Source organism: Oryctolagus cuniculus, chromosome 18 (genome assembly GCF_051225735.1).
Source record: "Oryctolagus cuniculus isolate XC-2025 breed Fujian yellow rabbit chromosome 18, ASM5122573v1, whole genome shotgun sequence".
NCBI classification, from domain to species: domain Eukaryota; kingdom Metazoa; phylum Chordata; class Mammalia; order Lagomorpha; family Leporidae; genus Oryctolagus; species Oryctolagus cuniculus.
This window is the reverse complement of record NC_142884.1, coordinates 77661691-77730179: the sequence shown is the minus strand read 5'-3', so window position 1 is coordinate 77730179 and position 68489 is coordinate 77661691. Positions and strand designations below refer to the sequence as shown.

General features: G+C 63.7%; 1 long non-coding RNA gene across 1 annotated transcript; it reads left to right on the top strand.

The window, feature by feature from the left end:
• Positions 1-47518: 47518 nt before the first annotated feature.
• LOC149121044 (uncharacterized) lies at positions 47519-49900 on the top strand. The gene is made up of 3 exons (XR_016224644.1): positions 47519-47731; positions 48299-48398; positions 48838-49900. It is a non-coding gene; the product is annotated as an uncharacterized LOC149121044 (long non-coding RNA).
• The last annotated feature ends 18589 nt before the right edge of the window (positions 49901-68489 follow it).

The following is a 68489-nucleotide window of genomic DNA, read 5'->3' as shown; positions in this document are numbered from 1 at the left end:
TTGAAGTCCCTGGAGGACCTGGAGGACTTGGCCACGAGACTTTGATGCCCCTGAGACTTGTGTGGTGGCTACACTTGAACCCAGGACATTCCATTCCGGTTCCTGGCTCCACACTGAGCCCTGGACACCAGGTCCTTTGATAGGGGAGGGTAAAGGGCTCAGAAAACTTGCTGACACCCATGACCCAGGCGGTCGTGTGTGCTGGGAACTGCACGGTTCCCGTTACAGTTGAGTGTAACGCACGCTGAGGTTGCCAAGGGGTGCGTCCTGGTGTCAGCCCCTCACCGCTCGCTCAGCTGGGAGTCCATGTTCAGACCCTCTGTCCTTGGATGGCCTCTCACACACGTTCTGTGGTCCTGGACGTGGGCTGCTGACCGGGCGGAGGCGTCTGATAGTCCTCCTGCGGGGGAAGAATGGCGGGTGGGCAAGCAGCAGGTCCTTAAGTAACCTTGACGTTTATTGCGCGTGCAGGCTGTAAAGTATCACATAAAAAGCCCTAAGGCCTGCTACGGCCCCGCAGTTCTCTGCTAAGCCCCTCCTGTGTTCAGCTGAGAGCCCCCGCGGGACTGCCCGGGGCCGCACCAGACGCCCCCTCCCTTCACGGGGGAGAGGGAGCCTTGTGTACCTGTTCAGTGTTCTCTGGCTCGCTGCAAGTGCCCCTCGGCCATAACCCGAAAGGTCAAAAGCTGCGCTCTTGGCATCTTTGTGGACAGAGGCAGGTCCCGATCGCAGGCTGTGGCACCCGGCAGCTCGGCCCACACGTGTCTCTCCGTGCTCCGTCAGGCGTCTCGCCTGGAGCGGTGTTTGTGTGGGTCATGGGGCAGGGCAGCCTCTGGGCCGGCCTCGCGTTTCCAGATGCGGCCGGGTAGACAACAGCACCGCCGGGTCGCTAAGACGGTCACTTGCCTGCGACCACACAGCCAGCAACCGGAGCGCAGGGGCCAGAATCGGGAAGTCTGGCTCAGTCCCGTGCTCTTGGCAGTCGAGAGGACAGTGGTCAGCAGAGGCGGGGGGGGGGGGCGGGGAAGGGTTGACTAGCAAGAACGGGACGGATAGGTTGCGTGAGCAGTTCCGGGTTGACGGCGCCGTAGGGTGGACAGCGCACATTCCTCATAAAACACCGGGAGGAAGGGTTCGAGCGTGTTCCCTGTGGGGAATGGCCACGCTTGAGGACACAGAAGGGTTAACCCTGGTTGGACCTTGTGCCGAGTGTGCATGTACACAAACATCTACCCCAGAAATCTGTGTAATTTTTATGTTGGTTAAAAATTCAAAAATGCAGTAGGACAGCTGCACAGCTTCTCCGGCTGACGCGCGGTGCCACAGGACGCCCCCAGGGCCCGCGCACTCCCAGCCCCGGCCTGCCGGCTCGGCAGGAACCTTCTGTGCCCCGGAGGCCCCGTGGGAAGCTGCGTTGAGGCCTGCGGAGCTCCGGTCCTGATGCGGTCTGGCCAACCTTTGGGTTCCTGGGGGAGGAACTCTCAAACTTAGAATGATTATGTATGCATTTTCCTTTTATTTTAAAGACAGAGAGACAAAGATCTTTCATCTGCTGGTTCACTACCCAGATGCCCACACAGCCAGGCTGAAGCCAAGAGCCAGGAATTCAGTCTGTGGCCGCTGCATGGGGGGCAGGGACCCAGCTCCTGGGCCGTCACCGCGGCCCCCCAGGGTGTGCGCCAGCAGGAAGCCGGGCTGTGCCTTGAACCAGGCCTCCCGGCCTCTGTGTGAGGCGCCCACCCCTTTAAAACTTTGCTGTGTTCTCACCGGGGAGAAAATCTGGAGACGTTGCGCACGGGCCACTGGCTGTCCGACCTGGCGCCCGGGGAGTGGGAGCTTGCTGCTCAGGGCCTCCCACGCGGCACTCTGGGCCTTGCTGCACCGTGAGCTATTTTTTTACGGAAGGGCAACGTTTAGCATAGTAAACCGTGTGGTTCCGGCATCCCCGAGCCACTTCTGTGCAGAGCACCCTGAGCTGGTCGTGGGAGCGTGACCCCCGGGGGCAGTGGCAGGGTAGCCGCATTCCCTGGGCCTCTGCAGACTCAGAGACACGAGGTGGGCGCCCCTGCCTGGGCTCGGACAGAAAGGCTTCCAGGACCAAGGGGTGGGGTCACTGCACCATGGGAAGGGAGTTCCAGACCACCGTACAGGGCTTTTAAAAATGAGATTAGTTCTGGGAAGGGATTCGTTTAATACTGGCACTTTAGACCTTAAGTTTTCAAACTTCCAGTGGATCCAAGATGAACATAGACATATGTCATCCACCAGTTTCAAAACCATAATCCTAGGGACCAGCACGGTGGCACAGTGGGCTCAGCCTCTGCCTGCAACACCGGCATCCCAGACGGGCGCTGACTCGAGTCCCGGCTGCTCCTCTTCCAATCCAGCTCCCTGCCGTGGCCTGGGAAAGTGGTGGGAGATGGCCCGAGTGCCTGGGCCCCTGCACCCACGTGGGAGACGCGGAAGAAGCTCCTGGCTCCTGGCTTTGGCCGGGCCCACCTCCAGCCATTGTGGCCATCTGGGGAGTGAATCAGTGCATGGATGGAAGACCTCCCTCTGCCGGCCTGTCTCTCTGCAATTCTACCTCTCGAATAAGAAAATACATAAATATTTTTAAAGAAAGATCATAATCCTGCAGGCCCCACGTGACTATCTTGTGTCTTGAATCGGGTGCCTCACTCCTGGGTGGTGTGGGTTGGAAGCGCCAGAGCTGGGAAGGAAGCAGCAGCCCCGTGTGGGCTCCAGGGGCCTGGGCTGTCCCTGGGGCTGAACTGGGAACAACGGTTTCTCTGCACTGCGCACGCGCGACCTGCAGCGGCCTGGAAGTCCACGCGCCCGTCAAGGTTTCATCCTTCCAAGATGGTGTTCCCGGGCCCGGCCTGTGGCCCGCTTGGGAGTGTGGCCTTACAGACGCGCTGGGCGCTCCCACGTGAGTCTTCTCCAACTCCCTCGGGAAGAAGTGGCTGCCGCAGCAGCGGCGCCTGCCCTGTGGGCTGTCAGAGCCCCGAGCCATCGCACGCCGATTTTAGAACCTGCGTATCGACCCGCAAGCAGCTTGTGCTCTTGAGCCCCCCATTTCCCCTGCCCCCCTCTGCCCCACACGGAGCAGGACCAGTGCACTTCTCGTGTGTGTGGGCAGGTCACGGGTGCGTGGCCGGTGCCTGGCTTCTCTCAGGGCCGTGCTGGGGCTCTTTCTCGCTGGAGCGCGTGCCGATGTGTCCCTTCATGTCATCTGCGAGAAGGTGTCGCCATGGCAGGTGCTGCAGCTCACTTGGCTAATCCTCCACCTGCGGCGCCGGCACCCCGGGTTGTAGCCTCGGTTGGGGCGCCGGATTCTGTCCGGTTGCCCCTCTTCCAGGCCAGCTCTCTGCTGTGGCCCGGGAGTGCAGTGGAGGATGGCCCAAGTGCTTGGGCCCTGCACCCCATGGGAGACCAGGAGAAGCACCTGGCTCCTGGCTTCAGATTGGCGCAGTGTGCTGGCTGTAGCGGCCATTTAGGGGGGTGAACCAACGGAGGGAAGACCTTTCTCTCTGTCTCTGTCTCTCAGCGTCTAACTCTGCCTGTCAAAAAAAAAAAAAAAAAAAAAAAAAAAAAGGTGTCTCCGTGTGGACGGACGCGGCTGTGCCCCTGGGCGGTTCTCACTGCCTCCAGGGCGGGCAGGATTCGCCGAGGGCGGTGCAGACGGCCAAGGGCCCGCACGCCCGTCTCCTCCGACAGCGTCTTTGTGACAGGCCAGTGGCCGTCAGTTACCCAACCTACAATTTAGGCTCAGCCAAGAGAGGGGGTGGCACCGGGCCCTGGGGCAGACGCCAGGGCGGCCTCCGTCCCTTGCGAATGGTGTCTCCTCAAAGTGGGGTGGGGTGGGGACGTGAATCCAGAGTGGTAAACACGGGTGTCGTGGCTCCCTGCCTGCTGGGAGCTCCAGCCGCAGGGCCCAGCGTCTCAGCTCTGCGCGGCAGGTCCCGGGACCGAGGCTCGGCTGCCCTGTGGACAGCACAGGGTGGGAAGGGCGAGGTGCTGCCCTCCCCCCGGGGGCGGGGTGCCTGTCGTGCCGCAGCTGGCAGCCTCCCTCGCCACATGCGCCCGGGGCCTTGAGGTTCGTTTGGAACGGGCAGTCAGTGTCCCAGAGGGGCTGTGACCCCACATGGGGTCTGTGTGTTCCCAGAGTCTGTGGGATCAGTGACCCATGTCGCCAGGGGCAGCAGGGCGGCCATGCAGGCTCTTTCTGGAAGGATCCACCCTGCTCATTACAGGCTTGGGCTGGGCTCCCGGGGTCAGGCTCGGTCTGCTTGCCAACTGTGGCCCGTCCAGCTGCTTCAGCGGACGAGGCGCTCTGAGCGCGTCCGTCAGCGGCCAGGGAGGGTAGCCTATGCGCCAGTGCGGGAAAGGCAAGTGGGTGCAGCTGGGCTCTGGTGGGGCAGCGTTTGTATCGTGACTGCCCTCCTGGTCCCCCGCGGGTGCCAGCTGTGTGGCGGCCGCCGTATCAGCTGCACGCTTGGCCGTGGGGAGGCGTGGGTCCGTGGGCGCCGTGTCGCAGGTGGACGTGAGAAGGAGTGCTGGGGTTGTGTGGCACAGCAGGGTGGGTGGGGTTAACCACAGTGCCTGTGTTTCCGCAGACAGCTAAGGAGGGTTCGGAAGCCCTCACCGGAAAGTGCGGATGCGTGCAAGGCGCACGTGGGAGTGAGCGCGTCATTGTGCCCACGGACCCCCGAGAATGCGCGAGTTGTCCCACGACGTGGTGAGTTCAGGAACACGCAGTGAACAGGTAAGTGCCTGTCACTGGGAAGAATGTTATTTACCTGGCACACTTACACACATGTCAGAAGCAGAGGATCCGTGTGCCGGGGCTCCCACGCCCTCCTCCGTGCAAGGCCACGTCCTCCGGGTGGGCGGTTTCATCCCCTTTATTTGCAGGGTGAGGAGGGGTGCAGAGGTCCTGAGGCCACGGGCAGGCGGCTTGCGGACCCCGGGCAGCTCCGTGAGAGCCTGGCCAGAGCCTCCTGCTTTTGCAAGGTGGCGTTCCATTCCCCCCCCGCCCCCCCCCCCGCCAAAGCCTCTTAGCATCACTGAGCCCAGAGCACTCGGGTGACCTGGAGGACGTCACGGCCTCTTCCCCGCGGAGGCGCCCTCCGAGGTCGGCAGAGCACCGGCTCCGCCCCGAAGCGTCCGCATCCTGACCCCAGAACCCGCGGCTGTCACCTTACGCAGCAGAAGGGACTTTGCAGGCCAGGGAGCTACACATGGGAGATTGGGCAAACCGGGCCGACGAGGTCACGGGGTCCTTGTAACGGGGGTACGAGGGGCAAAGTCCGAGCAGAAGGCGGAAGGGCAGTGGGAGCTGGTAGGGGCTGCGGGCTGAGGACTGGGGCCAGTTCTCCCCTGGCCCCCGGGAGCCGGCCCTGCTGCACTGGACTTCAGACTCCTGGCCTCCTCACTGCTGGAGAAGCCAGGTCTGTGCCCGTTTCTGGCTGTGCCAGCAGCCATGGGGAAGGAAGACACCTGCACACCTGCCCAGGGCACCTCCGGCTTCCCCAGCCCCCAGAGGGGCTCTGTGAGAGTTCTTGGGGCGGGGGCTGCTAGCGGGGGCCAGTGCCCCTCCCGTCCCTCCTGTGCGCCTCTGCCCTTTCCGGCGGGGTTTCTCAGGGCGGGGTTTCGTGGGCCGGGCAGCCCGCTGGCCTCTGACAGAGGCAGAGCCTCGCCCACGGTCTGCTCCCCACTGCGTCGTCCTGAGCCTGCGTCGCGAAGTCAGGAGCAGGGCTCGCCTGTGGCCGTGACCGCCCGCTCCCTGGGGGTGTGCCTCGCCTAACGCCCTCGGCCTCGTGCTGTGTCTGCGTCTGCCTTCCCCCCCCACCCCGTGGCTGTGTCCACGCACGTCTTCTCTGGCGTGGGGTTGTTGGAACAGCCCGGTTTGGGATGGGTTTTCCTTTTTCCCAGCATTCCTGCGTTCCAGGCATTCTCGAACATCCTCGTTCCCCTAATATAGGAATCTGGGGAAGTGCTTCCCTCCCGGCACTGAGACCCTCGTCACTCCAGCCCCGGACCAGGAGACGGCTGGGCAGACCACCTCTTGCAGTTGATGTGAGGCCTGCTGCTGGTGTCCTGGGACCCCAGTGCCACAGACACCGCTCTTGCCTGGCGGCCTTGCCCACGGAACCTGGCCGCCTCCCCCCGGGCCGCCTGGGTTCGGCAGACGTTTGCCTTCTCTGCTGGCCGTCTGAGCGGGATGCCTGCGGTGCACGCCCGGCTCTCCCGGGTGTGTTCGTGCTCAGCCTCCTCTGGCCTTTGTCCGAGGAGGTGGGGAGTGTGGCAACAGCGCTCCAGGACCCCAGCGTGTCAGGAGCCAAGTCCTGCTCGGCTTTCGAGATGGCACTCAGAGCCTGGGCTCGGCGGTGCCGCTCCTTCTAGAAATGCTGGTTGGTCTCCCCCGCCGACCAGATGCCACGGTGCCCAGTGCCACTGGCGTTTTTCCTGGCATGGCGGCAGGGCCGCCCTAGGAGGGGCCCACAGGGCGACTGTGCAGCCCCCGGAAGCACCCGTGGTCCCTTGGGCCTGGCTGTGGTGCCCGCGCTGGCACACTTTGGACAGCGTTCCCTGTCTGCCCTCCCAAGGCACAGCGGACTCCTGCCCCTACCGCTGCCTCGGGTCACCGGAAATGCGCCCTCCAGAGCGTGAACAAGTGTTCGTAAGGACCCCAGGAGAGGGCAGGCCTGGGGGGTAGCCTGGGGCCGGCTGTGGGGATGCCACGACCCTCGACTGTCCCCGAGGTCTGGGAGCTGGGATCTGGGCGCCAGGATCCCCGTGTGTGCCGGGCCACTCCCCCGCTCCCTCTGTTCTCGCCTTCGCACGTCTCTGTGGTTGGCCCCCGTGCCGACTCCCGCGGGGAGCCATCCATCCACGTCACAGAGGAGTCTGGAGCCGCCCGCGTCTCCCCACATGGCCTTTGCCCTGCGGCTGCGGCTCAGCCAGTACTGGCAGCCTCGGGAGCAGAGTGGCAGCGAAGCCGGGTGCCAGCCAGGAATGACCTGGGCTTCCGCCCAGGAAGGGAGGGGCTGTCCCCGCTCTGTGCTCTGTGGTCCCTCTCTGTCTTCTATCCCAAGGCTCCTTGGTGGAAACCAGGAGGGCACAGGTCTCGGGCCTTGTGTGGCTCAGTCACGCCACCTGGGAAGCAGAGTGGCCGGGCACGTGTGGCTGAGAAGGCTGGGAGCTGTGTGCCGGTGCCGGTGCCGGTGCCGAGACGGTTTCCTTCCAGAGGTAGCATCTGGCCCACAGCAGCGTCTCCCACAGCCCCTCGGGGGCCTGCGCCTCTGCTTCCAGACCCCGCACGGAGGCGGACACTGCGGCAGAGCGAGTCAGGCACCTAACCCGGTGCACGGGCGCCGTGTTTGCGTCCCACTGCAGTGGCGCCGTGTCTGAGACAGGCACGCACGCTGTGGTTATGGGGACGTGACTCGTCTGAGCCGACTGGCTGGACCCAGGGGCACGTCCCCTCCCCCTCAGGCAGGGGAGCTGGACAGAAAGGGAGAGGGGAGAGGGGGAGGGTGCCTCGTCCCCGCCCCTGCAGGGACCCTGTGTCCCTGAGGACTCCTTGCTGGACTGCAGGGTGGCACGAGCGGTCAGGGCTGGGCCTCAGCTGTGAGCACGGGCGCTCCTCCTGGCGTGTTAGTCACAGCTGTCACCCATGGGGTAGCGCAGGGCCTGGCCTGGAGTCCGGTTCTGTGAGACTCACGAGCTATGCGGCCTTGGGCAAGCGAGGCCACGTCTCTGTCCCCAGCGCCTTCATCGGGAAGACAAGGCCTTGCAGCGCCCGCAGCGGCCATGGGGATGGTGAAGCTGGCGACAGCTGGCGGTCGGGCCCGGGTCGGGTTGGTGTGTCCGCCCCGACACAGACGTCGCTCACATCGTGGTCAGGCAGGGGTGCAGTGTGGGCAGTGAGCCTGGGGCCCCTGTGGAGTTCACGAGGCCGGGCTGGGCTGGGCTGGGCTGGGCAGTCTCTTTCTGGGAACGCCCCCTCCGGGCCAGCCGTGCGACGGGGCCCTGCCCCCCCCCCCCCCAGCAGGTGCCGCTTCCTCACTGGCCGGGGAGCTCATTAGCACCTCCCTGCGACGGCCGCCCCTCCCGGAACATGTGCGGCTCTGTTTGATTTTCCAGTTGCCGCCCAAGCGTGGAATCCCCAGGGCTGGGCCCTGCTCATTCCACGCAGGGACAACAGAGCGAGCCCGCGGCTCCCTGTACCCCACAGCCCGCTGGTTCCTTCCCTGAGAGGGGGTTCCTGGGGCTGCTGGCGTCGCCGGTTTGTGCAGAAACCCTTCAAATCTGTCGGAACCGGTCGTGTTGGCAGCAGGAGACTCTTCCAGACAGGCGCAGGGTCGCGCTCACCTGCCGAGTCCCGTGGGCGCTGACGCGTGCTGTGGACCCCCGCCCACGTTTCCTGCAGATTCCCTGCTCAGCCCTCCCCCCGCCCCAGGGGGTGGGCAAGCTGGGTGTTGGGCACCTCTTGCCGCACAACAAACCACGCCCAAGTGTCCTGCTTCAGACAACAGTGACCACTCATGGCCTCGGGGGCTTCTGAGGGGCCGAAGCCAGCAGCCCCGGCTCCGGGCCCTGGCCTCTCCTGAGGCTGTAATTCAAGATGGCGGCTGGGCTGCAGCCTGGCCCGAAGGCTCGGGGTGCAGGGTCTGCTGCCGAGATGGTGCCTTGCGCGCCGGGGGCCAGGAGGCCTCGTTCCTGGCCCTGTGGCTTCCCCACAGTGCCGGGTTTTCAGCCACATTAGCAGGAGATCCACACGTCCAGTGGTATTTCTGAGCGATTTATCGAGTTTTCAGTTAACTTCGCTGGACTCACAGTGGAGTCCGTCCTCCTGGCAGTGTGCGGTCTCTGCTCAGGTGTGCGTGACTCCGTGGTTGTTTGTAGCCGGCTTCCTTGTGCTCGGCCAGTGGTTTGGGCAGAGGCTTCTGTGCCGCGCAGGTGGGCCTGTCCATGAGTTGGGGGCCCAACGCCCACTCCCCAGCTTGCAGACCTGCCTTTGCCCTCACTCCTCAGGGCCTCTTGTTTTGCCCCTCAGCCGGGATGAGGGGAGGTCACTGTGTCCTCTTGCACCCCTCTCTTTGTGGGGTCACCGCTGCCCCCTGCGTATCCCCCCGAGCTCTGGCCTCTGGCCACTGAGGCCGTGGGTTTTCCTTGCTCGTTTGCGGCTCGCCCTTGTCCAGTGACCAAGCGCTGGATTTTCTCCACCCTCGGCCCAAGCTGGGCTCCAAGGCCAGCCCTGTGCTGGGGGGCGGCACCGATAGCAGAGCAGGAGCCGCTCCGGCAGCGGAGGCAGCTGACTCGCGGAGCCCTCGCCCGACGCTGAGGCTGCCGGTCAGGAGTCTGCCCTGCACAGCGTGTCCTCTGCCTGTGGGCCGGTCTCCAGAGCCCTGCCGCGGCTGTTTGTGACGATTTCGTCCAGCATTGCGCTGGCTTTTCTGGAGAGAATTCGCCAGCCTCTTGGCTGTGCCCCCTGGTCTGGTCTTGTAGCCACACTGGGCCACGTGGCTCTCGAGGCCTTGGCTTTCTCCAGCCCCACGGTGGCCATGTTTGCTCCCCAGCGAGGGTGAGGACTTAGGGCCTGTGCCGCGTGGGGATGGGAACCTGCACAGTGAGGGTGCGCGGGTCGGAGCAGAGTCTGTGGGGAGCCTGTGGACGCCGTCGCGGCAGTGGCTCTCCGGCCGCACGGGCACAGTGGCTCTGAGGTCCACTCGTCCTCAGCACGGCCCACCCTGGGCTATCGCCCTTTCTGTGGTGGGGACAGGGCAGCCCCTCCCCCTCCCCCTCTGTCTGCTGGCCGTGAGCTTGGGCTTCCGTGGCCCACGTCCCAGTGGTTCCGTGGCCGCCGTGGCACTGCTGGCTGGGCCGGCTGCGAGCTGTGAGCTCACTGGCAGCTGTCTCTAGTCCATCCCGGATGAGTGTCCTGACCCTGCGTCTTGGTGTCCGAGCTGTGGCCGTTAGTGAACCAGTCAGAATCCAGGCGCATCCGTATAGGCGGCCGCGAAGGCCGCGTTTAGGGTGACAAGGTCCGTTGCTAAAATACAGCCTCAGGGCGCGCGGGGCTGACTGGGGCACAGTCGACGCCTGGTGTGCGCCGAGCGTCCTGAGAGAGCCGGGAAGGCTCGCGGTCTCAGGCACGGACTGTCAGTCGCACAGGTGCCCGGGAGAACTCACGTTCTGGGGTCCAGGCAGTGGGGGTGATCCTGCACCCCCAGACGCCTCTCTCTGGTCCACGTCCACAGGCCTGCAGCGCCGGCCCCGAGAAGCCCCGTGGAAGACAGGCTACGGCTGCTGCTCCTGGCGTCTCTGAAACCAGTGTGGCCACAGAGCTTTTCTGTAATGTTGTCTACTTTGCAGGATCCTCTCTCCTGAGGAGGGGGCTTCGGGGTGGGGTCCACTTCAGGTTCACGTGGTTTGGAGTCCAAACGGGGGAGCAGCTCTGGGTTCCTGAGAGTAGGCAAGAAAGCTCAGTGGGCCTTGCCAGCACAGCTTGGAGTGGGGGCCTGAGGGCCTGGGGTGTCCATCTGGGCTACCCGAGAGGGTCCAGGGCACTCCACAGGCCTCCGTGCTCATCCACACCTCGTGGCCAGCTGGCGACTGCCCTGAAGCCCTGTTGGTCTTGGCTGCTGCCAGGTCCCCTGGGTGTGCAGTGTCCCAGGCCACACCCCCCCGGGAAGAGCTGGCAAGCTGACGGAGTGCTCAGAGGGTGCCGGGAGGCGGGGCAGGGCGAGGCGTGTGGGCTGCTGGCCAGTGCGGAGACCCTCCGCGCTTGGCCCTGGGAACGCCCTCGGCCTGGCCCTCTGCAGCCCTAGGGGGGCACTGTGTGGAAACCTTCAACCAGCCTTCCAGCTGGGCCCACGGCGCGGGCGGGAGTGCTATGTTTTTGCAAGCAGCGGGGCCACGACTTCCTCGGGCCGTGTCAGAGCTGGGTGATGGACGGTGGCCTGCGGCCCGGCCCTGCTCCTCAGCGCCCATGTAAACATGGAGCAGACCGCCCAGAGCTCCCTCTGCTGTGAGACCCCTCACTCTGGGGGGCAGGGAGGGGCCCCTGCCCTGTGGGAGGGGGATGCTGGGCTGGACTGCTCCCCACCCTGGAGCTGGTTTGGTTCATGGCCGGAAGCACCTTCGTTCTCCTTTAAAAGCTCACTCAGCTCAGAAAGCCTAGAGCAGGGATGGCACAGCTCTCCCTCCCTTGTTTTCAAAGCAGACGTTCTGTTTTCTGGGAGCCTGATCGCCCGTGGGGTTCTCTCTGTCACGGCCTGTCCGGTTAATCCGCAAGCAGGTTGGCAGTGAAACGCACTCCAGGGGCCGTCACCCAGGGTCCCCCACACAGCTGCCCGGCTCTGCCCCTGGACACCCCCGCCCAAAGCCAGGGTCGTTTGGAAGCAAATCCCCGACACCGCGTCTTTTCCTCCCCAGTTATTTCAGCGCCTGTCTGAAACACGCGGTCTGCTCCCCCGCCGGCTAAGCCGTTCACATCAGCGTGCTTGTTCCTCTCCACGTGACGGTCAGAAATGACACAGATAGACCCTTGTCCCCTGGAGGGCCCTGTCTGTGAAACAAGGCACCCGCCAGTGGCCGCTGTGGCGTCTGTTTCGAGGGTCCGGCATTGTTCTCCATACGGCCTGGTTGACCAGGTAGCTCCTGGTCCGTATTGGAGCCTAACTTTCTTTTTTTTTTTTTTTTTTTTTGACAGGCAGAGTGGATAGTGAGAGAGAGAGAGAGACAGAGAGAAAGGTCTTCCTTTTTTTTTTTTTTTTGCCGTTAGTTCACCCTCCAATGGCCGCCACGGCCGGCGTGCTGCAGCCGGCGCACCGCGCTGATCTGAAGGCAGGAGCCAGGTACTTCTCCTGGTCTCCCATGGGGTTCAGGGCCCAAGCACTTGGGCCATCCTCCACTGCACTCCCTGGCCACAGCAGAGAGCTGGCCTGGAAGAGGGGCAACCGGGACAGAATCCGGCGCCCCGACCGGGACTAGAACCCGGTGTGCCAGCGCCGCTAGGTGGAGGATTAGCCTAGTGAGCCGCGGCGCCGGCAGGAGCCTAACTTTCACACCATGCAGTTCATCTGGTTAAGTGTGTAACTCAAAGGCTATCAATGACTTTTCTGCCCCCTCCTTGGATCAGAGCAGAGTGGTTCATTCCACTCGGGCAGCGACGGGTCAGGGAATTGAGTCGCCGTGCATTCCACGCCGTGGCGCTTTCTGAAGGGAGGACGCGCCACGGCGGCTGCTCCCCACCCACTCTGCACCAGCGCTGGGAGGAGGCACGGGAGCGTGTGACGCCTTTCATTCGTTCACCTGAGGGACAGGGACAGGCGCGCTGTCTGCCGCTCACCGCTCCGATCCCGCGTGTGCTGTGTGCTCTCTCGCTCCGGACTCTTGGCCATCACGAGTAGCACTGCTCTGTACGGCTGCATCTTGGGCTCGCGAGCGGTGCACCGTCTGGCGAGGCCGGGTTTAGCTCACACTCACTCCGGAGTGGTGAGCTGTCGCACACCCAGCAGCGGGGGCGAGAGCTGCTGTCCCACACCCCTCGCGGCGGCCATCACCATCCTGGGAGTCCGTCCACCGGAGGCATGCACAGGCGTACCTCACTGTGTTCATGAGTCAGGTTGTGTAGGGGGCTGTGTGGGCCCGGGGTCCGTAGGTAGCCGGGGACCCGCTGCCTGTGACTGGCGTCTGCAATGGGGGAGGCCGCTGTGCCGCTGTGTGTCACGTGTGATACGCGGCCCTGGTGGAGAACCCACGCGGCACTGACTGTGGACTTGGGGTGGCAGTGCCACCTCTGGGGCCTCGCGCACTGGCAAAGGCCTCCTTAGCATGCGAGTTTAATAGTAGAGAGGCGATGCCCACACATCCCATGCGTGTCTCTGTGCGACAGGTGAGGGCCAGGACCCCCCTCAGCCCTGTACCTAGAGGTAGCCCCAACATTATGCCAAGGCTCTACCTTCTCTGAGGGTGATTTTTGTTCTAACACAAAATCCAGAGTGCTGAAGGCTTTGTGTGCTGGCAGGAAATGCCGCTGAGAGCCGTTGGGAGCGGGGGGAAGGGGCTCTGAGCTGGGTGCGCCGGGAGCTGCAGGAGGGCCCCGGGGTCCCAGCCCAGGGCGCCGTGGAGCCGCGGGGACGCGTGCGCCATCTCTGCTCTGCACGGTGACTGAAGCCCAGCATTTCCTTCCACTGTGGACACAGGCGGCCGGCCAGGGGCAGGAGCGGAATCTGTCACTTTGTCACCAGCGGAACCACAGATACCTTCTCATCACGGTCCAGCTGCAGCTGCCTTTTCCACAAACAGTCTGAGCTCCGTGCGTGCTCCTCTGGGTTAAGGGAGCCGCCGGGCTCTGTGAGGTCCGCGCTTCTGGAAAAGCCCGCGTCTGGCTGCGGCGCGATGTGACGTTTTGATAAGCCTGTTTCAGGACGATGGCTGCAGTGAGTTCTGAGAAGGCTCTCCCTGGCCTCGCACGACTTGCGGAGGCGTCCAGGTCCCGCTAAGGCCAGCAGCTCCTGGGTCAGAGAGAGCCGCTGCTTTCCAAGCCGCTGACGTCCCCTCCTCAGACCCCGGCTGCCTCCTGCTCCTCACCCGAGCCCTTTCTCGGTTTTCAAGGCCGAGTGCAGCTGGCGCCAGGGTCCCAGGGAGGCAGGCAGCGGCGGGGTGGGCGCCCGGGAGGGAGCAGGGCAGGGCTGTTTGCCGTGGCTGCCCGCCCTTCTCTTCCCCGAGGACACAGCTGGTTCCCACAGCGCCGCGCCTGCCCTCCTGCTTCAGCGGAGAACCCATCTTGCCGTCCACATGTGTGCTGCCCTCAGACGTGGGGGCTGAGGAAGGAAAGCCACAGCCCTCCGACCCCCCAACCCCACCCCTTTGTCGGCTTCTCTGCTGCTGCGTGGGCATGAGCTGGCGTGGGGGAGGAGCAAGACGGCCCCCACCCCCCACCCCAGGCCATCTGCAGGGGTCACCTGCACGCATGCTCAGCCAAGGCTGCCCTAACCGAGGATTTCTGCCCCCAGCGGCTTTTCTGTGAGAGTGAGGCTGTCCACATGCCAGGAACCCGCCTAGGCTGCCCCTTGGTGCCCACCCCAGAGGTCACGCACGGCCTTGGAAAGTGACAGGAGATCATTCTGGAAGGGGAGGGGACTGGCCCTGCGAGAGGAGCTGGCTCTGTGGGCGGGTGCTGTGCTAGGTGCTCCGACAGCCTCATCCCAGGCACCGGCACGGGCGCCCATCCTGGTGGCCATCTCTGCTCTGCCACTCGTCAGCCGCGGATAGCCTGCGGCACCTGCGCCGTGCCTCACCCTTCGGATGGGGTGCCGCCAGCGCCAAGCCATGACCACCTGCGTGGGAACGCGTCGCTCCCGAGAACTCGTGCCCAGATCCAGCGGCTCACCACAGCGCCGTTCAGGGCCAGAGGGCTGACGTGGGCCTGTGGGCAGCGCCGCCTCCTCCCGGAGGCTCCGCGGGAGAAGCGGCCCTTGCTTTCCCAGCCGGTGGAGCCCCTGCGCGCCTGGCTCCCGGCCCTTCCCGTCTCCACAGCCAGCGCTGCTGCCTCCCTGTCCTGCCTGTGCATCTCCTCTCGTTCTCCAACTCTCGTTCCACGTTTAGGGGTCCTGGCGACTGCCTGTGGCCCACCCCACAACCCACGGTCCCCTCGCTAGGATTAAGTTGTCCTATCAGCAACCCTAAGTCCATTTGCAACCTTAGCTCCCCTTTGCACAGAGGCAAAGCTGGTGGAGGGCTACAGGTGAGGATGCGGACATCTCTGGGGGTCTCGATTCCCTGAGCCGTGGGTGTCTGGGGCAGTGGCCCTTGCGATGGGTGTTGGGCCTGAAACATTTTCTGTGTCGCTGGCGCCTGCTTGAATCAGAGAGCCTCAGAGTCCAAGTTCGTTCACTCGTTTGCCACATGGAGAGCCCCGGGGCTCCGTGCTGGGCAGACCCAAGAGCTGTGCTCAGGCGCGTGGATTTAGTGGGGAGACGGGCGAGGGGAGTGGAGACAAGTAGACGTGCTCAATGGCAGTGCGTGCTCTCGTGGGAACGGGGTCCTGGTAGACAGCAGTGGGCCAGGGGCCGGCGAGATCCGGGACCCCTCTATGAACAGGGACCTGCGGGCCGCGCCCTGCGGGATGCGGGGATCCCGACGGGGGTGAGGGGACTGTGCCTCGGAGGCTGCGGGAACGTGCTTGCTTGCAGGTCTCAGTTCCAGGCCGGGGAGTGGACGCGTCTGGAGCTGTGGAGGGGCAGGGAGCTGAGCCGCTGCCTTGGACGGCTCCGAGCCTCCTCCAGCCCCAGGTCCCGCGTGGGGTGGGAAGGTGCCACAGGCAGGGCTCTCAGAGGTGGCTGTCCAGCTCCTGCTGTGGTCCAGCCTGCTGCTGCCCTGCCTCTGCCCTTGGCTCCGGCCTGCCCTGAGCGTGCTGATGGCCTTCGGCAAATACCACGAGTGCCCGCCTGGCATCTCCTAGGCCCAGGCTGGGGATGAAGGGCCTCCGTGAGTCGTGGGCATTCCCGTGGGGGCCTTGTGGTCCGCGGGAGGGGGGTCCGGAGGTCCCGGATGGAGCCGTCCGCGGGGTGTGGGTGACGACGGGGAGGTGGCTGTGGCCGTCCAGGCTCAGGGTCTCACCACCACCTTCGTGCTGTTCCTCGCTGGGGGTGCCTCACTGCTCTCCCAGCCACTGCCGGGCCCACACAGCACACTTCTCTGCTCCTCCAGGACCCGGCACCCAGCTGTCCCCTTCTCCCCAGGCACAAGGGGTCTGTTTCTTCACTGGGTTTCCACAGCCCCTCCCGTCGGCTCCCCTTCCAGGCTCTGAAACACACAGCGCCCTGGCATAGGGTGAGCCTGTGGGGGGCTGGCTGGCTGCTGGCAGGTGTACCGGGGTGACCGGCGTCCCTGCTGCCCCGCGTCCTGACCCCGGGAACCTGCGAATATGACCTGAGGGTCCCTGCAGCCTTGACGAGGCTCACCCTGGAGGTCCGAGTGCCTGTGATGCAGTCTGCACCCTGGGGAGAAGGGGCGGAGCCTGTGCACCCTTGATTTGGGACTGGCAGAGAGCAGCCCCATTGCTTAAAGACCCCCCACCCCAGTTTTGTTCCTGCAGCCCCAGGAGGCTCCGTGGGTGGGCCTGCTGCAGTCGGGTGCCTGTGGTGGTCACGGGGCTGGTTTCCCAGGTCGCTCCACAGGCCCCCCACGCCGCTGCGTCTGTCACGCCGAGCCACGCCTGTCACGCCGAGCCACGCCTGTCACGCCGAGCCTTTGCTGCCTGTCACGCTGAGCCTTTGCTGCCTGTGACCTTGTAGCAACGTCCTTGGCCGTCAGTCTCGTTCTCGAGCGAGGCTGAGGAGCAGGGAGAGCTGTGGCTGGGGCGGGGCTGGCGCCTGGAGGCTGGCCCTCAGGCGGGCGTTAGGAGGGTGGGGCCCCGGTGGCGCTCATGGCTTTGTGAGGAGGGGAGGAGACATGGAGCTGGCGGCTGGCTCCCGTGCGCCCAGGAGGCTGGCCGTCGTGGCGTGCTGCAGCTGGTGGCCCTCACCAGCCGCCGAGCAGATGCCGGGCCTCCGTGCCCTTGGATGCGCAGACCCCAGAGCTGGGAGCTGAACCTGTGTGCTGTGCACCGGACCCAGAGCGGCAGGCTTGGATACAGCCCTGAGACGGACGGGGGCAGAGGCGACACACAGGGGCGCCGGAGCTGGAGGGTTTTGGGGTTGTAGTGAGTACGGAGCGTGACAGAACTGGGTTCAAATCTGGCTTCTGTTACCCACCAGCTAAAGAAGTGACTTCTGTGAGCCTCAGTCTTCCCATCCATAAAATGGGACCCACAGCAGTGCCTGCCGCATGGTGGCGTGGTTGCTGAAGGAGATGGGACACACGTGCCCAGCACGGGTAACGTGTGACAGGCAGGACTGTGTTGGCAGGTGAAGGCAGAGGGGCGTCTGGGGGAGCGGGCCCAGGGGCCCACCCTGCCGTGGGGACCCATGAGGGAGGGGGCAGAGATCTCATGCCCCCCAGGCGCCCGCGGAGCCCAGCCAGGCGGGGGGAGGTGAGGCTGGAATGTTTTCTTTCCGTCATCTCTCAGAGGCATCTTCCTGCCAGCCAGGGCGTGGGGTGGCGGGCGGGGAACAATGGAACGTGTTGTCCCGGCTCCCCGCGGCCGCCCCAGACACGGGGGTGCCCAGCGCGTGCTCCTCGGGGCCGCCTCGCCCTGCGTGGGGATTAGAAACACAATGCAGGCGGGGCCCGTGCCCGGCTTCCCGGGAGGCAGTGGGTTCTCCTGGGGAACCCGGGCACCCGCCGGGCCGCCTGCCCTCGTGCTGCGTCTGTGCTTTGGCGAAGTCCCTAGGGGAGCTGAGAGGAAAGGGAGCCGAGGCGGGGAGGCCGCCTGTGGTTCTGACCCGCCCCGTGTGGTCCTGACACCCCCACTCCCTGTGGATCTGACGCCCCCTACCCCCTGTGAGTCTGATGATGCCCCACCCCCCATGGATCTGATGCCCCCACTCCCTGTGGATCTGACGCCCCCCTCCATGACTGCAAGTGCCCTGGGCCTAGTGCCTCTTCTCTGAGCCGCAGCTTCCCTGTGTGGTCCTGACCCCCCCGGGTGGTCCTGACACCCCCACTCCCTGTGGATCTGATGCCCCCACTTCCTATGGGTCTGACCCCCCCGTGTGTGGTTCTGACCCCCCGTGTGTGGTTCTGACACCCCCACATGGCTGCGCGTGCCCTCTGCTCCGAGCCGCAGCCTCCCTGTGAGACAGGAACAAGGCCCGAGAGGCCGGGCTCGCCTTTCGCCTTTCGAGCTGGATGTGGGGAGGGAGCCTGAGGGGGTGGGGGGCATCCCGCTGCGAGGGGGACCCCTCGGCCATGACTGACCTCGGTGGCTCCTGTCCCCGATCGTGGGAGGATGCCCTTGGAGGCAGAGGTCCCTGCCCCCGGGCCAGCTCAGCAGTGTCTCCAGGCTGCCCTGCAGGACGGACCCTTCCCGCCCCCTGGGTTCCCGCCCCCTGGGTGCTTCTAAGGCGGGGTGGGGTGCAGGGGCTGCCCTCAGCGTTCCCAGCGTCCTCTGCTCTGCCTGGTTTGTGCTGCTCCCTGCGCCTCCTGTGCCACCGCCTCCCCCCTTCCTCTGCCCCTCCCTCGGCCAGGCGTGGGCTGAGCTGCAGCCTCGGGAGCCTGACCCTGGCTGGAGCGTGGACTTTGCCACGCCCTCCAGGGGCCTCTCTGCCTCAGTGCCTGCCTTTGTGGACGGGCACACTCCGGTCCCCGGCTCACAGGGCACAGCGTGGAGCCCCCGGTGCTGGTGCCCTCGAGCTGAGCTGTGACCTTGGGCCGTCCGTGGTGTCTGCTGGGCTCAGCCGTCTGCCCGCCCCCTTGCGTGACCACTTTAAACAGAGAGGCAGAGACAGAGGTGGCCACGGGGTGGCCACAGGAAGTTGGTTCCAAACCCCGTCAGCCTTGGAGGAAGGGCGGCCTCACTGCTGTTGAGTGTAGGATAGACGTGGACTATTTTTCAGGAGTCGTAATCATTAGCAGGTAACCACGGTGATGACGGGGCTGCCCCGGGGACGTGGGGCCTCCGTGCGGGGGTCCTTGCAGGACTCCTGTCCTCACGAGCAGTCGGAGGACTCCGAGCCAGAAAGCCAGTGCCGCTCGGGCCCGAGTTCCCACGACGCACACCAAATCTGCTGCCGGTCGTGGTGCCAGACCTCGCCACGGGGCCCACAGCGACCCCGCGAGTGCCGGTCTTGAGCTGGTGGGGCTTGAGATGCCCTGCTGGGACACCCAGGGGCCAGCAGACTGGGGGCTGGGGGTGCTTTGTGGGCAGAGCCCATTTCAGGGAAGGCGTCTGGGGTGCAGTCGGCAGCCTCTGTCACGCTCGCCCAGAGCCAGGCGTCATCTGAGGGGTGACGGAGCCGGTACGCCTGGGGCCGTCCCGTGGGCGTCTGGCCGAGACGGCGGGTGCTCTGTGTCTGAGGAGGAAGGGCAGGGGCTGCACGGGTTTTCTCCTGTCAAGTGGTTCTTTCCAGCCGGTGGACTCGGGCCCGCTTCTGAGATGTAATCTCAGGGAGTGGAGCCAGAGGGGAGCCAGAGGCCAGCAGGTGAAGGGGGAGCCAGAGGCCATCAGGTGAAGTGGGAGCCAGGGCCATCAGGTGAAGGGGGAGCCAGAGGCCATCAGGTTAAGTGGGAGCCAGGGCCATCAGGTGAAGGGGGAGCCAGGACCATCAGGTGAAGTGGGAGCCAGAGGCCATCAGGTGAAGGGGGAACCAGAGGCCAGCAGGTGAAGGGGGACCCAGGGCCATCAGGTGAAGGCCAGGGCCATCAGGTGAAGGGGGAGCCAGAGGCCATCAGGTGAAGGCCAGGGCCATCAGGTGAAGGGGGACCCAGGGCCATCAGGTGAAGGGGGAGCCAGGACCATCAGGTGAAGGGGGAGCCAGGGCCATCAGGTGAAGGGGGAACCAGAGGCCATCAGGTGAAGGGGGAGCCAGGACCATCAGGTGAAGGCCAGGGCCATCAGGTGAAGGGGGAGCCAGGGCCATCAGGTGAAGGGGGAGCCAGAGGCCATCTGGTGAAGGGGGAGCCAGAGGCCATCAGGTGAAGGGGGAACCAGAGGCCAGCAGGTGAAGGCCAGGGACGTTGGAATGGCATCCTAAACCACAGCGCCCTCAGGAACTGGACCACAGAGGACATGGACTCCATCCATAGGCAGTGGGCACCTGAGGCCCTGAAGTGGGGGGGCGTGATTCTGCCTGGTGCTGGGAGTTTGGAGGGGCGCAGGGTAGGCTGCCGGGGACCGGAGGGGCGCAGGGTAGGCTGCCGGGAGTGTGGAGGGGCGCAGGGTAGGCTGCCGGGGACTGGCTCTGGGTGCGTCCTGAAGTGAGTCGGTCATGTGAGGACTCTGGGTGCGTCCTGAAGTGTTGTCATGTGAGGACCATTTGCTGTCAGGCCGCACTTGCCCGTGGCGGTGGAAAGTTCCTAAAACGACTGCTGTGGGGCTGCTTGTTTTGCACCGTGCAGCGACCCCCTCCCCGTGGGGCCCTGCCTTTCCCCTTCCCCCACCCCGTCCATGCTGGCCCTGTGAGCTGGCCGGCTTCCTCTCCGTGGCTGCCGAGGTCAGCGATCGGGCAGCAAAGGTGACCCAGGCGACCCGGCTGACCAGGGCGAGTTCAGCGGTGGTGCACATTTGCAGACTGCGGCGTGGGTGGTGCAGGGCTAGTGCAGCGGGGTCCCCAGAGGCGAGGGAGGGACAGGCACTTAGGAGCCATGGGCCTGGTGAGGGCTCCAGCTGACCCGTGGAGGCCCAGGCGAGAGAGGGCCTCTGTGTGTGGCCCAGCAGGAAGCCAGGCAACCAGCACCCATCTGAGTGCTGCCCATGAGCAGGGGAGGAGGTGGGAGAGGGCTGCAGGCACTGGAGTGGGAGAGGGCGGGGGAGGTGGGAGAGGACGGGGGGGGGGGAGGTGGAGTGGGAGGGGGCCGGGGGAGGTGGGGAGAGGGCGGGGGAGGTGGGAGAGGATGGGGGGGAGGTGGAGTGGGAGGGGGCCGGGGGAGGTGGGAGAGGATGGGGGGAGGTGGAGTGGGAGGGGGCCGGGGGAGGTGGGAGAGGGCCGCAGGAGAGGGGGGAGAGGGCGGGGTAGGTGGGGAGAGGGCCGGGGGAGGTGCGGAGAGGGCTGGGGGAGGTGGGAGAGGGTGGGGGGGAGGTGGAGTGGGAGGGGGCTGGGGAAGGTGGGGAGAGGGTGGGGGAGGGGGGAGAGGGCCGCGGGAGAGGGGAGAGGGCTGGGGGAGGTGGGAGAGGGCCACGGGAGAGGGGAGAGGGCCGGGGGAGGTGGGAGAGGGTGGGGAGAGGTGGGGAGAGGGCCGGGGGAGGTGGAGTGGGAGGGAGCTGGGGGAGAGGGTGGGGGAGGTGGGGAGAGGGCCGGGGGAGGTGGGAGAGGGCCGCGGGAGAGGGGAGAGAGTGGGGGAGGGGGGAGAGGGCTGGGGGAGGTGGGAGAGGGTGGGGGGGGAGGTGGAGTGGGAGAGGGCCGCAGGAGAGGGGAGAGGGCGGGGGGAGGTGGGGAGAGGGCGGGGGGGGGGAGGTGGAGTGGGAGGGGGCTGGGGGAGGTGGGGAGAGGGTGGGGAGGTGGGAGAGGGTGGGGGAGGTGGGAGAGGGCGGGGGAGAGGGGAGAGGGCGGGAGAGGGGGAGAGGGCGGGGGGAGAGGGGAGAGGGCGGGGGAGGGGGGAGAGGGCCGGAGGAGGGGGGTGAGGGCGGGGGAGAGGGAGAGGGCGGGGGAGGGGGGAGGGGTGAGGGCGGGGGAGAGGGGAGAGGGCTGCTCTTCCCAGGGCGCACTCACCAGCCGTGGGCCCGCGTTGTTCCTGTGTGGGAGGGGGGAGAGGGCGGGGGAGGGGGGAGAGGGCGGGGGAGAGGGGAGAGGGCGGGGGAGGGGGGTGAGGGCGGGGGAGAGGGGAGAGGGCTGGGGGAGGGGGGAGAGGGTGGGGGAGGGGGGAGAGGGCGGGGGAGGGGGGAGAGGGCTGGGGGAGGGGGGAGAGGGCGGGAGAGGTGTGAGAGGATGGGGGGGAGGTGGAGTGGGAGAGGGCTGGGGGAGGTGGGAGAGGGCGGGGGAGGGGGGAGGGGGGAGGGGGGCAGGGGGAAGAGGGCTGCTCTTCCCAGGGTGCACTCACCAGCCGTGGGCCCGCGTTGTTCCTGTGTGGAGCCGCGTGCTCTGCAGCAGAGCACCTCCCAGGTCTCGGAGGAGCCGAGGTGTCTGGGGAGACGGGGCTCCTGGGGGCGGGGAAGGCAGTGGGTTTGAAAGGAAGGGAGGTGGGAGACGGGGACCCCGCGTCCTGCAGTTGGAGAGCAAGTGAACTCGGGCTGACCACGCTGCGTGAGCTGGGCCTGGGCACACCCAGGGCGGTGGGCGGGATGAGGTCCCCCATCCTGAAGACACCCTCTGACCCTGGGGCCCGGGACAGGGTCACCCTGTTGCGGATGTCTTTGAGGTGGGATCCTGATGGGGGACATGCCCCTCGGCTCTCTGGACGGCTGTGGTCATCACGGGGTCCTCAGGACAGGTGGGCAGGAGATGGAGGGAGGGGAGGGCGTGTGAGGGCGGAAGCAGAGCTGGGAGACCGGGCCGCAGGTGAGGGGTGGGGTGGCCCGAGGTGCGTCCACGAGGAGCCCAGCCCTGCACACACCTCTGTTCCCACTGGCGGTCCTCCAACCTCCAGGAATGCGTGTGGGGGCCATTGTTCTGGTGGCTGGGAGTGAGCATTCGCCACAGGAAGCCACCCAGCCCGCCATTCCGCCCCACGGTGTCAGAAAGGGGCGTGGGGAGGCAGCTGGAGGGGCGCGGGGAGCAGGCGTGTGGCCCCTGGGCGTGGTGGGCAGAGCTCGGGGGCAGCAGAGCAGAAGTGCGCGGCCTGAGGGGGCCCCGGGCAGCGTGAGTGGGAGGGAGGGCACGGGCGGTGCTGAGGGTCAGCACACGGAGGGGCACTGAGAGGCCGGTGTGGCCGGCGCTGGGCCTCGGCTTTCCAGCGCCGCGCCGCCTCCTGGCCATGTTGACGTTCTGACAGCGCCGCGTGCCCTGCTTGCCTCGTCTCAGCCTTCAGTCCGCGAGGTCCGGCCTTGGACGCCGCCACGTCTGTGGGTCTGCACCGCGGTGGTCCCCGGGAGGGCGGGGTGGAAGGAGCTTTCTGGATGCGCAGTGAGGAGGGCCCGGTGTGGCCCAGCGAGTGGAGAACACTGGGAGTCGCGGGCTGGGGCTGGGGCTGTCCGGCGGTGCCCCTCAGCTGAGGGGTCCAGGACACAGTGAAGGGGTTCCTGTGCCCTACCCTGCTCTCTAGACTGGCCGGATTTGGCTGACTGTAACAGGCTGGGTGCAAGGTTTGGGCGAGCACGCAGAGGTGATGGGGGCGCTGACCTGGCACAGCCAGCAGTTGTGGGGGTGCTGGAAGGGTTTGCCGGCCCCTTCAGCGCTCCTGAGAGCCAGGAAGGGCCTGGCCGCCCTGCGGGAAGCTTGTGCTGTAATCGGACCCTTCCAAGTCGGCCTGCTGCAGCCAGACTGGCGCAGAGGGGGCCCAGGGTGTGCGGCCTGCATGCTGATGAGCCTGGCCCAGCGGCCACGTCCTGCTGCCTGTGCCCTTCTCTGGACGGCCAGGAGCCCCGGCTGGGGCTGCCCTCGCGGCGCGTCCAGGGCCCCAGGCTCTTGCTTGCCCTGCCAAGCCCACCTCCGGAGAGGGACAGAGAGCCCCTGCCCGGGAGGTGAGGAACAAGTTCACTGGGAACGTCGGCCCGGCCGCCCAGATAAACACGGGCGTGTTTGAAGACTCCGCGGGGAGGTGTGCTCGCCTGGGGGAGGGACGGCTCCAGGCCTCACTCGGAGCCGAGCCGGGACCTGCCCGTTCCCAGGACAGATGCAAGCCAAGTCCTCGGAGTCTCAGGGCCACTCCTCAGCCCTCGCTAGGGTCTGGCGATGGCAGGCAGCTGCCGGGCCTGCCCTTGACCGTGGGTTCCATTCTGGGGGCTGCGAGTCCCCTCTGGATCGTGGGACTTCATGGAAAAACCGGGCCCCGGAGCACACGCTCAGGAAATTCCTGGGCTCGTAACCGACAGCCGTCTTGGAAGGCAGCTGGTTACTTTGGCCCCAGCCCAGCTCCCCCTTGCGCGCCTCTGTACGCTGCCTCCCCCGCCCCAACGCTGCTTTTTCCCCCTCAAAAGACAAAAATGTCCTAACCGGAGAGAAGCCTGCAGGCACGACCAAATCAGCCGACAAGAACGGGGCCTCCAAGTGGCCAGCTGCCGAGGGCGCGGAGCTGGGCCTGTGGAGGCGGCCGGCGCCGTGGGCCAGGCCACACGCAAGCCTCTGCCGCGCTCCCGACACTCGGGGCCCTGCGGCGCCCGCCCGCTCCCCCTTTCTCTTCAGGGCGACGTGGTGCCACGATGACTTGCCGGGTGCATGGGTGCAGCTGCGTGCCTGGCTGTGCCCCCCGCCCCGGCGCAGGCCCTGCACCTCCCCAGGGGCTCCCTGGCCCCCGGCCACTGCTCCTTTCCGTGGCTGCTGGCTCCCCCCCCCCCCCCGCAGTGTGCCTGGCTCTCCACGGCTTCGTGCGTCCTTGGAAGATCTGTGAGTCGCCCGTGTGTGCCTGCGTGTGTCGCCGTGCAGAGGCCCTGCAGACTCGCCCTGGTTGGCTTATCCACCGTGGATTTCATTTCAGGCACCACAAATAAAGCTGTTATGAACCTTCTGGCACAAGTCTAATGCTAGCTGGGCTCCTGACACGCGGCACACACGGGCAGTCTCATGTCTGCGTACAGGTGCCAACCTGGTGTCGGGGGCATGATGGGAGTGTGGTTCAGGTACATGACGGGAGCGGGGCTCACAGACGAGGAGGCTGAGGCACAGACGGTGTTGTGCATCCGCCAGAGCCCCAGACTCAGGGGCCAGGCCGGCATCAGACGCGGCTGTGTGGCTGGGGGCAGAGCTGTGGGCACTCTGTGGGGTCCACGAGGGCCCAGCATCTCGGCAGTGGCCTGGGGAAGGGCGCAGGGTTTCAGAACTCGGGACATTTGTCCATATCGGGGGACGCCTCCTCCTTGTGGGCCCCCAGGCTCTGGGCTTGCCCACTCCCCGTCCTCTGCAGCCCCGGCCTGAGCCTCAGCCGGAGCTAGGTTGGAGGGAGTCTTGACAGCTGTGTTAAATGTCCCAGGGAAATGGGGATCTCTGGGGCGCTGGGGAAAATCCCTGTAAATCCCACGGCAAACGGCTCTAATCGGGTGTTTAATGCGGAGCCTGCTGCCGGCAGCCGCGCGAGGGATGCTGGCGTCAGGAAACGCGATCGTGCCAAGGCTGGGAGGTGCCTTTGCCACGGCCAGCAGTGCTGAGCGGGGCCGGGGGCTGGGTAGCCTCGCCGTGGCCCCTGGGCATGGCCGGCCGGCCCTGGGGAGCTGTGGGAGTGCAGGAACGTCCACGTGAAACCCTAGCTCAGCCCCAGGGCCGCCCCCCCAGCCCTGGCGTTTCCACTGCTGGGCGCGGGGCCCTGAGCGGAGCCCCTGGGGGCTGGATCCATTTCAGAATGCAGAGCCTGGTGGGCTTCCGATGCTGAGCCAGCGCTAACACCGTATGTCATTAGCAGCCCTGCGGGGCCCTGGCTGGGCCTGGGGAATGAGACTCAGGGCTGTCCTGGCGGCAGAGCGTGTGGCCTGCGTGGCCGTCCTACCTCTCGCCGCTGGGCTCAGGGCTGGCTTCGTTAACCCAGGTTCAGAGGAGGGGACGCAGACCCTCCACGTGGTGGGGGAGCGTCCAGAAAGCTCCACGGGAGGGGTGCTGCCGCGGGCCGGCCCCTCTGGGACCACGCGCTTTGCGTGCTGTCTGGGCCCCGTCCGTCATCGCCACCCCAGAGAGAGAGAGAGAGAGAGAGAGAGAGAGAGAGACTGACCTCATCCACTGGTTCACTCCCTGAATGCCTGGAAGAGCTGGGGTGGGCCAGGCTGGGAGCCAGGGCCTCCATCTGTGCCTCCCACGTGGGAGGCTTAGGGTCGGGGCTAGCACTAAGCCATCGCCTGCTGTCTTTGCAGGAAGTGGGGCTGTGGCGCGGAGCCGGGACTCCGTCTCAGGTTCTCCAGGGTGGGAGGTGGGCACCCCAAGTGGCTTCTTAGATACCCACCCCGCATCCTTATTAACGCTAATCTTCAAAACAATTTCAATGTCAGTTATAATATGTTTGCATATACATAGCTATTCTGTATAACTATGTTTTATTATCTATTTGTAATAAAATTTCTATATCAGTTTTATCTGCACAATTTTATCATTATGGAAAACATAGACTACACTATGTTTTATGTTTATCATTTATAGCACATGTTTATTAGCATAAATACATTTTTATTTATACATAAAGCATTTTATCCTAGCCATAACCTTTACCACTAATTAGTAGTAATATATTGTCTCTACAAAAGACAAGAAATCATAGTAATGGTAGGGATGTCTGTCTAAATATGTAGCTGAATAAGTATGTCTAAGTAAGTAGCTTCAGTAAGAGCCGTAGCCCGGGTCATGGCGTGAGGGGCTCAGCCGCTGCCTGCAGCACCAGTGTTCCATGTGGCTGTGGGTTCGAGTCCCGGCTGCTCCACTTCCAATCCAGCTCCCTGTAATGCTCCTGGGAAAGCAGTGGAAGATGGGCCAAGTTCTGGGGCCCCTGCACCCATGTGGGAGACCCGGATGAAGGGGAGAGAGAGAGAGAGAGAGAGAGAGAGAGAGAAGCTTTGGCCTGGCCCAGCCCTGGCCGCTGTGGCCATCTGGGGAGTGAACCAGTGGACGGAAGATCGACTCTGCCTCTCTGATAAATGAATCCATCTTCCGTGTTTTCTGGGGGAGCTTCCAGGGGCCGCTCCGCGGCGGCGTGGTCGGAGCTGCAGGTTTTTCCCAGCAGACGGGCAGTGTTATTGGCAATGACAGGACAGAGCCGGAGGACCTGCCCTGTGGGGCCTTTGGCTGCTGAGCTGGCCCCGGGTAGAACGGGGATGGGAAGAAACGCACCGTAGAAAGCTGCCTTCACGGGCTCGTGCAGGAGAACCGATTAGTTACGTAAAGAAGTTGTGTGCACCCAGGACGGGATGGGAGCTTGGTGGAGCGAGGGACCCCAGGCTCCTTACGCTGGGGCACCCCCCTCCGCCAGGGGCAGAGTGGCGACATAAACACGCCAAGCTTTGATGTTTCCTAGACGCCAAGGTAACCCAAACATTTCCAGTATTCAGACAAACAGGGATGTAGAACGTAAAATCTGCACAAACGTTTGGGGTGAAACAGGAGACGTCCAGGAATTCCCCAGGAGTGGCAGCTGGCCGGGACCGAGAGCACAGCTGCCTGCTCCTCCTGCGAGGTGCCGGCCGCCGTCTCTGCTGGGAGTAGCTGGAGGTACGGCCGTTCCTGCGACGTGAACCCGCACTGGGTCTCACGGACAGGCAGGGGAGGGGTGCAGGGGCGTGGCCCACGGCACTGCAGGGGAGGGGTGCAGGGGCGTGGCCCACGGCATGGCAGGGGAGGGGTGCAGGGGCGTGGCCCACGGCATGGCAGGGGAGGGATGCAGGGGCGTGGCCCATGGCATGGCAGGGGAGGGATGCAGGGGAGGGATGCAGGGGCGTGGCCCACGGCACCGCAGGGGAGGGATGCAGGGGAGGGATGCAGGGGCGTGGCCCACGGCACCGCAGGGGAGGGATGCAGGGGCGTGGCCCATGGCACGGCAGGGACCATGCCGCCAGGGACACCTGCATCCCTTACCAGAGTGGCCATGAGTCCCGGCTCTGCTTCCCAACCCTGGGAGGCAGCCGTGGGCACTCCCCTTGCTGGCCGCCGTGTGGGAGGCCGGGGTTGAGTTCCTGGCTCCTGGCTGGGCCCTGACCCGGCTGTTGTGGGCATTTCGGGAATGAACCATTAGGGGGGTGAAGCAGCACATGGGGGCTCTGTCTCTCTGCCTCTCCAGTAATTACAAGTCAATTAATTTAAAAAATAAAAACCATCGCCAAAGCTCTCACTAATTACGCAGACGACGCGACAAAACGGCAGGCTCCGTGGCCGCCGCACCACTTGACGTGGCTGTGTGAGTTTCGCTTGCTCTGAGCCGGGGCACAGCCCTTGGCCCAGCAGACCGGGACCCCTGCCCTTCCGACAGCGTCTGGGGGCTGGGGTGGGGCTGCCTCTCTCCTGGCCTCTGGGCATCCCCGCCTGCACCCCAATCTTGGCTGCTCCGGCCCAGACCATCCAGAACACACTCTGTCCCTTTGGTGCCCCAAGCACCCTCTGTCCCTCGGGCCCGCCCAGTGCCCAGAGAATGCCTCGCTCTGGGGATTCTTCGCAGTGAGCAGCGAGCTGCAGCCGTAACCCCCTGCCCCCCGCCCTCACCCCGCTTCCCTCTGTGCCTGCAGGAGCGGACCTGGCCCTGTGCTGTTTCTGCGGGAGGTTGCTCTCAGCCTTTGGGTGTGCGGGGGCTTCCAAGGAGATGAGGGGCTTGCTCAGAGTTGCACCCAGAATAGCAGGAAGAACAGACCCTGACGGGGCCGGGAAGCCTGGGCCTGTCTCTCCTCATTCAGTGCAGCGGGCTGGGTTTCTCAGCAGGGCCCAAGACGGCAGCAACACCTTTTTTTTTTTTTTTTAAGATTTATTTATTTATTTGAAATGCAGAGAGAGAGAGAGAGAGAGAGAGAGAGAGAGTCTTCCATCCAATGGTTCAGTCCCCAGATGACCGCAATGGCCGGAGCTGAGCCGATCCAGGAGCTTCTTCCAGGTCTCCCATGCGGGTGCAGGGCCCCAAGGACTTGGGCATCTGCTGCTGCCTTCCCAGGCCACAGCAGAGAGCTGGATGGGAAGCGGAGCAGCCAGGACTCAACTGGTTCCCATGGGGGTGCTGGCCCTGCAGGTGGAGGCCTAGACCACTGCGCCACAGCGCCGGGCCCGGCCATCTTGTCCCGAGTCGCTCACCCATCGGTAGTCCCTGGGCCTCCCCCTGGGCCACACTCAGGTGCAGGATCTGGGATGAGTGAGCAGAGAAAAGCGGGGACAGAAGACAGCAGAAGACTGACCCTCCTCCAAGGAGGCTGCGCTGCAGGGCTCGGGGTGGCCTTCAGAGAAGGGAGCGAGTGTCATGGCTGGATGGCTGGTGACCGGAGCCAGAAAGCAGTGTCCTGTCCCTCCAGTCCCCCGGCTTGGCCGTCACGTTGTCAGCCCGGCGCGGCTGAGAGCAAGGCCGCTGCCAGCAGGGCGTCCCTGTCCTGTGCTTCCCGGCCGTTCACTGCCTGAGCTGCTGTTCAGTTAGGGTGGGAATTATCAGTGTGCACGTTTCAACAGGTGTCCCCCATTGTAAGACTGGGCTTACACAGCGCTTACATAGAGTTTAAAGAATCTGGTGCGTGTCTAAGCATTTATTAACCAAAGAGTTGCATGTGGCTTTGAGAGTTTATTTTCCTTTTCAGATGTTTCACGGTGTCGAGGCAGGGGCTGGGAGCGTGAGTGGACTCCCGAGACCACAGGTGGAAGGGGGTGGGAGAGGGAGAGCAGCGCGGGGCGCCCAGGACTCGCGCCTTCTGTGGGGCGGAGGTCACAGGAAGACGCGGGAAAGGCGTGCTGAGACGCAGAGCCTCCGGCGGAGCGGACGGAGCCCAGGCCCGCAGTACGGCTTCCTGGGACCACCGGGCAGAGGAGCTGGTCACGGCAGGCGGGGGGCGGGGCGGGGGGGTGCTACAGCTGCTGCTCTAACCAGACGCCCAAGATCAGGCGATGTATGGAGAACAGAAGTTGACTTGGACGGAGTCGTGGAGACTGGGAGGTACCAGGCCAAGGCCCGGCAACCCGAGTGGTACCACAACACGGCGTAGACCTGCTGCGGTGAGACCCAGTGAGGCAGGCGGCCCGGCCCCTCCCTCACCTTAGCCACTGCTGGCGTCAAGGGGCCCCACCCTCACAAGCCCAGCTAATCACGGTGGCCACCTGGAGCCCCGCCTGACCGCACCATCGCCCTGTGAGCCTCGCGGGGGCGGGGGTGGCGCACTCTGAGCCGTGTTGTGAGTGGGAATGACGTGTACATCACCATGGCAGCGTGTGCAGTCATGTCACTGGTCTCGGGTGTGCAACGTGGTACGCACGTGGAACACACGTGACGTGGTACAGTCACGCCCGCCTCCCGCCCAGCACCACAGTCAGGAAGGGGAACCAAGGGTTTTGAGAAATGGCTGGTTTTAGAGCTTGGTCATGGAATCTACAAGATGAGAACGGAGCATCGTCTATGCCAGAAAGTCACATATTGAAATAAATAAATAAATAAAGTGCGAGGGCCTGTCTGACGGACACGGGGTCAGGCTGAAAGCTGCCAGTGGCCAAAGCCGGAGCGATTTGACCAACAAGATAAATATTGTGTCAGATTAAAACCCAACATGTAAGCAAGTACTCATGAGTCCATAGTGATGTGAACAAATACTAAATAAACACAGGAGGAGGGCCAGCCCTGTGGCACAGTGGGTTAATCCTCTGCCTGCAGTGCCGGCATCCCATATGGGCGTTGGTTCAAGTCCCGGCTGCTCCACTTCCAATCCAGCTCTCTGCTGTGGCCTGGGAAAGCAGTAGGAGATGGCCCAGGTCCTTGGGCCCCTGAGCCCATGTGAGAGACCTGGAAGAAGCTCCTGGATCCTGATTGGCCCAGCTCCAGCCATTGCGGCCCTTTGGGGAGTGAACCAGCAAATGGAAGACCTTTCTCTCTGTCCCCCCACTTCTCTGTCTGTAACTCTACCTCTCAAATAAATAAGTAAAATCTACAGAAAAAAAAAAACACATGAGAAGACACAGTCTCACGGAAGAACAAGTACCTGAGGGAAGGCTCCCCACCGCGTGCGGCTGAGCTGCGGGATTTTCCTCCACCGAGCACAGAGGCCAGCAGCCGTGAGGGGGCCCACATGAGCCCGGTCTCCTCCAGGGGGCGGGGCGACACCAGCAGTGGACGGGGGTGGGCTCTCGGGGTCCAGGTTGACATCAGCAGTGGTGGGCCTGTCTGGTGTTGGGGTCCAGGTCAGCATCAGCAGTGGTGGGCCTGTCTGGTGTTGGGGTTCAGGTCAGCATCAGCAGTGGTGGGCCTGTCTGGTGTTGGGGTTCAGGTTGACATCAGCAGTGGTGGGCCTGTCTGGTGTTGGGGTCCAGATTGACATCAGCAGTGGTGGGCCTGTCTGGTGTTGGGGTTCAGGCCAGCCTCCACAGTGGTGGGCCTGTCTGGTGTTGGGGTCCAGGTCAGCATCAGCAGTGGTGGGCCTGTCTGGTGTTGGGGTCCAGGTCAGCGTCAGCAGTGGTGGACCTGTCTGGTGTTGGGGTTCAGGCCAGCCTCCACAGTGGTGGGCCTGTCTGGTGTTGGGGTTCAGGTTGACATCAGCAGTGGTGGGCCTGTCTGGTGTTGGGGTTCAGGTCGGCCTCCGCAGTGGTGGGCCTGTCTACACGGGGTCCAGTCCCTCGTCAGCAGCGAGGTGTGTGGAGTCTTGGCCCCGCACCCTTGCTGTGATGTGGTGAAGACATTTTGCCTGGTGTTCTTCGTGCACAAAGCTGTCATTCAAGTCCAATCACGAGAGAAAGAGAGACAAACTCCGATTACGGCACACCCAACCTGGCTTCCTCAAAACTCCCACAGTCGTCAGGAACACGGAAGACAGTCGCACAGGTGGGAGGAGCCTCGGGAGGTGTGGCGCCAGCAGAATTCCGTGCGTGGTCCTGTTGGATCATGGGACCAGGATGACGGGGAGCAGGGCTCAGAACCCCCGGTGGGGTTTAAGCAGCGCATCGTTGGTTCCTGAGCTGGGGCGAAGCACCGGGGCGGCATCAAACGTTGATGGCCAAGGAAATAGGTTGAGGGTATACAGAGATTTTCGTTCTCTTTGCAGCTTTTCTGTAAGTCTAAATGACTCTAAAATGAAAGATTTATTGTGAAAACTGTTCATGTGGAAAATAAATGACTGGCATGCACAAGACTTCAAGGGGAAACCCCTTATTTTACATCCTGTTTTAAACGTGTGGTGCTTTAAATATTGGAGTAGTTGCATGTGAAATGCAACTTGAGAATATTCCTGCTCTGCACCTCTTGTTGGAGGATGGATCCTGGTTAGCTTCGGCCGGTTGACATGGCTCACCACGCTTGCCTTGGAGTGAACCAGCCGTGAGCTGACTGGTAAGGTATGTCTGTGGCTGTCATGATTGGCTGAGAGGCTGACACGTGATCCACGTCCCCCCACCAGTGGGAAGCTTGGTGGCTGACAGGAGCCACGGCACAGAGAGGCCGGCAGCCCCGGGCAGCTTGGCGCCACTCGGCTCGGAGGAAAGGCAGGTTTGGGCGGAGCTGACACACTTTGCTCCCCGTCCTTCCTCTCAGCCATGCTTACACCCAGCACCGTTTCTTCAGTCCTGTCTCTTGCTTGGTTCTGTGTAAAGTGTAAGAGACAGCTGGCTGTGCACCTGCTCTCAGGGAGAGTTGGGTGAGTGGGGGGAGGGGGGCCTGACACCTCGTGCTGTTACTGTAAGCTGTGGATGGTGACCCATGACCACCCACCGCCTTGAGCTGGTGTTCCCGTGGGACCTGCGGAGTGGGGCTGGCCTGCCCAGCAGGGGCGGGAGAAGGAAGTTCCGTGTGTGTGTGGCGGGGGGGGGGGGGGGCGGTGCTGGGCATGAGCAGAGGTCCAGCAACCCGAGGAGGAGCAGCGCTGCAGGTGGTTGGGGGTGTGCAGGTGCCACATGCCAACAGCCATCGACACCCACCGGGGGGAGAGGACGCTGCTGACACTTGGGTTTGGTCAGAGAAAGGAATTTTGGGCTTCCAGCCTTCCGAGCGATGAGAGAATAAATTTCTATTGTTTCGAGCCACAGGGTGTGCGGTCATTGTGTTGTGGGGGGGCCCTGGCACAGCTTGTTCCAGGTGAGCAGGAACGGAAGACTGGTTAAAGGCAGAGGGAAAGGCCCTCCCAGGAGGAAGTGTGGGCGGGAGGGGCTGGGTGGCTGCACGGGAAACTCACCTGGGGCAGCGTTTGGAGCGAAGCTTGAGTGTGCTCCTTTCTACTCCCTTCTTTGGAAATCTCGGAATGTGGGTGCACCATGGATGCATCATGTTATAAGGTGTGTGATGGCAGTGGGGTTCAGGGGCATGATGGGATGTCATGGTGCAGGGGCATGATGGGATGTCATGGTGCAGGGGCATGATGGGATGTCATGGTGTCAGGGGCATGATGGGATGTCACGGTGCAGGGGCATGATGGGAGTGTCAGGGGCATGATGGATGTCATGGTATCAGGAGCATGATGGGATGTCATGGTGCAGGGGCATGATGGGATGTCATGGTGTCAGGGGCATGATGGGAATATCATGGTATCAGGAGCATGATGGGATGTCATGGTGCAGGGGCATGATGGGATGTCATGGTGTCAGGTGCATGATGGGATGTCATGGTATCAGGAGCATGATGGGATGTCATGGTGTCAGGGGCGTGATGGGAGTGTCAGGGGCATGATGGGAGTATGGTTCAGGTGCATGATGGGAATATCATGGTATCAGGAGCATGATGGGATGTCATGGTGTCAGGGGCATGATGGGATGTCATGGTGTCAGGTGCATGATGGGAGTGTCATGGTGTCAGGGGCACGATGGGATGTCATGGTGTCAGGTGCACGATGGGATGTCATGGTGCAGGGGCATGATGGGATGTCATGGTGTCAGGGGCATGATGGGATGTCATGGTGTCAGGGGCATGATGGGAGTGTCATGGTGTCAGGGGCATGATGGGATGTCATGGTGTCAGGTGCATGATGGGATGTCATGGTGCAGGGGCATGATGGGATGTCATGGTACAGGAGCATGATGGGATGTCATGGTACAGGAGCATGATGGGATGTCATGGTGCAGGGGCATGATGGGAATATCATGGTACAGGAGCATGATGGGATGTCATGGTACAGGAGCATGATGGGATGTCATGGTGTCAGGGGCATGATGGGAGTGTCATGGTGTCAGGGGCATGATGGGATGTCATGGTGTCAGGGGCACGATGGGATGTCATGGTGCAGGGGCATGATGGGATGTCATGGTGCAGGGGCATGATGGGATGTCATGATGCAGGGGCATGATGGATATCATGGTGCCGGGGCATGATGGGAGTGGGCTTGCTGGTCATGACAGTTTCATTAGCATCCCGAGCAGCCGTCCCGCAGCCGTGTCGGATGTTTCCAGCCAGTACATCCCTGGCAGCTGCGTCTGCACATACGGGGCTAGGGTCTGGGGCGCCGCACATGGAGCTGAGCACGGGTGCCAGCCACTCTGTTCCTCTTGGCTTGCTCCGTCCCAGCCCACATCGGTTTGAAACGTCAGCACAAAGGAAATCCGACGTGTTAACAACCCAGGCCCTCCACGCTGTCATCTCCACTCAGGTCTGACCCGTAGGTGCACACGGAGTATTTCCGAGGGAGGTCGTCACAGTTCCGCGCACGCGTGGACGTGGGCATGGGTCATCTCCTCTGTCCTGGGGGGGGGTTCAACTTGCTGTTCAAGGGACCTGTTTGGGTTTTTTGATGTTTCTGAAGTGCAATGAGTGTACGGTGAACTGTGTGCAGCTCACGTGACTTTAAGGTGCAACTGCAGCTCACGATTTCTCGCAAGCGGAGAGCAGCTCCCAGACGCGGCGGTGGGCTGGTGTCACCCGGCCCCGCCCCTCCCCGGCTGTGCTCCGGTGCTCCCAGGACTTCCCGTGAGCACCTGCTCCTGTGTCTGGCTGGACACCGTTTCTGAGGGGGTCGTTCCCCTTGCCCGTCTGTTTTGGTGTCCCGCGTTTGCCCGTCACGGCAGTGTGGCAGCTGTGACCGAGGTGCCGAGAGCGTCCCCCGCAGATGGCTCCTGCGCCGGTGTCGTTTCTCGGGCGTGTTCTCTTGGAGCAGAGTGCCTGGGTCACACGGTGGCTGGGGGATTGGTTTTCCAGGCACTGGCAAGCAGCAAGCCACACCGGCGGCACCATGGGCACTGTGGGAGTGGGGTCCCCTTGGGGCAGCTGGCACGTGGGTCTCTGGCCCTCACCATCCGGGGGCCCTGCTGCCGTCTCAGGGGCCCTGTCCCCTCGCTGACAGTGCCCCACTTGGCTGGCATCTCTCTCTCCCCTGTGAACCACCTCTTGAAGGCTTCTGCTCATTTTCGGCTGAACGCTTCCTTGGCGGTCCGTGGAAGCACACGGTGTGCTCTAACGTGCCTTCTTTCCCGGCGGCGTGGGTTCCCGTTCGTGGCTCTCTGTTTTCCTGGTGAAACGGTGAATTTTGAGGCACAAGAGCTGTGAGCTTTGCTGCAGCTCGGTCACTGAGGTTTCCCCTCCTGGCTGGGCTTTGCGCGCCTGTCCAGGACGTCTTCGCCCGTGACTGATCTCGATGTGTGGGCCCCTGCGGCCTCCATGCACGTCGAGGGCCGAGCCAGCTTACTCCTTCCTCCGCCGCTGCCACGCGGCCTCGGGACTTCGGCACGGTGGCTTCGCTGGAGCTCAGTGGGGGCTGCTCCGGGGCAGCGGGCTCTAGGGGTTTCGTGCGGCCGGTGAGGCTCCCACCTCCCCTGGAAGCTGGATCCGTCGGTGGCAGTGCCTTGGGAGGAGGGTTTGCTCCATTTGCAGACGTGGAGCGCGAAGCTGTCAGGTTTCCCCGAAGTGCGTCTGAGCCACGGCCGACTCAGACTCTGTTTGTAACATAAGCAGCGAGAAGAGCAAAGGAGAGGATGGATTTTAACATGATCATTTGTAGTTTAACGCTTCGTGGAAAGAACCAAGGAGACGGACGGCCTTTGCCTGAGGGACACGGTGGCCATTTTCACGCCCCATCCCAGGATGTCATTCAGAAGGGGGGTTCACGGCAGAGCGCGGGGTTCCTCAGTCGCAGGACAGAGGAGAGTGGAGACACACGGGGCAGATCCTCCTACCCACAGGACACCCCCTTCCCGGGGGCGAGCCGAGCGCGGGGACGGAACGGCGGCGGGGACCTGGGGGCGGCGGGGACCTGGGGGCGGCTTCCTCCCTGACCCCTGGCTTTCGTGTCCTTCCCCTCCCACCTGTTCCGTTCTCTCGCACTTCCCCCGTGGGTCTCTGGGTCCCAGGTGGGTCGGGGCGGGGGACTGCAGTACCTGTGCACCACCTGCTCTGGCACGGCCCCCGTCACTGCCCCGGTCCTGCCCCTTACGCCGGGTCTGGCACAATCCCGATCTGTGTGCTACGGCCAGGCTAGTCCTTTGCCTTGGAGCGCTGTGGGCCGTCCCGAGGCTGGCCGTTCCGCCCGACGTTGTCCTGAGCGAGCCGGGGGACCCTTTCCTTCTGTGGACCCCGGCCACGGTGGCCTGCTCTGATTCCAGCTCCCAGAGACGGGGCGGTGTTGCGAGGGGCCTGGAGAGAATTCCAGGGTGAGACGTGGGTAAAAGGCTGCATCCCTCCACGAGAGGCAGCGTGGGCAGCGTGGGCAGCCCCAGTGTGAACTGCCCTCCATGGCATTGGGGGTCCCCCCTCAGTGTGATCTGGACTCATGGGGGTGGGGCTTAATTGAATATTCATGGGGCAGAGCTCTGGGTGGGGCTCGAGTACTGCCCATTTCCTTGTCGCTTTTTGGATATCCCACAGGTGTCACTGCGTCAGGTGCATGACGGGAGCAGGCGTGTCGGCCACGTAACTTTATTCTGAGGGTGGGGGTGCAGTGGCGGCCACGTCAGTTATTCTCTGGCTGGGCCAGTCTGAGCAGCAGTGTCCCGGGAACGGGCAGGGCTGCAGGGAGGGGCCGGGGCCTCCTATCCCCCTTGCCAGCCTGCTCTGTGCCTGCGTGAGTTCTGCGGAGCCTGGGCTGGGCCCAGCTGGCTGGTTCCGCTGTTGCTCCCTGAGGCGCCTGTGGCCGTCTGAGGGACCTGCACAGTGGTGTGGGTAGGGGAGACCTCAGTGTGGATGCCCACCCCAGCCCCCAGCAGGTGGGCGTGGCCTCATGCAGAGCGGGTTCTACCGGGAGGCCCGGATGCAACACTTGCATCATGACGTCGGGTACTTTACAGGGGCCGGAGCCGTCACAGGCCAGCCTGGTGGGGTGGGGGCGTGGACTGTGTCTTCACAGAGGAGCTGCGCCATCTCGTCTCTGGAGGTGGGACACCTGGGGGCCGTGTGTTTCAGAGGCTCACGTGGACCTGGGCTCACACGCTGCTGGGCTCACGGAACCCTTGCGGCAACCGCGGGGAACTGTGTCATTGACGGCAGATTGTCCTGCTTTCATCCCCCCGAGGGCCGGGTGATGCGGTTCTGAGACCTCGGGTGATTTCAGGTGAGCACCGTGACCAGGGCGTCCAGGCGTGAGGTCTGTTTTAACGGCAGAGTCTTGGGGCTTCCAACCCCTGGATTCCCAGGAACCCCCCAGAGAGGCGCTGGCAGCATATGTGGCTGGCCGAGGCCGGCCCTGGCACTGTGGGGTTGCCAGAGCCGAGGCCAGACCCAGAGACAGAGGTGTAGAGAGGCCGAGTCCTGTGTCAGGGGCCCGCGGTCAAGAGTGGACAAAGACAAGGCCCCTGCACTGGAGTCCCCTCTGCATCCCACGGCCTGGGTCCCAGGGCTGCCCACCGGGCTGTGCCAGCAGCCCGCTCAGCCACTGCCATGCTCTGGGTGTGCGCTGTACCCTGGGAGCCCACGTGCTGCAGGCTGGGACCCACGGTGGCCACTTGAAGGGGGTGGGGCCCCTGGGGTGCTGTCCTCAGGAGGGGCCAAGGTGCTTCCTGGGGGACCCTAGTTAGTGTTCCTGGAAGGCTGTGGTAGAGGCCCAAGTCCGCCTCCCTGCCCCCAGCCTCTGTCTGCCTCCTGTTTGGCACATTTCCCCACCCCCATGCACTCCTGCCGGGAGGGGGCCCAGGAGGCCCCCTCAGAGCCTGGCCAGAGCCACTGGGCCTCCAGCCTCGGAAACCGTGAGCTTAAGAAACTTCTTTTCTGTATAAAGTGAGCCCGCCGCGGCACTCTAACTTAGTGATGGGAAACTGGGGGGGGGGGGGGGGCGGCTTCCGTCCTGCCAAGCTGCGGGTCCACACGCGCTCTCTGCAGCTCCCTGGTCCTGCCCCGGCCCGCCTCTCCCCTCTGCAGGTGCCACTGGGGGCTCTGCCCGCTCCCTGGTGGCCGTCTCTTTGTGAGACTCCCCTCGTTTTAATGTGCACCGTCTGATTCTCGCTGGGCCCCGATCGAAATAACTGCTGGACTCAGCAGTCTCTCTGTTTAATGTTTGTTGAAAAGAAGGAAAACTGGAATTCTAGGTACAGAAACGCTAGGTGATACCCAAAGCCGAGTTCCTTGAAGGACGTGATCCAAAGTCCAGGAGGGAAGTGAGACAGACGCGCTCCGGTGCAGGGGAGGGGCTGGGCCGGGCTCTTGGGGCGGGGGTGGGGGGCACCAGGCGTTGAAGACCGCGGCTCTGTGGTTTCCAGAGAGCTTGGGTTGCATTTTAATTAATTTGCCTTGACATTAACGCGCCCCACTCTCGGTCAGCCAGGCTGAGACGGCCGGCGTATCCCAATGCAAGCAAGACGCTGGGAGGGCAGAGAGGCGGAGGACTCCAGACACAGGTGCTCTGCGCTTTGCTCGTGCCCCGGGGACTTTCTTAGTGTGGGTGTCCCCGTGCCCACAGGCGAGGCCTCACCCCAGGGCACCCGGAGGAGGAGGGAGTCAGCACGGCTCTGGGGCGGGGTGTGTGGCACGGCCTGGGGTGTGCATTCAGCCCTCTAAGCCTTGGATTCCTCACGAGCCAGACCAAGGGCCCCAGGGAGGGTGGAAGAGAAACGCCCACCCCCAGAGTCCTCGGTGCCCCCGCCCTCCAGCCCCCAGCAGCTCTGAGGGCCTCCGGGCGCATATCTGTGCTCGCCACGCAGGAGTTGCAGTGGCTCCAAGGCTGTCCACCCCTGTGAGCCTCCCCAAGGCTGTCCACCCCGTGAGCCTCTCCTGGTGGCTGAGGGGGTGTCTCATGAAAGAGGTTTAGGCGCCGGCACTGTGGCGCAGTGGGTTAACACCCCAGCCTGCGGCGCCGGCGTCCCATATGGGCGCCAGTTGGTTTGAGTCCTGGCTGCTCCACTTCGATCCAGCTCTCTGCTGTGGCTGGAAAAGCAGTAGAAGATGGCCCAAGTCCTGGTCCCTGCACCCATGTGGGAGACCCGGAAGAAGCTCCTGGCTCCTGGCTTCGGATCGGCTCAGCTCTGGCCGTTGCAGCTGTCTGGGGAGTGAACCAGCAGGATGGTTGGCGGGGGTGAGGGGCTGGGGTCGAGGTGCGAGTACAGAGCCCGGGACAGGAGGCCCCCGGGGCCGAGAACGCTGGGCCGTGTGCAGACGCGCGCGCACACAGAGGCCTGCTGTCCTGCTGTCGGTTGACTGTAGAAAGCGAGAGCGTAAGCAAGAGGCACCGTGGTGACCTGTTTGTAAGGACGTTGTGGGTGACTGAAGCATTCAGGCGGATGTGGGAAGCAGGTGTGTCTGTGGCGCGGCGTGTCCTCCAGCTGGGCCATGCTGGGGTGGTCCTGACGGCCTGGCCGGCCGTGTCCTGAGTGCCACAGGGGCCACCGTGACACTGGAAACATCGGGGAGGCCGTGCAGGAAGGGACCACAGCAGAAGGCAAGCACGGTGTGCACGTGGGAGGTGGCGTTAGAGGGGCCGCTGATGATGGGCACGCACACCCTGCTTGGACTTCGACCTAAGGGAGCAGGAAGGCTCTAATGCCTGGGAGATTTGTCCGTTTGCGTCGTGCTCACAAGCAAACAGAAAGCAGAAGGAGCGAAGCGTCGACTGTGCCTGCTCTGAGTACAGTTCCGAGGCCACGTGTGCAGCTCGTAAGTGAACGGCGCCTGCCGTGCCGGCCCCACCCTCTAGCCTGCCCCGTTACTGCGGGCAGTCAAGGCGCGGCTGGTCCGTGAAGGTCTTGGTCACGCGCTTTTCCCTAACTGTCCCTAACTTTGGATCCCTTTTCAAAGTGGCCATGACCCCACTGGGGGAGCTGGCACTGCCGGCAGCCCCGCCTCGGCCAGCGTCGCCTTCTCGCCCACTGTCCCTCCCCCGCGTCCTCTGGCTCACGCGTGCGTCTCCAGGGTTCACAGCGCGTCCTTTAGACGCGTCCTTCTCCCCTCGAGGGCTCTCGGATGAACACAGGAGCCGCTGTGGCATTTCTGTGCAGTGGGGTTTTGCTTGTTTGCTTTGAGCGGCGTGGAGCGGAACGCTGGGAAGGGGAGACGTGGGTGGGCTCCTAGAGTGGACGCCCCCAGCGCAGAATCCGCGTCTTCCCGAGGAGACTTCCCGGGAGCCAGAGTGCCTTCGCCAATGGCTGAGCCTGGCTGGGCGCGGCCCCGTGGACCACTGCTGGCGTCTTCTGGCTTCGGGGGACCCAGGTGAGGGGAGTGAGCACGGGGGGAGAGGCGTGGCTTCCAGGTCTGTGTGAAGCCCGCCGTCTCACGTCGGGAGTTACTCCCGCTCACTGAGACTCGATTCCCTATCTGTGTAGTGGGTTGGAAGCGTCTGGGCTGGCCGTGTGGCACCGCGGTTGAGCCGGCTGCCTGCAGGGCTGGCACGCAGAGGCGGAGCACCAGTCCGAGTCCCGGCTGCTTCGCTTCCCGTCCACCACTCTCACCGATGGCCGTGGGCACTCGCGGTGTGTACCCCAGTGCCGCTGGGAGGTGCGGTTGCCAGGGCTGCGTGTCGGAGGTGGCAGGGAAGAAGCCTGGCTCTCCCAGACACGGGGCCCCTGCAGCTTCCTGCCCAGGGAGCCCCCGCCCCGAAGGCGAGAAAGCTCGCGCTCAGCCGATTCGTGGTGGGCTGTGGCGTTTCCCCTGGACACAGCTGAGCAGAGAGTGAGCCTGTTCAGGGAAAGCATCCCGCTGCTTCGGGCAGCAGCCATGCATGCTGCCGAGACCGGGGTGGGAGTGTACTGGGCGCAGGGCAAGTCCCGCAGCTGCTCGCTAGAAGGGCCAGGACCCAGGGGAGCCCCGCCTTACCACGGGGTCAGAGTTCACATCCTCGTCGTGGGCAGGTGGCGTCGTGTGCCTGCTGGGATGCACGGGGAGGCCTCGGCCTCTCCCAGGTGGCTCCTGCCAAGAACGGCAGCCTTCGTCTCGTCCATCCCTCCGCCTTCCACCCGCCCATCGTTCCCTCTGTCCGCCCACCTTCTGTCCCATCATCTGTCTTCCCGCTGCCTCCCTGTGCTGTTCCTCCTGCTAGACGGTGCAGAGTCGGCGAACACAGGAAGACAAACGCACACAGAGGAGCGTGGAGGCCTCTCACAGTGATGTTCAGGGAAGCACACCCCAGCCCCTCTGTGTGCCACACGCATGTTCCAGACATGAACACGTGACGCAACACGCGTGCTCGCCTGTCCATGTAAACGGGGCGGGTTGTGCCAAGCACACAGCGGTGCAGTGCTTGGGATGTTTTGTTAGCATTTCACACTCGCTCCCAGTGGGGACACTTGGCGTTTAATGTCTGCGTGGCCTGCCACCTTCGGGGTCCCCCTCGGTGTAAACGTGGCACCACTGGCTCAGTCGACGTAAGTCTCGCTCCTGGTGTACGGTGGGCGGTGCCTCGGGTTCGTGAGCGCGTGAGTGAGGGACGCCGGAATGAGTGTCGTCAGGATGGCCCTGGGTGTTGACTGGCGCTGTGAAGCAGCGTGGCGGAAGCCCGCTACCTAAGGCTGTTTCCTCCTGCTGTCTGCGTGTGACGAGGACTGAGCGCGCCTCTCCCCTGCCCTGGGGGAGGAGCTCTGTGTCCCATAGCTGAGGTTCTGTGCACACAGGGGTGTGACGGGTGGCTCTGCAGGCCACGTGGCACAGGTCCTCAGGCTGCTCCCCAAAGACGAAAGCTTGCTGAAAATGTCTCGAGCAGGGGCCGGCACTGTGGCGCGGTAGGTTAATCCTCCACCTGCGGCGCTGGCATCCCATATGGGCGCCGGTTCTGGTCCCGGCTGCCCCTCTTCCAGGCCAGCTCTCTGCTGTGACCCGGGAGTGCAGTGGAGGATGGCCCAAGTGCTTGGGCCCTGCACCCCATGGGAGACCAGGAGAAGTACCTGGCTCCTGACCTCGGATCAGTGTAGTGCTCCGGCTGTTGCGGCCATTTGGGGGGTGAACCAACGGAGGGAAGACCTCTCTCTCTGTCATTTCCTCTCACTGTAACTCTACCTCTCAAATAAATAAATTAAAATCTTAAAAAAAAAAGAACTCGATCAAAACCGGGGGGAAGGGACGAGCCTTTGTGAGAGGGAATTCTCGTGGGACACTCGGAGTTTAGCAAGTCCGTCTCCCTCCCTGTGTTCTTACGTTCTGAGGGGCGCAGGGCCCCGGGTTCTGTCAAGAATCTGTATAGACACGTGCGCATCCTGAGAGGGTCTAGCTCCCGGGCCGAGCCCACGGGGGTCCTGAAGCTGTCCGTGTCTGAGCCCCTCGGCCGCTGGCAGGTCCTGGGCAGGTCCCGCCGTCACCAGGCCAAGTGCTTTTTCTTCCTCCTTCCACGTTCTAAGGTGATGGCTGAGCCCGTGGCAAAGCGGAGTGGCTGTTCAGACAGAAGGTGACTTCCAGGAACCGGCCTTGACAAGGCCAGCTCAAGCTGCAGATTAAGCTGGGCGGCCGCTCAGGACAGGGGAATGTGGGGGCGGGGCGACCACATTCTTCCAGAGCGGAAGTCGCCTGGCGCACTGCTCCGCTGCCCCGACGCTCTGCCGGGAGCACCCGGCAGCCTTGAGCAGGGCGCGCTGTGTTCCTCCTGGAGGCGCATCTAAGTCTCCCGGGAGCCGGGCCCTGTCTCGCAGGCCTCGCTGTCGCCTGGGCTTTTCTTTTTTTCTTTGAGATTTTATTTTTTTCAAATGGAGTAGAGAGAGAGAGAGAGAGAGAGAGAGAGAGGTCTTCCATCTGCTGGTTCACTCCCCAGATGGCCGCAACAACCAGAGCTGGGCCAGGCTGGAGCCAGGAGCTTCTCCCAGTCTCCCACGTGGGTGCAGGGCCCAAGCACTGGGACCATCCTCTGCTGCTTTCCCAGGCCACAGCAGGGAGCTGGCTAGAACCGGTGTCCATGCGGGAGGCCGGCGTCCACCACGATGTGGGCCCCAGGAGATCCGCTGTCCTCAGCACCTGGCTCAGCGGCCCCACCCCTCTCCGCAGCCCTTGAGAGCCGCAGAGCGGAACGTTCTAGACCAGGGCCTGCTGCCGCCTTCGTCCACCCGTGGGTTAGACCTCCTCTTCCTCTGCCCTCAGACGTGGTCTTGGTTCCTCTGACTGGGCGGTGTTGACCAGGACTGGACGCTCAGTGACGCCGTGGCTGGGTCAGCTTCCTCCCTGAGAGAACAGGGCCCTGCACGCGTTCATTTCCGAAAGCGCTGAGCAGTGGACATCGGCACCCGACACCGGGGAGACCAACTCTGTGCCGACGGCGCCGAATCCGTCTCTTACCAATGGCAAAGCTCACCGCATCCGTTTGACGGCCACGCCTGGCTTGTTCCAGCAGCACGTTGCGGGTGCTGAGCGCGGGGCCCCCGCTGGGTTAAATGGTGGGGGACTAGCTCTGTGCTGGGCGGAGGTGAGTGGCCGCTGGCAGCCCGCTGCCCTGACACCCACCGTCTCAAGCTCCTCTTGTTCACAGGCCTCTTAGAGCCGGGTGATTGACAGGAACCCGGTCTGCAGGGTCAGGTGTGAGGAAGCGCCAGACAGCCGGCCAAGAGGAGCAGGGGGGCCGCCCAGACCCAGCAGAATCGCTGCTGTGAAAGCCACCTCAGCCCTGGCTGCCGGATGAGCCGCGTTGCAGCCACGCCGGGCTCCCCGGCTCGGCAGGGCAGGCAGGGACCTCACACACAGCCCGGCTCTCTGCTCTCAGCACAGCGGTGATCCGGCGCGGCTGCGATGACGGGGCCTTGGGACCCCAGCCCGGCCCTGGTGGTGGACTGACGACAGGCAAGGGCCGCCCCCTCTGTTTCGGTACCACTTTTAAGGGACCTGCCTTTGCGCGGTGCTACTTGTGCTCCTGCGGAGCGGGGGGCACGAGGCTGCCCTGCCTGTCACCCCTTGGCTCCTACCCACGGGAGCTCCCACCTTCTCGCCCCCAGCCTTCCCGTCTCCGGGGGTTTGCCAGCTCGGGGCTTTTGCTTCTTCTGGCCTCCTGTGGCAGCTGACTGGTTCTCCTGTCTCTCTGTGGGCGCAGCATCCCTTCGGGTGCCTGCTGGGAACGGCCGTGCTCACCCTACAGCCCAGTGACAGCCCCCAAGGTTGTGCCTCCACACTGCAGGGCAAGGAGCTGTTGCCTTGGCAACTGTGGGCAGGGCAATCCTGTGATTGACGTGTCCTGCGGCCCCTTGAATGCCACATTTGCGAAGCTCTGGTAACTCGGGGTTCCTCCCCACGGCAGGGAAGTAGCCCTGGAAGCAGTCCATTCATGACTGTCTGGGGCCATCTGTGAGTTTGCAGATGATCCCTTGGCCGGCGTCCAGCTGGTGGAGGCCCTGCCTGTGCGCCAGTGGGTGGGGAGGGCGGCGAGGTCTCACTCTCCCCTTCCCTGCCGGGAGCTGGACTCCCAGTGGGCGCCGCCGCCTCGGGTGTTTTGGCCTTCAGATAGCCGGGGAGCCCTGAAGTCAAATGAGGTCTGCGCGCAGGGTGGACACGCTCGCCTGCCAGGAAACGGTTTCTGGGTACAGGGTGGCGCACAGCTGGCGTGCGCGCAGCAGGGCCTCCTTTGTGGTCAGGCAGCCGCCTGCCGTCGGCGGCTCGGCCACTCCTCTCCGACCTGAGCTCAGACGCTGCCCTCGCCCTCGGGGTGACCGCTGGCTGCCTCCTGGACACCAGTGCATTTCTGTGATCCGGGTTCAAGGTGGCTGAGCCGGTGGCCACACGGTCGCGTGTGTGGACATGGAGAGGAGGGTTCGGCTTGCCTGAGTGGGCCCAGCACCCTTGTCCGCCCTGAGAGCTCTGGAATTCTCCCTGGTGCTTCCTGGCCATGGGGAGGGGGGGGGCTCTGTACAGTCCAGAGACTGGCACCCTGAGGGTTTCTGTTAAATGAGTGGCGTTGGCGTTGAATTTCTCTTGCATTCCATGAGACCTGAACATTTACAGGAAGTGGACGCCAGAGTGCGTTTGACTCTAATGAAAATAGCCTGAAGTGTCCTTTGGAATGTTCTAGCAAAGCCCAGATCAGAAGCAACTGCAGCAGCCCCCTGCGCCCCCTGGGTGTCCCGGCTTGCAGGCTGCCTCAGGCCCTGGCCGAGTGCTCGCGGTGGAACCCGGGGAGGAGCCCCCTGGTGACTGGCCGGGGCGGGTGCCTCCTGCCGCAGCAGCTGCTGTGGACGCACAGTTCCAGTGTGTCCTCACGGTTGTAAACCGAACATGGAAGCCGTGATAAACGCGTGCCCTCACCTCTGGTGCGCCCCTTCCCCGTGGAGACGGTGCGACGCTGCCTCAGAGCAAGCCGGCCCGGGAAGGGGGTTCGCACCTAAGCGGAGTTCAAGTTCGAGCCAGGAGCCCTGAGCTGGGAGCGGCCTGGGGAGTGCACAGTGTTTCCCCTCTGCTCCACACCCTGCCCACCCTCGAGACGGGACTCCTGCCTCCCTACACGCACGAGGTGGGCTCGCCTCTGCTTCCCGGAGGAGAGAGACCACCAGATGGGCATTGCTCAGCCGGTGCTCCCAGACTGCAGCCCCCCGCCCCGCCCCGTTCCCGGGGGGAGCGCCCTCCCCCACCCCGACTGCGCTCACTTCGACAGAAGGAAAGCAGCACGAGTGATAATTCCCAGAGGGGCCCCGGGTCCCCGAGAATCTGCTTGGTCTTTCTCGCTCCTGCCGCTCACGGCAAGAGCAGGCTGAAGCCCCCGCTGCCCCTCCAGCCGGGACTGGGGTCCAGCCGAGACCAGCCCCAGATAGAGGGAGAAGCAATGTCCGTCGGGTTGTTTCTTAATCAAAGATTTATTTATTTATTTGAAATAGTTATGGGGGGGGAGGGGGAGGGAGAGAGAGAGAGAGAGAGACCTGTTATCTGCTGGTTCACGCCCCAGATGGTTGCGACAACCAGGGCTGGGCCAGGTGGAATCCAGGAGCCAGGAGCTGCTTCCGGGTCTCCCACGCGGGTGCAGGGTCCCCAGCACTTGGGCCATACTCTGCTGCTTTCCCAGGCCATTAGCAGGGAGCTGGATTGGAAGTGGAGCAGCCGGGACTTGAACCAGTGCCCACAGGGGGAGCTGCAAAAGCAAGGACTATGGGACAGTGTTGAAGAATCCAAGAGAAAAGTTAGTGGAGTCCCACGAGGAAGAGATGATAGGGAGGGAGGGAGGGAGAGAGAGAGAGAGGCAGAGAGAGAGAGAGAGAGAGGCAGAGAGAGAGAGAGAGGCAGAGAGAGAGAGAGAGAGAGAGAGAGAGGCAGAGAGAGAGAGGGAGAGAGAGAGAGAGGCAGAGAGAGAGAGAGAGAGAGGCAGAGAGAGAGAGAGAGAGAGAGAGGCAGAGAGAGAGAGAGAGAGGCAGAGAGAGAGAGAGGCAGAGAGAGAGAGGGCAGAGAGAGAGAGAGAGAGAGGCAAGAGGGCAAAGACATTCAGGAGATAGTGGTCCAGACTTAGCAGGAAAATAATGAATGACCACAAATCACAGACGCCCCGAGAACACTGAGGACAAATCCAAGTGCTTTGCATTTTATTTTATTTTATTTATTTTTTTGACAGGCAGAGTGGACAGTGAGAGAGAGAGAGACAGAGAGAAAGGTCTTCCTTTGCCGTTGGTTCACCCTCCAATGGCCGCCATGGCTGGCGCACTGTGCTGATCCGAAGGCAGGAGTCAGGTACTTCTCCTGGTCTCCCATGGGGTGCAGGGCCCAAACACTTGGGCCATCCTCCACTGCACTCCCGGGCCACAGCAGAGAGCTGGCCTGGAAGAGGGGCAACCGGGACAGAATCCGGTGCCCTGACTGGGACTAGAACCTGGTGTGCTGGCACCGCAAGGTGGAGGATTAGCCTAGTGAGCCGTGGCACTGGCCATGCTTTGCATTCTAAATTTTGTGTTCTGAAGTTAGGGTACCAAGTGCTTGAACTGCTGAAGACCGAGGGTGGAGCGAGAACGTTGAAGGCAGGCAGAGATAAAGCCAAGTATTCAGAGCGAGGAGTCACAGCCGACTTCCACCCGGAACTATGGGCACTGTGGGTCAGTGGAGGGACATCTAGAGCACTCGAATAAAACCCCGTTGGTCAGGAGTTCCCAGGGACGGCTCTGTTCCAGAAACATGGCAGGCGGTGGGAGTGTAGCCTGGTGGTTAGGGTGCTGGTTAAGGCGTCCACAGCCCACGCTGGAACGCTTGGTTCCACACCCAGCCCTGGCTCCTGACTCCAGATTCCTGCAGTGCAGACCTAGGGAGGCAGTGGCGATGGCTCCGCTGCCACCCCCACGGGAGACCTGGACTGAGTGGCATTTGGGGACTGAACCAGCAGATGGCGCTCTCTCTCTCTGTTTGCTTCCCAAGTAAACAAGTATTTTGGAAAATTGGAAAAAAGCCTGACTAATCAAAAAAAAAAAAAAAGGAGAAATTTTTAAAGGATTTATTATTTATTTGAAAGGCAGAGTTACAGAGAGAGAGAGGGAGGGAGAGTCAGAGAGAGAGAGAGATCTTCCATCTTCTGGTTCACCCCCCACATGGCCACAACAGCCAGAGCTGGGCTGATGTGAAGCCAGGAGCCAGGAGCTTCGTCCAGGTCTCCCACGTGGATACAGGGGCCCAAACCAGCCACCTCCCACTGCTCTCCCAGGCGCTTTAGCAGGGAGCTGGATCGGAAGTGGAGCAGCCGGGACTTGAATCGGCACTCATATGGGATGCCGGTGCTGCAGGCGGAGGCTTTATCTGCTACGCCACAGTGCCGGCCTGAGAAATTTTTTTCAGGCCACACAATGAGCTAATTTGTTACCATATGGCTTGCACTACAGGAAAAGCTGAAGTGTGCTCATCTGGCAAAGTGAATGCAACCAGTCGGCACCTTCTGTCTACATAAAGAAGTGAGAAGTGACAGATACTGTAAAAATGAGGATGGACACGGTGTTTATTTGTCTTGGGTCTAAATACTCCAAGATACCCTGCGGTGCAAAGCCAACCTGGCTGCCCATGCACGGCGGCTTCCTGTCGCTTGTGGACGTAGGGCATGCGACGGGCAGCCGCCAGCACAGCGACGGAGGAGCCGGGGACGTGGCTGTGCAGGCTGTGGTGCCTGTGTGAGCAGGAGATCTTGTCGCAGGTGTGCTGGCCTTGGGTAAGGGTCTGTGCCGAAGACCTGCGCTGTCCTCCAGGGCCGTCCGGGCGCGGGTAAGGGTCTGTGCCGAAGACCCACCCCATCCTCCAGGGTCGTCTCCTCGTCCTCCTCCTCGCCCTGGAGGCTGCATTCCCCGGGAGTGCGAAATCCACGCGTGTGGCTTCACCATCGCACGTCCGCCGCACTCGTCAGTCAGCCGTGGCCTGGTCCCGCCTGCCTTACCCCGAGCAGCAGTGCCTGGAGCGTGTGCCGTCACCACGTCACCCAGCAGCTGCTCCTGGGGTCTTGTGAGGCCTGGATGTGTTCCCAGGGCTCTAGCACACAGCCCACTCAGGGCAAAAGCGTCCCAAGCCCGCAGCATGTCCGGCCTCTGCAGTGGACTTGGTGGCCTTCATTTGGGATGGGAGAACCTGAAGCTGTGGTCTGACAAGTGGGGTGGGAGGAGCCTCATTGGAAGAGCCCCAGGGTGCTCAAGGCCACCACCATGGATCCCCCATGGGAGGAGGGCTGGGGGAGGGGGCCATGTGTTTGCTGGGCGACCTCGTTAGCCACCGATCTTGTCCACAGGTAGAGGGAGCTGGAGCCAGAGCTGCTCAGAGGGGAAGCAGGGGTTCCTGTTTGTCTCAGGCTACAGACGGGGCCTTGGATGCAGACGGGAGCCTTGGGGGTACAGACGGGAGCCTTGGGGGTACAGACGGGGGCCTTGGGGGTACAGACGGGAGCCTTGGGGAGGCAGACGGGAGCCTTGGGGGTACAGACGGGAGCCTTGGGGGTACAGACGGGGGCCTTGGGGGTACAGACGGGAGCCTTGGGGGTACAGGCGGGGGCCTTGGAGGTACAGACGGGGGCCTTGGGATGCAGACGGGAGCCTTGGGGGTACAGACGGGGCCTTGGGGGTACAGACGGGGGCCTTGGAGGTACAGACGGGGGCCTTGGGATGCAGACAGGAGCCTTGGGGGTACAGACGGGGGCCTTGGGAGTGCAGACAGGAGCCTTGGGGGTACAGACGGGGCCTTGGGGGTACAGACGGGGGCCTTGGGGGTACAGACGGGAGCCTTGGGGCTGACGCGGGTGCAGAAACGCTCAGGCTCACTGGTCCCCTGCAGCGGGCGTGTCGGGGAGCAGGGCCTGCAGCCTGCTCATGGCTATATACCACGCTGCGCACTTGGGAGGGAGCAACGTGGGGCAGCTGCTGTGGACGCTGGAGCCACAGGTCCCGACGCTCCGACGCTCCCGGAACCTCTTCCTGTTCGTGCCGTCCTTTCTGCTCCATCTGTGTCCGGTTCTCCGGTGCCTCCGTGCGCTGCCACTGCGGCCCTGCCACATTCTGCGTCTGCTCATTCACTTCTCGTCTGGCAGCAAATGGCTTCTTTCAGACAGGTGGGCCGAGTCTGATGAGCTCCCCGGTTGGAAGCCTCCAGCTCGGACACAGCGGGGCCACCGCGCTGTCCTCCCGGGCTCTGGGTGCTGTCCCGTCAGCCCTCAGCACACAGGCCCTGACCTGGTACCTCCCCTCCCCTCTTCCTGCCTCCTTAGCTCTGGGTTTCTGTAACAGGCCTCAGCTTATGGGGCCGGCTGTGGGGTTCAAACCCCAGCTCTGCGGCTGTGGGCAGACACATGGCCTTCTGGTCTGAGCGACGGGACCCTGGTGGGCGTGGCGAGGCTGTGGGTGCGAGCGTGTGGAAGGTGTGGGGCCCCCTGTGAGCGCGGCCCTGCCAGCCGCTGCTTGCTGGAGCTTGCGCGAGCTCGAGTGTATCCTCAGTGCCCCCACCACCTAGGGAGCGCCCTCCAGCCCTGGGGAAGGGGCGTGGCGGGAGGCTGTCCCCGGGCACCCACCAGGCCCACCTGGGTGGTGCCTACCCGGCGATGGTCAGCGGCCTCCCCCGGATTAGCATCACCCACTTTCCAAGGTGGTTATCTGTGTTTTCTGCCGCCGGTCCTCCTCATAGTCCTGTGTGGTCAGCGTGGTGCCAGCAATGGAGGCTGAGGCGGGGTCGGGGGGCTCCTGGGAGTCAGAGCAGTGGCACAAGTTCCTCGTGGCCCCCGTGGACCGGGGGAGGGGAACGTGTTGCAGGATCACTCCCACCTCCCCCTGCTGCTGGCCTGGTGGTGCTGCGCGTGGTCGGCTCCCTGCAGGACGGAAGCCGGTACGCTCACCGCCCCGCTCACCGCCCCGCTCACCGCCCCACTCACTGCCCCGCTCACTGCCCCGCTCACTGCCCCGCTCACCCCCGCTCACTGCCCCGCTCACCCCCCCCACTCACTGCCCCACTCACCGCCCCGCTCACCGCCCCACTCACTGCCCCGCTCACCCCCCCCCACTCACCTCCCCGCTCACCGCCCCGCTCACCGCCCCACTCACTGCCCCGCTCACCCCCCCCCCACTCACCTCCCCGCTCACCGCCTCACTCACTGCCCCGCTCACCGCCCCCACTCACTGCCCCGCTCACCGCCCCACTCACCGCCCCGCTCACCCCCCCCCACTCACCTCCCCGCTCACTGTACCGCTCACCGCCCCGCTCACCCCCCCACCCCGCTCACTGCCCCCGGCTCTGTGCATGGCCCTCTGGAATCGCAGGACCTCTGCCCCCATCCACCTGCAGGAACCTGACTCACCCATTGCCACCTGGTGGCGCCACCTCGGCTTCGGCAGGCACAGGGCGCAGTGGCCCTGGTGTGACCTGCCTGTCCACCGCGTGGCCTCTCCCCAGGGAGGACTTGGGAAGGCGGTGGTGCCCTCTCCTCTCCCCCTCCGTCGAGCTGTCTCTCTCTCTCTCTTGCTCTGCTCCTGCTCTGTCTTCCCTCCGCTGCCTTGACCAGGGACAAGGCCCGAGTGCAGGGCAGCTCAGCTGGGGTCTCAGGACTCCTCGTGGCAGGGGCTCCCAGACGCCCCCACAGCTGCCAAGGCAGGCGCCTCCCCCGGCGGTGGACCGGGGCAGGCGTGCAGCCCCGCAGGCGGGCACCCTCTGATCCCGGCTGCAGGGAAGGCGGCCTTCCGGTCCGTTTAAAGGGGCCTTGTCACTGCTCTCAGGGCGGCCTCAGTCTGGGTTGGAATCCGTCCCTGGAGTCGGCACCTGGCCCGGGAGCAGCGACTCACCGGTGGGAGCTTCTGTTCCGAGCGTCTCTGCTTTCTGAAAGTCGTCCCCAGGGGACACACACAGGAGACAGTGTGCAGAGAGAAGTGTCTCTTGTGTCAACGGTGGGTGTTTTTCCATAGTAGGCTGTATTTTCTGAGGGTGATGTTAGACTTGAGAACCAGGCAGAACCACGCTGTCTCTGTCTCCCCACTCCCAGGCCCCCCTGTTGCTGTTATTTGGCCCTGGTGTGGTCTGTCTGTCAGCATCAATGAGCCAATACTGATGGGTTCTTGCTACGTGTTAGCGCGGGTGACAGGACACTCTGTGGGTTTGCACAGATGTGTGAGACGGTCTGCGGGGAGTCGTGAGACTCGTGCGCTATGAAGAAGTCCAGGCATGGATTTCAAACATTGTTTTGCAGCCCAGTAAATATCTCTGATGTCATTTTCCACACTGTTTGAGGCATCTGACATGTGTCTGTCTTTACAGCGAGTGTCATACAGAATACTGTTGCTGCTCCAGATATCCCCTGTAGCGATGGAATTTTAGAGCAAGTTTAAAAAAAAAAAAAAAAAAAACAGCGGCTGTCCGTGCTCAGGGAACCGCACGGCAGCTTGGGAGTTGCGAGCCTGGCGATTGTGCAGGCCAGGGCCTCTGCAGGCAGGCACACGGACAGGCACACAGACAGGCACACAGACAGGCACACGGACAGGCACATAGACAGGCACACAGACAGGCACACAGACAGGCACACAGAGAGGCACACGGACAGGCAGACAGGCACCTAGACAGGCACACGGACAGGCACACGGACAGGCCCACGGACAGGCACACAGACAGGCAGGCAGACAGGCACACAGACAGGCACACAGACAGGCACACGGACAGGCACACAGACAGGCACACGGACAGGCACACGGACAGGCACACAGGCACACAGGCAGGCACACAGACAGGCACACAGACAGGCACATAGACAGGCACACGGACAGGCATGTAGCAGGCACATAGACAGGCACACAGGCACACAGGCACACAGACAGGCACACAGGCACACGGACAGGCACATAGACAGGCACACAGACAGGCATGTAGCAGGCACATAGACAGGCAAGTAGCAGGCACACAGACAGGCACACAGACAGGCAGGCACACAGGCAGGCACACAGGCACACAGACAGGCACACAGACAGGCACACAGGCACACGGACAGGCACACGGACAGGCAGGCACACAGACCCGCGCTCGGCAGGACCCTGCCTGTGACCGTGCTAGTGGCACCGAGGGCAGGGCATGGCCGAGAAGGCCTCGGAGGGCGACCTGGGTGCACACGAGAGCCGCTGCCAATACCCCCTGGGAAAATGGAGTGAAAAGGTGCTTCATTTTTGTGCACAAATATTCTGAAATCCGTGCATACTTTTCCATTTTCACAGACATTATGAAAAATCTCCTTACGTACACGGATTTCACATTTTTATTTTTTGCACCAAAGCTTATCTTTCAATTCCTTTTTCCGCAAATGTAGTGGACTACCTTTGTATGTAGTTTTGTTGTTGTTTAGGAAGAGGGAGGGCCCTCGGGGAGGCGGGAGCCCGGCCCCTCCTTCCTCCGTCTGCTGCCCTGGGCGTCAGTGGGAGCGGGGCCCGAGGACCTGTGGTTCTGGGGACCGTGGTGGGGCCGGCCCCGAGGCTGGGCTGCAGCTAGGGAGGAGCCCCAGCGAAGCAGCCCCTCTCCTGCGCCCTTTTCTCTAGCCCAGGACCCCCAGATTCCAAGTTGCCCTCTTGCTTCCTGGGGAGGTCAGGTGAAGTGAGCAGGGCCCTCTGAACGTGGCGCCCGGGCCGGGACAGGCGCTCACTGCCCGCTGGGCTGCAAAGCTGAGGTTCCGGGGGGAATCCATGCATGAAGGAATCCTGCCTGTGTGCACGCGCCTGAGTTACTCACGCTCGCTCAGCCCGGCTCGCTCAGCCCGGCTCGCTCAGGCCGGCTCGCTCAGCCCCGGCTCGCTCAGCCCCGGCTCGCTCAGCCCAGCTCGCTCAGGCCGGCTCGCTCAGCCCCGGCTCACTCAGCCCCGGCTTGCGGCGAACGGGAGGTGGAGGAGCTTCCAGGACGCCCGCGCCTTCCGGGTCCGTCCCTGAGTCCACCGACAGCCAGGGCAGGAACCCCGGCACCTCCGCCACGCTCCCTTCTCGCGGGCCTCGGCTTCCGTGTCCAGATGAGAGACGCCGCCTCGCAAGCCCCGACAGGAAGGTGAGGGCAGGGACAGTTCGCCGCTGGGGTTCTTCGCACGGCCCTGGGGTGCCGCCGGCCAGTCACTGGGATCCGTCCCTGGGGAGCCACCGGCGTGGTTCTGGGCCGCGCCCTCGGCCGCCAGCTCACGGTGCACCCTGTGTTTTTGATTGATCAGGTTAACAAACCCTGGCCTCCGTGCGTTTCACTGCCGGGCGGCCCAGCCGTCACAGGAGCTCCGCGGCTTCCAGACTCAGCCAGCTCAGCTGTCCCTGGCCAGGAAGCGCGGGAGGGCCACAGCGCGTGGGGCTCCTTGGTAGCAGACCCCTCCCCTGCCTGCCTGCCGCGCACCCTGGAAGTAAAGTGAAGCAGATGTGTGGGTGCCGGCTCTGCAGACATCCCGCAAGAGAGCCGCGGGGAGCGCCTTTGCCGACGCCGAGGATGGTCGCCCCCCGGAGTAAGAGGGGACCGTCCGAGGAAGGGCCTTCGGTCGCAGTCTGGCTCTGAGAGGCAGGAAGATAAAACACAGAAGCGGGGCCTCCACGCCTCGTGCACACCCGTGTGCTCGTTCAGAGAAAGGACCGAGAGCCCAGAGTGGACGCTGCCTCCTTCCAGGTGCAGGGGCTCCTCGTCGCCCTCCTGTGTCCCCTGCCTGGGCTGTCAGGGCCTGGCCAGCTGCAGGCACTGCAGGGACGTTGATTAGCTCGGGGGTGGAGACCCCGAGCTGGCGGGTGGGGGCTGTGATGGGCAGGCGGTTGCTGGCTGGGGGGATCTTCGGTCCAGAGGCAGCCAGGCCGGCAGCGTTTGGAATCCGTGTGCGCGTCCTCCCTGGGTTTGCGCCTGCAGAGAGTGCCCCTTGTATCATAGCTGCACTCCTGGCTCTGGTGGGTGTGCGATCGCTTACAGCACTCCCCGAGGCCGGGCGGGCGCCGCTCTGGGGGCCCCTGCCCTCCCCTCCAGCTGCAGGGTGCCTGGGGGGAAGGTGGACGCTGTCCTGGCGCGGTCCCCTCCGAGCTCTGCCGCTGTGTCCACCCGGACTGCACACCAGTGGCTGAGCCTGTGCGGACTGCCGGGGGCAGAGCCGGGCGGCTGTGCGTGCGTGGTGAGAGGAGGGTTCTGGGAAGTTTTCTGAGGCCCAGGGGCTGGGCGGCGTGTCCATGGGGCAGCTGGACTCGGTCAGCACCTCCTGTGTCCCGCAAGGGGAGAGACTTGGTGTAACTTGCATGGTCCCCACAGTGGCCTCGGAGGGCCCCCGTAACCCCCACTGTGCAGCCCAGTGCTGTGTGCTCTGCTGTGACCGGGGACCCTGTTGGGGGCTGGAATCCCAGTGGGGGAGGCCGGCAGCGGTGTGGAGGGAGCAGGTCTGTGGCCCGCGCCCGGGCTGGCTGTCCCCAGGTGCCCGGGCTGCCTCTTCCAGCACCCCCACCCTGGCCCCCGCACACCCCTCCCACCCACCCAGCCCATTATCTTCCCAGACTGACTTTGAAGGGCCTTTGTTTTGTTTCGTTTTTCCGACTTGACATTGGCTGGTGAAGTGGGCCATTCATCTTCCAGGCAGAATTCCGGCAGCCCTGGAGCAGCTCCGCCGTGCAGGCGCGGTGCGTGGAGGTGGAGGGGGTTTTCTGCCCTCGGCTTCTCACTGTCTTGGCTTCCCCCTAAGCTCTGCTGCCCCCCACCCCCCACCACCTCCAGCCGCCCAAACTGAGAGGCACATTCATGCCGGCATCTGTGTGCTGCAACTCAGCTGGGGCCAGCAGAACGGGGAGAATGGTACCCTTTGCCACCTTTTTGGTCAGAGCGGACTTTGCACAACGAAGCCCTCGACGGAGGTCTGAGGGCGGCAGCCTGCTCGCCCTGGGTGTGTAGCTGATGCGGGAGCACTCGAGTTTCCCTGCTTGAGAAAGCACACAGCAGCTCCGCCTCCCCAGGCTGTGCCGGGCGATCTCCGCCACGGCTGCCGCCCGGCAGGGAATCCAAGACCCGGTGCCCTGCGGCCAGCAGCTCTGCCGGCTCTGGGGACAGCCGAGAGCAAAGCCGGCCTCGGGCTCGAGGCTCAATTCGGGATGCAGGCTGTGGTCCCCCGCTCAGAACCCACGACTTCAGCCGCATGCGTGTCCCGTCCTCGCGGGCCTGTGCCGGGTGCGGGTCGCCGTTTCAGATCCATGGTGGGGCCTGGGGTTCACGGAGGCCCAGCCCAGGTCACGGGAGCCAAGTAAAAGCCACCCTCTCCGTCCTCTCCCCACCCCCGCTGTCTCTCCGTTCTGGCACAAACCCTGCATTTGGGTTTTCTGTTTGCTGTGCTGCCCCGTGGCTCTGCCGACTTCCTGCATACGCGTTGCTGCTTCGCTCCAAGGAGCCCCGCTCCCCTCTGGAGTCACGGCCAGGGACCCGGAGGCAGAAGGGAGTGAGTGCCCACCCTGTGAGCCCCTCGGTCCCACCCGAGGCTCCCCGGCCCCTCTGTCGCCTCCGTGTCTGGCGGGGGCCTGTGACCCCTGCCTTTGGCGTCCGGGTGACTGTCCGAGGCACTGCGCGCCCCAAGCCCGCTCTGCCAGCCCCCAGCACCCCGCTCGACTTTTAGGAAGAGAACTCTCGGATTTCTACACAAACACGGATCAGAAGGCGGGCGGGGGCGGGGGAGTGACTTCAGTTTTCATTTTAAGGCTCGGAAAGCCGGAGAAAGTCCACACAGCCGGCTGGTTTATTTCAGGGGCTCACGGTGAGTCCCTACTGAATTTACTTAATAAAATGAATTTTTTAAATTTTCATTTTCCCATTTCATTCCAGCAGAAAGCGAGTCTGCCTTTATGATGTCCAGATCTCTCAAACTCTATTGAGTGCGAAATCAAGTTACAGAATGTAAATACTTGGTTGCACACACGCACAACACGGAGCAATTTGTGACTGTAATGCAATCGCGGGCTCCGGCTGTGGGCTCCCCGGGCCCTACGCGTGTTTTTATGATGTGCAATAAAGAGAAATAAGACTCAGTGAAAAAAGGCTTTCTCTTTTACAAAAGGCGAATGGTGAGACTCAATAAATTTAATTGCAATTTTCATTTCTCAACGTAAGTTGTCTATATGTTTTAATCTCCTGAACATCTCGTCAGAGCGTTAGCGGCATTGTATAGAAAACACATGTTAGAGCTCCAGGCCACAGTCGGACTCTTTCCTTCCCACGACGCGGCTCCGGCCAGCATGGGAAACTGTAAAACAATCGAGAATTCCCTGGTGCAACAGAACACCCTGCCTTTGATTACCGAGAGAAAGCAATTAGCGCTCGAATTTCAAGGAAGGCGGCGTCCGGGGCGCGAAGGCCGAGGAGGGCAGGGCGCGCGACCGCGCAGGAAAACCCGGGGAGCGGCGGCGGGCAGAGGCGGCAGCGCGGCCTGGCTGTAGGAAGCGCTCATCAGCGTGAAAACGAAAGCTGCTCAGCGCAGGGCCTGAGGGAGCTGAGGATGGTGTCTGGGCTGCTCCTGTTTCGTGTGCTGGTCTCTCCGAACCTTGCTGGGCTCGGGATTCAAGATCTCTGGGAGAGCGCCGGGTGCCTGCGTGCGTGCCTGTGTGTGCACGCCTGTGCCTGTGTGTGTGTGAAGCTGAGTGTATAGCTTTGTGTGCACGTCTGTGCCTGTGTGTGCACATGTGTACCTGTGTGTGTGTGAATCTGTGCCTGTGTGTGTGTGAATCTGTGCCTGTGTGTGAGTGTATAGCTCTGTGTGCACGTCTGTGCCTGTGTGTGCACGTGTGTACCTGTGTGTGCATGTATGTGCCTGTGTGTGAATCTGAGTGTATAGCTTTGTGTGCACGTATGTGCCTGTGTGTGCACGTCTGTGCCTGTGTGTGTGTGAATCTGAGTGCATAGCTCTGCATGTGTTTGTGTGTGCATATGTGTAGGTATATCTCTGTGTGGCTGTGTGTTCCTGTGTGTGTGAATGGGTTTCTGTGTACATATCTCCGTGTGTGTGCATGCACCTGTGTGGACATGTGTGGACATGTCACCCCTCTATCCCAGCCCCAGGTAACATGGGGAGAAAAAGGGAAGCCGCCTGCCGGGGACAGGACTTCGCTGCAGAGGTAGCTCGTGGGGCCCAGCGGCTCGGAGCGCAGCTCTTGCTCTCTCCTGGTCCCTGGGAAGTGATCGCAGAGTGGGCGGCGGGCTGCCGCGGTCTGCAAAATGGCTCAGCCAGCGGCGTGCCAGCCCGGCTCCTCCTGTCCCCTGAGCCGTGGATCAGAGCGTTTGCTGCCTGGTCCTCTGTCCCCGGAACTGTGGCCTTCCACGTCCTTGCTGGTCTTCCAAGCTCTCTAGCGTGGTCGGCCCGCAGCCGAACACGGGCCCCTCTGAGGGAGGTCTGCCTGCTGTCCAGTAGGTGGCGCTGTGACTTCTAGAGTGACCCCGGGGCTTGGGGTGGGGGTGGGGCAGATCCTGAGCTTCCCTGGGATCACCTGGGGGGTACCCTGTCACTTCCCCAGAGGGCACCCCAACCTGTGCCCGGCTATCAGGGAGCTTAAAGTACTGAAGCCAAATGGTAGTCACCAAATTTCTCTGCCAGGATGGCCAGGACCATGTCCGGCTGGGCTTTCAAAGAAGCATTTGCCAGAGACGGCAGAGATATCGGGGGGGGGGCACAGTTGCATCCCTGTGTTTTATGGGGGGCTCAGCCGTGTCCCCGTGTTTTATGGGGGGCTCAGCCGTGTCCCCGTGTTTTATGGGGGGCTCAGCCATGTCCCTGTGTTTTATGGGGGGCTCAGTCGTGTCCCTGTGTTTTATGGGGGGCTCAGTCGCATCCCCGTGTTTTATGGGGGGGGGCTCAGCCGTGTCCCTGTGTTTCATCAGGGGGTTGGGTAGGGGGCTCAACGCATCCTTGTGTTTTATCAGGGTTGGGTGGGGGAACTCAGCCACTTCCCCGTGTTTTATCGGTATCCCCTGTTTTGTGGGGGGCCTAAGCCATGTCCCCCCTTTATCAGCTGCCTGTCTACGTTTGAAGACAGAAAAGATGCCTCACTTCCCCTTGGTCGCCCAGAGCGACAAGGTGTGGACAGGTACAGTGAGGCCCACGCCTGTGCAGTGGTCACCACGGCCCCCCTGCCCAGGGAAGTGCCTGCCTCCGGGGGGTCGGGGACCTGCACCTGCGGCCGACAGCCTCCCCGGCCGGCCGCGGGGAGGAGCCCCACTCCGTCCCCGGCTCCTGCTCGGCACAGCCCCAAACAACGAGGAGCTGGCCCTTCCACGCTGGTCTCGTTGGAGACGAAGCTGGCTGGGAAGCGCCAGAGCCGCCGGCAGTTTGACTGTGCGTGTTTGATGGGAGGATTTGCCACGTCGTCTGCTCGTTTAGAAAGAGGCTCGCTCACAGCTGCTCGGAACAACCTGGAATTCAGCTGTCCAGCAGAAGTGGACACCTCAGAAGAACGGGGCTGTCGTTCACGCGTGGGCCGAGCGCCGAGGGCCCTCACTCGCCCTCCTCACGGAGACGCTGCCTGCGGACTTGGCACGGACGCAGAGGAGAAGCGAGCCCGTCACGGCTGGCGGCCGTTAAACCTGTGTCTTTCCTTAGACAGGCGCTGGGGCGACACGCCGGCCTTCGTGCCTGTGCGTGTTCACGGGTCTGAGTGGCAGGTCCCCCACCACCTTCACGGTGTTCGTGGCCCTCACCACCTTCACGACTGTGTGAAATGACTGTGTAGAAAACCCCAGCTGTTCAAATAAATTCTGTTCTGCTCTAGAGAAAGCCAATAGGCACTGAGAGGCGGCGACCAGCGAACAACAGTTAGGGTGTAAATAAACCTTCCTGAGACGCAGCTCTGGCTTTCCAGTGCAGGATCCTAACCGTAAAACATAACCGCTGCTTGTGGACGCTCGCTTGTGGCGGGGGCACCTCTGTAAAACGACCCGGGGAAGGGGGAGCCGCGGCCGGGGACCGGGGTTGGCCCGTGCATGCTCCACGCCGCACACAGAGATGGAGCGAGGTGGACTGGGCACCACGGCGGCAGAGCTGCTGGGGCCGTGCGTCTGTGCGGCCACGTGTCTGTGTGTGTGTCTGTGCGGCTGTGTGGCTGTGCGGCCGTGTGTGTGTCTGTGCGGCCGTGTGTGTGGCTGTGTGTCTGTGCAGCTGTGCCTCTGTGCGGCTGTACTCTGTGAGACCGTGTGTCTGTGCGGCTGTGTGTGTCTGTGCAGCCGTGCGGGCGACCTGAGTGGAACAAACACGGGGCCCCTCGGCTCTGAGCGCAGTTGAGTGAGGCTGCCACTTAGCGCCGTCCCGTTGCTGCTGGCGGCAGCCTTCTCACGCCCGTCCTCGCTTGGCTGAGGATATTTCGGTTTCAGAAACCAAGCAAGGCCCAGGAGCCCTCACTCTCTGCCTCTAAACTGGTCTGGAAGATGTAGAAAAAAACTCAGCTGGCCCGTTTGATCAATTTCAGCCTGAATCGTTTTTTAGATTTGGATTCGAGGGGCTGGCGCGTGGCTCACTTGGTTAATCCTCTGCCTGTGGCGCCGGCATCCCATGTGGGTGCCAGGTTCTAGTCCCGGTTGCCCCTCTTCCAGGCTAGCTCTCTGCTGTGGCCCGGGAGTGCAGTGGAGGATGGCCCAAGTGCTTGGGCCCTGCACCCCATGGGAGACCAGGAGAAGCACCTGGCTCCTGGCTTCGGATCGACGTGGTGCCAGCAGTAGCGGCCATTTGGGGGGTGAACCAACGGAGGGAAGACCTTCCTCTCTGTCTCTCTCTCTCTCTCACTGTCTAACTCTGCATGTCAAAAAAAAAAAAAAATTTGGATTCGAGACCTAAGCTGCCAGGACCCGGGCCAGCGCTCTGGGCTGTGCGTGGGGGTCCTGGGGGTCCTGGGGGTCCGGGGGGTCCGGGGGGTCCTGGGGGTCCGGGGGGTCCGGGGGGTCGTGGGGGTCCTGGGGGTCCTGGGGGTCCTGGGGGTCCGGGGGGTCCTGGGGGTCCTGGGGGTCCTGGGGGTCCGGGTCGCAGCCAGCTCGCCCGTCTGGTTCGGCGGCTCGCACATCGGCTCCTGCGTTCCTGAGGTTCCCCCTTCCCTGAAAAGGTGTGTTCAGTCTCTGCAGACAAAGTGTCTGTGTGTGTGTGTGTGTGTGGGTGGGTGTCTGTGTCTGTGTGTCTGTGGGGGGTTGTGTGAGTATGTCTGTGTGGGTGTGGGTGGGTGTGTGTGTCTGTGTGTGTGTGTCTGTGTGGGTGTGTGTGGGGGTGTGGGAGTGTGGGTGTGTGTGGTGTGGGTGGGTGTGTGTGTCTGTGGGGGGTTGTGTGAGTATGTCTGTATGGGTGTGGGTGTGTGTGTGTCTGTGGGGGGTGGGTGTGTCTGTGTGTGTGTGGGTGTGTCTGTGGGGGTGGGTGTCTGGGTGTGTGTGTCTGTGTGTGTGTGGGTGTGGGTGTGTCTGTGGGGGTGGGTGTCTGGGTGTGTGTGTCTGTGTGGGTGTGTGTCTGTGTGTGTGTGGGTGTGTGTGGGTGTCTGGGTGTGTGTGTGGGGGGGTTTGTGTGAGTATGTCTGTGTGGGTGTGTGTGGGTGTGGGTGGGTGTCTGTGTCTGTGTGTGTCTGTATGGGTGTGGGTGGGTGGGTGGGTGTGTGTCTGTGTGGGTGTCTGTGTGTGTGGGGGGGTTTGTGTGAGTATGTGTGTGTGTCTGTGTGTGTCTGTGTGGGTGTGGGGGGGGTGGGAGTTTGTGTGAGTATGTCTGTGTGGGTGTGTGTGGGTGTGGGTGGGTGTCTGTGTGTGTCTGTGTGGGTGTGGGTGGGTGTCTCTGTGTGTGTGGGTGTGGGAGTGTGGGTGTGTGTGTGGGTGGGTGTCTGTGTCTGTGTGTCTGTGGGGGGTTGTGTATGTCTGTGTGGGTGTGGGTGTGTGTGTGTGTCTGTGTGTGTGTGTCTGTGTGGGTGTGTGTGGGGGTGTGGGAGTGTGGGTGTGTGTGGTGTGGGTGGGTGTGTGTGTCTGTGGGGGGTTGTGTGAGTATGTCTGTGTGGGTGTGGGTGTGTGTGTGTCTGTGGGGGGTGGGTGTGTCTCTGTGTGTGTGTGTGTGTCTGTGGGTGTGTGTGTCTGTGTGTGTGTGTGTGGGTGTGTCTGTGGGGGTGGGTGTCTGGGTGTGTGTGTCTGTGTGGGTGTGTGTGTGTCTGTGTGTGTGTGGGTGTGGGGGGTGTGGGGGTGTGGGAATGTGGGTGTGTGTGGGTGTCTGTGTGGGTGTGTGTGTCTGTGGGGGGTTGTGTGAGTATGTCTGTGTGGGTGTGGGTGTGTGTGGGTGTGTGTGGGGGTGGGTGTGTGTGGGTGTGGGTGGGTGTCTGTGTGTGTGTGGGTGTGGGTGTGTGTGTGGGTGGGTGTCTGTGTCTGTGTGTGTGTGTGTCTGTGTGTGTGTGTCTGTGTGTGTGTGTGTCTGTGTGGGGGTGTGTGTGTGTGGGTGTGGGTGTGTCTGTGGGGGGTGTGTGTGTGGGTATGTGTGTGTGTGTGTCTGTGGGTGTGTGTAGGGGGGTGGGGGGTGTGGGGTGTGTGGGTGTGGGTGGGTGTCTCTGTGTGTGTGTGTGTGTGTGTGGGTGTGTGTGTCTGTGTGTGTGTGTGTGTGGGTGTGTGTGGAGGTGTGGGGGTGTGGGAGTGTGGGTGTGTGTGGGTGTGGGTGGGTGTCTGTGTCTGTGTGTCTGTGTATGTGTGGGTGTGTCTGTGTGGGTGTGGGTGTGGGTGTGTGTGTCTGTGGGGGTTTGTGTGTGTCTGTGTGGGTGTGGGTGTGTGTCTGTGGGGGGTGGGTGTGTGGGCGGGGCTCTGGAAGCCCTGTTCAGCTGACTGCAGTCAGGCGGGGTCTGGGGCTGTGCGGCCACAGGAGGAAGGAGACGTGCAGACCGGACGCGCGGCCTCCAGGGCAGCTGCAGCTCCGTGCCCGGCCCGGCCCAGCGCAGAGGCCCTGTGCTCTTCCTCCTTCCCGCCCTGGCTCCCCACCCCGTGAGGGGCTCAGGAGGGAGACGGGCCTTGAGGGGCTCTGCACGAGGGCCCGCTGAGGTGCCGAAGCCGCGCGTCAGGCTGCGATCCTCCGTGCTCAACTCCCTGGCCCTCTCTCGGGTGCCACCGTGGGCAATGGCTCCTTGGCCGGGCGTCCGGTGCAGGGGACGCTGCTGCTGCCGCTCCTGGGTCAGGGGGCCCAGGCGCCTCCCGGGCTTCAGAGAGGGTTGTGCGGGGGAGGGGGACCCTGCACCCACCTGGGAGAACTGGCAAACAGTCCCCCACGGCTGCTGGGGCGTGGCTCTCCTGGGGGTCTCGCAGCACCCCGCCCTTGCCTGGAGCCCTCGTCTCAGGCCTTCCGTCACTCCACGCATTCCCTGGTCTTTAATTCGCTCATTGACTGTGGCGTCTGGGGGTCGCGATTGTCGTGCCGGGCCCTTGGGCGGCCCGGGGGCTGTCCTGGCACTGGTGCTCCATGCTGGCCGAGGTGGGTCCTCACACACGGTCCTGTGGACTCCCGACAGCGGGCGAGGCGGAGACCTTGGGGCGCCCGTGGCAAGCCAGGCCCCGTGGTGCCTGTCCAGAGCTCCAAGTGCTGGCCGAGGTGGGTCCTCACACACGGTCCTGTGGACTCCCGACAGCGGGCGAGGCGGAGACCTTGGGGCGCCCGTGGCAAGCCAGGCCCCGTGGTGCTTGTGGGCTGCATGCGCGGAACGAGCAGTGGGCCGGCGGCAGGGGTGAGTGCATGGGGCTCTGGCCCCTCCTGCAGACCCGGCGAAGCCCTTGGCTTCTCAGAGCCTTGCTGATTTCTCCCTAGGCAGCACAGAGCCGGCAGTCCTGGCTGCGAGGGTTGGAGCTTGTGGGGGCAGGGCTGCCCGGCTGGCCACTCTGCAGGAGAGCCAGGCCCAGGGTAAGCACCACGCACGGGCTCTTCCCAGGGTCACTTGTAGCATCCACACACCACTTGCCCCAGGAACTGTGGCCCATAGGAGGTGTGGCGTGGTGGGATCCTGGCCCGTGGGGGTGTGGTGTGGTGGGATCCTGGCCCGTGGGGGTGTGGTGTGGTGGGATCCTGGCCCGTGGGGGTGTGGTGTGGTGGGATCCTGGCCCGTGGGGGTGTGGTGTGGTGGGATCCTGGCCCGTGGGGGTGTGGTGTGGTGGGATCCTGGCCCGTGGGGGTGTGGTGTGGTGGGATCCTGGCCCGTGGGGGTGTGACGTGGTGGGATCCTGGCCCGTGGGGGTGTGGTGTGGTGGGATCCTGGCCCGTGGGGGTGTGGTGTGGTGGGATCCTGGCCCGTGGGGGTGTGGCGTGGTGGGATCCTGGCCCGTGGGCGTGTGACGTGGTGGGATCCTGGCCCGTGGGGGGTGTGGTGTGGTGGGATCCTGGCCTGTGGGGGGTGTGGCCCGGCAGCCCTGGCACCTCCTGGGAGCTGGTTGAAGTGCAGAGTCCCAGGCCCCACCCAGGCCTGAGAGGCTCTGTGGGCCTGAGGCATGGCCATGGTGCACGTTCTACTGTGACCATGGGGATCTGAGGAGGCAGCCGGCAGGCAGTGGCCGGTCTGTGGCCTGCAGAGATCCGGGTGGGTGTCAGGCCTGCAGGATCCTCCCGCTCCACTGCAGCCCTGCTCTGTGCCCTCCGTGGGCGCACGGCCACGGGACCCTGGAGGCCACCGTAGGGCGGCAGAAACTGGTCCTCTCCTGCTCCTCGGCTTGGCTGTGGCTCCCGCTGGGCAGGCCACGGGGGTCCCTCTCTGCGCCCCAGTCCCAGGTCCGAGTGCCTCCTGCCGTCGCTGTCCCTGTGCACGGCTGGTTGGCGTCTCAGCTTCTCCATCACAGGGTAGCCAGTCCTGGTAGTAGATCCTGTCTCAGCGCTCTCTCCACTTTTCCTGGCTGAGTGCAGCAGGGACTTGTGAGGGGCAGGGTCCCTGGGACCGGCACCTTGGGCAAGGACCCCAGCTCCCCACTGTCTCGTGCTGGGAGCCTGCTGGCTGCACGTCCTCCCGGGAGGGGACCTGGGTGCAGTGGCAGGGATCACACGTGGGAGCCAGGTGGCCCCAAGTCGGCCCGTGCTCGTCAGTGTCCTCCATGTCCTGTGGCCCACGGTCAAATGGGCCACCAAGTCCCATGGATCCTGCTTCCGAAGGTGGCTCCCATGCCCATCTGTGGCTTCTGTGGGCCCCTCTGGGGCTTTCCTTTTGTGCACGGCGTGGACGGCACAGACAGCCTGGCGTCTGCCCCACCCTGCACGTGGAGCCTTTGCCCAGCGACTCTGAGGCTGCCCTGGCCCTTGCTCCGGCCAGGAGGTCAGCAGAAGTTGGGAGAAGCACTGACCTGCTCACTAAGGCTCTCGTGGATGCCGCAGCTGTGTCGCGGTCAGCCCTGCAGGCCTACAGCACGGGAGCAGGAGCGTGGCGAGAGCCGCCGATTCTGCACCCAGGGCCAGGGCGCGTGGCGAGAGCCGCCGATTCTGCACCCAGGGCCAGGGCGCGTGGCAAGAGCCGCCGATTCTGCACCCAGGGCCAGGGCGCGTGGCGAGAGCCGCCGATTCTGCACCCAGGGCCAGGGCGCGTGGCGAGAGCCGCCGATTCTGCACCCAGGGCCAGGGCGCGTGGCGAGAGCCGCCGATTCTGCACCCAGGGCCAGGGCGCGAGTAGCCACGCTTTGGAGACCCAGCATTGCGTCCCCACGTGGCCACTTCCTCTCGGTCCCTGGGTTCTGCGGGCCTCAGTTGTGTCCTCTGTGGGACCTCCCTGGCAGGGATCAAGAACACAGTTCCCACCTCGTAAGTACGAGCAAACCTGATGACAGCTCGCCTCCACCCTCCGCTCCCTGACAGCCCCCGCCCGCCTCCAGCCACGCCCTCAGACGCCCCTGGCCCGGCACGGCTGGGGACAGTGGGCGAACCTCCCGTCTCTTCCATGCCCTGCAGGAGTCCAGGGAGCAGCTAGTGTGTCACGTCTCCCTGGGCTGCTGGTCGCTGTGGCTGTGGGTGCACAATCACCCACACGATGAACCCTGGGGCGCGAGGTGGAGGGGCGGGGCCTGGTGGTCGAGGGGCCCCGGTGTGGTGAAGTGAGGCTCGGCAACCACACACCCCCGGCTGGGGCCTGCGTGGCCGTGTGTGTGCTGTGGGCGGCCGGCTGGCCAGCCCCTCAGGAGCAACCCCAGGATGCCAGCCATGGACTCCGGCACGTGCCATCCCGCGTGAGACGGGCTCGGTGCGGGGAGAGTCTCAGGGGAGGCTGTCGGGACAGAGCATTGTATCAAGACTGGAGGGGGTGGCCCGGCGTGGCCACGGGGAACGCCAGGCCAGGGCAGAGAGGGCAAGGGACCTGGCCAGGGGACGGGGCCTTGTGTGGGTAGGAAAGTCAGGCAGGAAATGGCTGTGCCCTTGACGTTTCACGGATGGAGAGGCTGAGGTCAGGGCCCGTGGGCAGTGCGGGAGACGGGGCCGCAGCCCCGCTGGGTGGGAGGCCCCTGGGGTCTCAGGGGAGGGAGGGAGCCAGCCCTGGGGTTCTGCAGCCTGGGTGTCAGACTTTATGCCCTGAGAAAGCCGACAGATCGTAGGTGAGTAACCGAAGTGAAATAAGTCGAAAAATAAACCAGTGAAGAAAACACAAATGCAGCCTGCCCCCAGCACCCCACAGGAGAGAAGATATTCTGATTGGATGGCACTGCTGTCAGTCATCTCAGTAGGAAAGCGTGGAGAGCTGTTGCCATGGAGACAAGCACATCTGGGTTCACTCCTCCCAAGATGAGGGCGCCTGTACATCCTTACTCTGCTTCTCCAGACAAGAAGACGCGAGGACAGCCGTGCCGTTCCTAAGCCCACAGCCTCTCCCACAATTCCAGGAGGAGGGTCTAGAACCCCCTCCCCAGACTCCCCTCTCAGGACTGTGCTTGGCAGGTATGGGCCAGGGGAGTGTGATCAGGCGGGGAGCCTGGCTCTCCCCAGGTTTTGGTCTCCACGCCTGTGACCTCATGGTGACAAGGTGAATGCCACACCCCGGGACTGCCATCCCATCCAAAGCACGAAGGGCCTGCCCATTTGGCATCTTGATTCTTGGGGGGCACCAATGGGGCACCACGTCTCGGTGTCGTTGGCCAGCGGCTGCTGTCTGGCAGGTGTGGGTGGGGCCATGGAGAAGGCTTCCCTCACACGGCTGTGCTGAGACCCTGCCCCGGAACCCCACCTGGGGCAGGGAGTGGGAGGGGCCAGACAGCAGAGCCGCGGTCCCGTAGGAGGACGGTGCCTGCCGAGCTCGTGCCAAGACATGCTGCGGGGCACCTGCTCTCGGGGGAGCACAGTGTCATGGCAGCCGGGCAGGGCCGGGCAGGAGCCAGGGGCTGTCCCAGGCCCCGCTCCACCGTGCAGCAGCCAGGACGCCTGCAAAGCCGCCCCTCCGCTCGGTCAGCTTCATGATCCAGTACACGTTGACTGGACGGCGCCTGCATCGTGTTGGCGTGATGGAGATGCCGGGTGCTCTGACGCCCCCCCCCCAGCAGGGTCCCCAGGGCCCCGCTGAGGTCTGCAGGCTGCAGGGGACCTCCCGCACGCTGGTCCCTGTGGCCTCCGGATGCTGGTTCAATTCCCGCTGACCCAGTGGGCAAAGGTGGGGCTTCAGGCCACAAACAGGAAAGCAGGCCCCCCGGAGTGCTCAGCCTCCGCTGCACCTCGCGGCCAGAAGAGGCTGCTGGGCCATGTCCAGCTGAAGAGGCTGCTGGGGGAAGGCCCAGTTGTCTTCTGGCCGCTGAGCCAGGAGGCAGCAGTGGAGGCGTCGTGTGCAGTGCTGTCAGCAGGCTCGGCTCGGGCTGCTCCGTCTGCTCCGCGGGTGCCTGGGGCGGGGGCAGTGGCTCCCTCGTGGGGCGTCACGGGCACTCTGGGAGTCTGGGGAGGGGGTTCTAGACCCTCCTCCTGGAATTGTGGGAGAGGCTGTGGGCTTAGGAATGGCACGGCTGTCCTCGCGTCTTCTTGCCTGGAGAAGCAGAGTAAGGATGTACAGGGCACCTGACACATCTGGGCTTTGGTCGGTACCCAGCAGTGCACCGGTGTCCTCCCGGCTCACGTGGCAGAGGTGGGCTGGGGCGGCCCAAGTGGACCCCCCCCCCAGCTCAGATGGCGGAGGTGGGTTAGAGTGGCCCGACTGGGTCCCCCGGCTCGTGGGGGTTGGATTGTCCCAGGTGGGTCCCCCTAGCTCTTGTGGGCTGGGGCGGCCCGGGTGGGTCCCCCTGGCTCGTGGGGGTTGGATTGTCCCAGGTGGGTCCCCCTAGTTCTTGTGGATTGGGGCGGCCCGGGTGGGTCCCCCTGGCTCGTGGGGGTTGGATTGTCCCAGGTGGGTCCCCCTAGTTCTTGTGGATTGGGGCGGCCTGGGTGGGTCCCCCTGGCTCGTGGGGGTTGGATTGTCCCAGGTGGGTCCCCCTGGCTCGTGTGGGCTGGGGTGGCCCGGGTGGCTGTGCCGGCACAGAAGGGGCTGTGGCTCCCATTCTCAGGCATACTTTATCCTAACCAGGGAGCGCGGCCCCCTTGGGGGCTGGCAGCGCGTCGGCAGGCTGTGTTCCACAGAGACCCAGGGCAAGCCTCAGAGCTCCTGGGGGTTGATGGACCTGAGACAGTGGCTCTACTGGAACCCTGTGGAGTCCCCAGGGACCCCTCCCGATTGCCCACGGCACTCACAGCAGGGCCCCTCTCCCAGCCCCTGAGGCGCCCCATATGTCAAACCTCGTCTGGGAGGCAAACAGGGGCTCATTTGGACTTGCCCCCAGTGGCTGTGCTGGCTCCTGGGGGGGCCAGGTAGAGCCTCTCATGCAGGAGACTTGGGGGGGGGGCGCAGGCAGAGAAGCGGCTCTGGGTGTCGGGCCCACCCAATGCCCAGGACCCTGGACCAGGAGGGTGAGCTCGTGGTGCCCCCAGCGAGCCACCTGTGGAGCGGGTAGCGACCCGCCTCCCTCCCAGGCCACGGCGAGGGCCTAGTGTGGCCGTGCAGGGGTCATGCCGGTCACAGTGTGTCATGCAGCGTGAGCTTTGCTCCCGTGACCAGTTGCTGATGCGCGCACGCAGCCCAGAGACATGGCTTTCAGACTGAACAAGCGTGGGCCCCTGGCGTCAGGGGGGACTGGGATGCGCCAGGCGGTGCTCGCCGACTGTGGGCTTGCCCCGCTCCCGCTAGGAAGGAGGCATGGCTTCTGGCCCCATGCTCCACTCTGCAGCTGGGGAAACTGAGGCACGGAGCGGCACAGCCGCTTGCTCAGGGTGTGGCAGGGTGGGCGTGGGGCCAGCCCCAGGGTCAGCGTGGGACCCGCGGGGGCCCTGTGTCCATGGTGTTGGAAGGCCAAGGGGACGGCAGGCTCCGCCTGTGCGCCGCGGTGCCTCCCTGCCCACGTGTTTGCTTTGGGCATCTTTCTCACGTCCCCCCGGGCCCGCGCCCGCGCTGGTGAGAACCTGGGAACTCTCTTATCTCTGCCGAGCAGGATGCGTCCTGTGCCGAGTGCCCGGCGAGGATTCCAGGCGCGGTGATGAGCTTGCAGATTTCGGCGGG